The 67,079-nt window shown below is 50.5% G+C and overlaps 4 protein-coding genes and 1 long non-coding RNA gene across 22 annotated transcripts; 4 read left to right on the forward strand and 1 right to left on the reverse strand.

The window, feature by feature from the left end:
• The first annotated feature begins 4,327 nt into the window (after positions 1–4,327).
• Positions 4,328–15,248, forward strand: EIF2B5 (eukaryotic translation initiation factor 2B subunit epsilon). 9 transcript variants are annotated; one of them, XR_012430913.1, is made up of 16 exons: positions 4,328–4,550; positions 5,604–5,728; positions 6,929–7,114; positions 7,206–7,383; positions 7,474–7,554; positions 9,941–10,018; positions 10,280–10,602; positions 11,776–11,921; positions 12,146–12,303; positions 12,409–12,510; positions 12,684–12,791; positions 12,959–13,049; positions 13,346–13,469; positions 14,029–14,154; positions 14,532–14,642; positions 14,820–15,248. XR_012430913.1 is itself a non-coding variant. In XM_074031512.1 (16 exons), the coding sequence occupies exons 7-16, from the start codon at positions 10,512–10,514 to the stop codon at positions 14,877–14,879; spliced, it is 1,101 nt and encodes a 366-aa protein (XP_073887613.1). In that variant the 5' UTR covers positions 4,328–4,550; positions 5,604–5,728; positions 6,929–7,114; positions 7,206–7,383; positions 7,474–7,554; positions 9,941–10,082; positions 10,280–10,511; the 3' UTR covers positions 14,880–15,248. The 9 variants fall into 9 exon arrangements, 4 of the variants coding, with proteins under 4 accessions (XP_073887613.1, XP_073887611.1, XP_073887612.1 ...); XR_012430912.1 differs by having other exon boundaries at positions 12,146–12,287; positions 13,335–13,469; XR_012430911.1 differs by having other exon boundaries at positions 10,280–10,592; positions 13,335–13,469.
• On the reverse strand, positions 12,588–16,437 carry LOC123571663 (uncharacterized). Its single transcript, XR_006695868.3, has 2 exons — positions 15,579–16,437; positions 12,588–14,214 (listed from the first exon to the last, which is right to left on the reverse strand). It is a non-coding gene; the product is annotated as an uncharacterized lncRNA (long non-coding RNA).
• A 9,099-nt stretch (positions 16,438–25,536) lies between these two features.
• On the forward strand, positions 25,537–43,788 carry DVL3 (dishevelled segment polarity protein 3). 6 transcript variants are annotated; one of them, XM_065540281.2, is made up of 17 exons: positions 25,653–25,956; positions 32,612–32,707; positions 33,891–33,960; positions 34,499–34,620; positions 34,724–34,833; positions 35,025–35,160; positions 35,338–35,431; positions 35,647–35,716; positions 36,342–36,481; positions 36,662–36,738; positions 36,821–36,888; positions 37,041–37,190; positions 37,794–37,925; positions 38,112–38,279; positions 40,184–40,399; positions 40,497–40,907; positions 41,743–43,788. In XM_065540281.2, exons 4-17 carry the CDS (start codon positions 34,574–34,576, stop codon positions 41,772–41,774), a joined length of 1,851 nt encoding a protein of 616 aa, XP_065396353.1. In that variant the 5' UTR covers positions 25,653–25,956; positions 32,612–32,707; positions 33,891–33,960; positions 34,499–34,573; the 3' UTR covers positions 41,775–43,788. The 6 variants fall into 6 exon arrangements, with proteins under 6 accessions (XP_073887614.1, XP_005546577.1, XP_005546578.1 ...); XM_074031513.1 differs by lacking the exon at positions 32,612–32,707 and having other exon boundaries at positions 25,537–25,956; positions 34,710–34,833; XM_005546520.4 differs by lacking the exon at positions 32,612–32,707 and having other exon boundaries at positions 25,537–25,956.
• Positions 43,789–44,973: 1,185 nt separating this feature from the next.
• On the forward strand, positions 44,974–54,214 carry AP2M1 (adaptor related protein complex 2 subunit mu 1). Of its 2 annotated transcripts, none has more exons than XM_074031515.1 (11): positions 44,974–45,078; positions 47,068–47,184; positions 48,993–49,258; positions 50,320–50,801; positions 51,000–51,135; positions 51,236–51,377; positions 51,851–51,970; positions 52,067–52,202; positions 52,306–52,403; positions 52,875–52,986; positions 53,600–54,214. In XM_074031515.1, exons 4-11 carry the CDS (start codon positions 50,763–50,765, stop codon positions 53,732–53,734), a joined length of 918 nt encoding a protein of 305 aa, XP_073887616.1. In that variant the 5' UTR covers positions 44,974–45,078; positions 47,068–47,184; positions 48,993–49,258; positions 50,320–50,762; the 3' UTR covers positions 53,735–54,214. The 2 variants fall into 2 exon arrangements, with proteins under 2 accessions (XP_073887616.1, XP_005546582.1); XM_005546525.3 differs by having other exon boundaries at positions 50,320–50,402.
• Positions 54,215–56,257: 2,043 nt separating this feature from the next.
• ABCF3 (ATP binding cassette subfamily F member 3) lies at positions 56,258–63,984 on the forward strand. Of its 4 annotated transcripts, none has more exons than XR_012430914.1 (21): positions 56,258–56,339; positions 56,564–56,711; positions 56,851–56,930; positions 57,453–57,499; positions 57,722–57,819; positions 57,919–58,041; positions 58,199–58,465; positions 58,791–58,871; positions 58,959–59,018; positions 59,118–59,174; positions 59,285–59,307; positions 59,418–59,473; positions 59,587–59,787; positions 59,884–59,960; positions 61,031–61,075; positions 61,155–61,485; positions 62,604–62,692; positions 62,800–62,891; positions 63,080–63,212; positions 63,344–63,431; positions 63,520–63,984. XR_012430914.1 is itself a non-coding variant. In XM_005546526.4 (21 exons), exons 1-21 carry the CDS (start codon positions 56,267–56,269, stop codon positions 63,676–63,678), a joined length of 2,130 nt encoding a protein of 709 aa, XP_005546583.1. In that variant the 5' UTR covers positions 56,258–56,266; the 3' UTR covers positions 63,679–63,984. The 4 variants fall into 4 exon arrangements, 2 of the variants coding, with proteins under 2 accessions (XP_005546583.1, XP_045240997.2); XM_005546526.4 differs by having other exon boundaries at positions 61,155–61,287; XR_012430915.1 differs by lacking the exon at positions 63,080–63,212 and having other exon boundaries at positions 63,269–63,431.
• The last annotated feature ends 3,095 nt before the right edge of the window (positions 63,985–67,079 follow it).

Raw genomic sequence — 67,079 nt, forward strand, 5'->3', positions numbered from 1 at the left:
GCTTCTAGGGAAGCTGAGGCAGGAAAATTGCTTGAACCTGGGAGGTGGAGGTTGTAGTGAGCTGAGATCGCACCACTGCACTCCAGCATGGGTGACAGAGACTCCATCTCAAAAACAAACAAACAAACAAAAAGAAAAACAAAAAAAAGTATGGCAATTCCTCAAAAAATTAAATGTAGAATTACCACATGATACAGTAGTTCCATTTATTTCAGTGAAAGCAGGGACTGGAACAGATATTTGTACAATCATGTTCATATTGGCATTATCCACAATAGCAAAAGGTGGAAGCAACCAAAGTGTCCATTGACAGATAAAAGGATAAATAAAATGTGGTATCTACAGTGGATTATCATTTAGCCCTTAAAAGGAAGGAAGTTCTGAAACATGCAACAATATAGATGAATCTTGAAGACATTATGCTAAGTGAAATAAGGCAGATACAAAAAAAGTAAATACTATGTGAGTCCTCTTATATGAGGGACCTAGAGCAGTCAAATTCATAGAGACAGAAAGTGGCACGGTGGTTGCCAGGAGCTGGGCTGAGTGGGAAATGAGGATTGTGTTTAATGGGTACAGAGTATCAGTTTTACAAAATGAAAAGAGGTCTGCAGATGGATAGTGGTGATGATAGCACAACAACGTGAAAGTGAGTAACACTACAGAGTTGTATACTTAAAAATGGCTAACTTCAATCAATTTTCCATGCCAAGGTTAAAAAATTGTTAAGATGATAACTTTTATGTTCTGTTGTATTTTTACCATAATCTTTTAAAAAGAGCCTCAGCCTTGGGAGAGTCAGGAATTACTTTTGTTTGTCTACAGTTGATCACATACTCAGTTACTGACTAGCAACAACCAGTCATTCATTCAACAAATATTTAGTGAGCATCTGCCTTGTACCAGTTACTCTTCTAGACACCTGGGCTATAGTAGTGAATAAAATAAACAGAAAGCCTACAGAGCTTATATTCTAAACTGATTTCATATTCAAGACTCATTTTGAAATCTAAATTCAGAGAAAGAACCAGAACTAGCCTGGGCAACACAGAAAGACCCCATCTCTACAAAAACTACAAAACTTAGGTGTGGTGGTAGGTGCCTGTTGTCCCAACTACTCTGGAGGCTGAGGAAGAAGGACTGCTTGAACCCAGGAGTTTGAGGCTGCAGTGAACTATGATTGTGCCACTGTATTCCAGCCTGGGCAACAGAGCACAACCCTGTTTCCAAGCAAAAAGAAAGAAAGAAAAGAAAAGAAAAAGAGGCTGGGTGTGGTAGCTCACGTCTGTAATCCCAGCACTTTGAGAGGCCGAGGCAGGTGGATCACCTGAAGTCAGGAGTTTGAGACCAGCCTGGCCAACATGGCGAAACTCCATCTTTATTAAAAATACAAAAATTAGCCAGGTATGCTGGCGTGAGCCTGTAATCCCAGCTACTCAGGGGGGCCTGGGTAGGAAAATCACTTGAACCTCAGAGGCGGAGGTTGCAGTGAGCCAAGATCGCGCCACTGCACTCCAGCCTGGGTGACAGAGTGAGACTCTGTCTCAAAAAAAAAAAAGAAAAGAAAAGAAAAAGAACCAGAACTGGCAGTTGACCAAATATATGAAAAAAAATGTTCAACCTCACTGAAATAGATAAATGCAAATTAAAAATACACTTATTTTCCTTTATAGATTGGTAGAAAATCCAAACTATTGACAAAATACTCTGTTGGTGAGGCTATGGGGAAACAGGCACTCTCATACATTGCTGGTTTAAGTGCAAAATGACACATTGTCCAGGGAGAGCAATTAAGCAATATCTCTATGAGTTCCACCAGTGCCTCATCAGACTTGCCAGTGAGTTCAACAATGTACCCTCTGCCATGGGAATTACATCCAATTTGAACCAGTTACTCTAATTCAATAATAAAGTCTAAGAAATAAATGCAAATTTATAAAGACTATATGTAGAAATACGTTTATTGTGGCATTATGTGTAATCGTAGAAACTGCAAAAAAAATCTGCAATATTTCTCAAGAGAGAAATGGTTGGATAAACAATGGTATATTCATGCTATGGAATTTAATGGAATCATTGAAAATTGCTACGTTTGTCTACATTCCCTCATATGTTAAATAAAAATCAAGTTGCAGACAAAATGCATAACTATCAAAATAGCTACGTTACCTTCACAATGTGTCAATGCCTGTTCTAAGGGCTTTTCATATATTATTTCATTTAATTCTCACAAGAACCGTATGGGATAAGTATTATTATTATCCCGTTTCAAAGATGAAGTCCAGGCATAGAGAGGCTGAGTTGCCCAAAGTTACCCATCTAGGGTCTGGAAAGGAAGCCAGGCAGTCTGGCTCTAGCATACCAGCATATAACCATAATTATCTAAACATAATTCTGTGTTTGAATACATGTGGATATACATATATTATATTTGAATACATATGTATGGGTGTGTGTGTGTAGGCATACACTCTAGCTCTAGTTCGAGATATACAAATTTAGGGAGGAAATGAAACGAATACCCATCAAATTATTAAGAATGGTTATGACTCTACAGATTGGATAGGATGAAAGAAGTGGGGAAAGGAAATTTTACTTCTTTATGTAGTGTGTGTGAGACAGATTATGTATATGTGGTTTCCAATATATTTCAAGTAAGTTTAAAAAAAAAAAAGTTTGAGAGAGTCTTCCTGAAACTCATCTATTAAAATCATATCCATATAGCTACCAGTCTACAGAATTTTAAGACCTGGATTTACCATAAGCACAAATGCTTTTCGGCAGCGGATTCACCACTTCCCAACTTCCCAAGGTTGCGGGAATCATTTAAAATAAATGCTGCAATCGGACCTACTTTCCATACCCTGCCCCCCAAGAGTGTGTGTGTGTGTCCTATTTAATTCCTCCCCCCGCCCCCCATTTCTACCTCTGGATTTGTAAGGCAGTTGAACATTCCTTTTCTACAACGTGCATTCATTTAATTGAAAACTTTTACTTAATTGCCTTCAGCCTTTCCTTTTCCAGGATAAATCAAACGGTTTTCGTTCAGCACCCTAACCAGGGAAGAAATGACAGACTCCTCGGTTCCACGAGGCGAGCGCCGGGACACGACGGGTCAAGTCGGAATCGCCACGTGGAAACAACGCTCAGCATCGCAAACTTCAAATCCCGACGTGCAACGCGGGGCGGGATGGGAAGTTTGCAGGAACTGCAGAAGCCTGTGGCGTGGAACCTGGACAGGTCCCGTGCAGAAAGGGCGCGATGCTTTACAGAAAAGCTTCTTGCCTCCCAAATGACGCCCAGGCTTCCTGCCTTGTTCCACCGCTTTCCCACGGCCCCGCCCCTCTGCAGGGTTGGTTTATTCCCCGCAGCCCCCGCATCTTTCCCCAAAGAGAGAAAGGTGCTGCTGCGCCTTTTCAAGCCTTGGACCTTTACGCCCGCACTTTCCTCTGCCCAGAAAGCTTACTGCTTAATGCCAGTACAACTTACTGGTGTGCCTGGATCCACCCCTGTCTCCACTCTGCTTAAGACAGAGGAGGATGATAGGCTGGAAGAATGAATAGATGACATTAAATCGTCATTGTTATCCCCACATAACTTGGCAGCAAGATTGTGGAACTCTGCAGTCTGACAGATCGGGTTCCAATACCAGTTCTTCCACTTACTAGATGGGTAAACTTCCTTCATCCTTCTGAGAGTTCAAGAAATGTTTGCTGAACGAATGAATAAGATGTTTTGCAGAGATATGTGACGAATTAAATGAGATAATGCTTGTATCGTGCCTAGCCCAAAATCAGCGCTCAATGGAATTACTAGTCTCCCTACTATATGCCACCTTCTCTATGCAGGCTCTGAGTTCCTCGCAGCGGGGGGACATCTGGCTCGGTTCCATCTCCCCAAGGCGCTGGGTTCCCAGAAGTTTCTAGAATGAATACGGAGGGCTACATATTTCACATGCGCGGGGCGGGGAAACTGCTGGACGATTACAGGTTCCGGATGGAGCTGGCCCCTTCGTGGCGACCACAAATCCTATCACGCTGCAAGAATCTCGACTTGTTCACAGACAAATGAAGGTCGACGATACTTGCAGACCGAGTCTGACGTCTATGGGACCCCACCCCTACCCTGCGCCTCCAGGGGCCGGGACAACCGCGACCCGTCCCCACTCCTCGCGCCTCCGGGATCAACCTAGAACTCTGTGGGCGCCCGCAGAAGACGCATGCGCACTGCTCCCTCCTCGTCTCCTCCTTCCCTTCGTTAATTAGTTCATCGCATTTCAAGTGCTGGATCCTTTTTGTCCCTTATTGCGTGCGGTGTCAGCTTCCTTGCGGAAGTGGTGGCCGTGAGAGAAGAAGATGGCGGCCCCTGTAGTGGCGCCGCCTGGTGTGGTGGTTAGTCGGGCCAACAAGCGCAGCAGCGCGGGGCCGGGAGGCAGCGGTGGCGGGGGAGCCAGAGGGGCGGAGGAGGAACCGCCGCCGCCCCTACAAGCAGTTCTGGTGGCCGATAGCTTCGATCGCCGCTTCTTCCCCATCTCCAAGGACCAGCCTCGGGTGAGCGCAGCGCACGCGAGCAGCCAGAGGGCAGGAAGTGTGGCAGGGCTGGAGCAAGTTCTCCTTTCGGCTAACTACTACGGCAAGCCTTTGAAGGACTTGTGTCCATACTGTTATCCTAAAACCGAGTTTACGTGGTTAGGAAGGAGGCAGAGGTACTGTCTTAAACCCTGATGACTGCTGACCAAGTTAGTGGCCGGCAGATTTGGGCATTGGTAATGCTGTACACCTCGGGTTTGAAAAGAATGAAGAGAGCTAAATGTAGAAACAGCGCTTGAGAAAGTCTTCACGCGGGGATTCAGTGCCCCTGGAAGAGGTTGCGCCGCTTTTAACCTTGCAGATGACGGATGCTTAGGTGAAAAGAAACGACCTTTTGCCTCTGAAAGGGCGGTAATATGCCTTAAAAAGAACAGGCTAGATCTCGGTCAGTGTACTTTTTTTTTCCCCCTCCAGGTTCTAATGATACCCGGTGCTATCTGTCGAAAGGACAAAATGGGTTTAGTGGTTGATTGCCATCAGCCCCCGAGTTGTCTAGACAATGGAGTATTGAACTCAGCTGGGTCGTTCAGCAGCCCTCAGTTCAGAGAGAGGGAACTGCATGGGATTTAAGAAAATCCTCTCTAATTCTTTCGAAAAAGCCTAATGGCTGTTCATTTTTGAAAAGTGACGGGAGATGGCTAACCTCTGACACTTAGAAAGGGATCAAGGAAGGAAATCTTATGGGGAAGAAGGCCTTAGCAATGCTTAAATTTATGGAAATATGATTGATTTCCAGTATTATCCTTTGCCAGCGGTGAACTGCCATTCTGTCACAGCTCTGTGTCTGATACAAGGCACACAGATTCTGTACTTACCATCCCCAAATTGCAACGTTTCAGACTCAGGCTTAGAGCATGACGTGAACATCAAAGGCAGGAACCTGTGTACCTTTGAATTGGAAAGATACAGCAAAATTACACCATTTGGAAATATTAATAGAGGAGTGAAAATTGTTGCAGTGGGGTATCCAAAGGGATTCGAGACCTCAATTTTTTTTCATCTTCTATCCTTCAGGTCCTCTTGCCCCTGGCCAATGTGGCATTAATTGACTATACTCTGGAATTCCTGACTGCCACAGGTGTACAGGAAACATTTGTCTTTTGTTGCTGGAAAGCTGCTCAAATCAAAGAACATTTACTGTAAGGCCCTGCAACTTTTCTTCTTTTCTTTCCATGTTTCGCCATCTTTTTCCAGTTTCTTCAGGATGAATATAACTAAGGGGAAATGTGAGAAGGGAAAAATGTGTCTACTTAGACATCATTGTAAGTTCTAAGGGTATTTTTTACACTTATCAGGAGGTGAGCAGCTGAAACTTTGTATCTGTCTGTCTTGGGTTTTCTATGACAAAGATTAAAGAATAAACTTGGGTTTTTTCTGAATCTCATTATAAAGTTTGGTCCCAGTGGACTTTGCTTTTATGTAATGGCTTCAGTATGGAAGTTACAACGATAACATCTTTGTTTTCCCACTGAGTTTCTAAATCTTGTTTGTTCTCACCTTCGAGGATATAAATGAGTTCCTTGTCATTTTTGTATTCCCACTGCCTAACTCAGTCCCAAGCATGTAGTGAGCACTTACATGTTTTTTGAAATCTTGAAAACTAGGGAATCTGGCCGGGCGCGGTGGCTCAAACCTGTAATCCCAGCACTTTGGGAGGCCGAGGCGGGTGGATCACGAGGTCAGGAGATCGAGACTATCCTGGCTAACACGGTGAAACCCCGTCTCTACTAAAAATACAAAAAACTAGCCGGGCGTGGTGGCGGGCGCCTGTAGTCTCAGCTACTTGGGAGGCTGAGGCGGGAGAATGGCGTGAACCCGGGAGGCGGAGCTTGCAGTGAGCCGAGATCACGCCACTGCACTCCAGCCTGGGAGACACAGCGAGACTCCGTCTCAAAAAAAAAAAAAAAGAAAACTAGGGAATCGCATCACTTATGGAAGTCCAGGAAATAAAGACTAGGACATTAGCATGGTCTCCATCAGACAGTTGCTAAATGTTATATGGATTGCAGAAGGGGAAAGCTGACATGAAGTGTGTTCCCAGGGTACTTTGTGTACCCTAGGCTTCAGCAGGATTTTGAGTTCAAATTGATGTTTAGGGACAAGGGGTCAAGGTATGGAGGGGAAATAACCATGTTTCCTAACCCATAAAACAAGACTGGTGACACAGGATGCTGAAAGCATTCATTGTAGTTCATGATTCTCTTTGAAGTTGAAGACGCTGGCAAGAACCCAAAAAAGCCATTGAGGACTGTGAATGCTGAATGGGGGTGAAAAATGGGGAAGGCTCAAATGATATTTATGCTTGATATATTCATTCCCCTCACCCTCCCTTCCTTTAGGAAGTCCAAGTGGTGCCGCCCTACATCTCTCAATGTGGTTCGAATAATTACATCAGAGCTCTATCGATCACTGGGAGATGTCCTCCGTGATGTTGATGCCAAGGCCTTGGTGCGCTCTGACTTCCTTCTGGTGTATGGGGATGTCATCTCAAACATCAATATCACCAGAGCCCTTGAGGAACACAGGTCAGGATGGGAAAATGACAGGAACAAGGGTTAAAGACCAGCAGAGCCCTGAGACTGCTTTTTGCAGTTCTCTCCCTCCTGTCCTTTATAGGTTGAGACGGAAGCTAGAAAAAAATGTTTCTGTGATGACGATGATCTTCAAGGAGTCATCCCCCAGCCACCCAACTCGTTGCCACGAAGAAAATGTGGTAGTGGCTGTGGATAATGCCACAAACAGGGTTCTCCATTTTCAGAAGACCCAGGGTCTCCGGCGTTTTTCGTTTCCTCTGGTGTGTGGATATCTGGGATCCTTAGAGGTGGGGAAGTGACAGGCTTCAGTGGGAGAAACGAATTAAAGTCCTTGTAACTTCTCCCCACAGAGCCTGTTTCAGGGCAGTAGTGATGGAGTGGAGGTTCGATATGATTTACTGGATTGTCATATCAGCATCTGTTCTCCTCAGGTGAGCTCTTTAGGGCTGGGGCTACACACCCAAAGAGTAGAACTCTGTATGTCTGTTATTGCACCCTTAGAAGGCCAGGGTATATTTCTTCTCCCTCTTTATTTTCATTATTTTTATTTTTATTTTTTGAGACAGAGTCTCATTCTGTTGCCCAGGCTGGAGTGCAGTGGTGTGATCCCAGCTCACTGCAAACTCTGCCTCCTAGGTTGAAGTGATTCTCCTGCCTCAGCCTCTTGAGTAGCTGGGATTACAGGCACACACTACCATGCCTGGCTAATTTTATATTTTTAATAGAGATGGGGTTTCACCATTTTGTCCAGGCTGGTCTTGGCCTCCCAAAGTGCTGGGATCACAGGCATGAGCCACCACACCTGGCCTTATTTTCATTTTTATTTATATATGTTTTGAGACAGGGTCTCGCTCTGTGGCCCAGGCTGGAGCATATTGGCACTGTGATGGCTCACTGCAGCCTCAACCTGCTGGGTTCGGGTGAACCTCCTGCCTCAGCCTCCTGAGTAGCTGGAACCACAGGCATGCACTACCACTGATTTTTGTATTTTTTTGTAGAGACTGGGTTTTGCCCTGTCCAGCCTGGTCATGAACTCCTGAGCTCAAGCAATCTGACCACCTCGACCTTCCAAAATGCTGGAATTACAGGCATGAGCCACTATGGTTTTTGTTGTTGTTGTTTTGAGACGGAGTCTCACTCTGTCGCCTAGGCTGGAGTGCACTGGCAAAAATCTCAGCTCACTGCAGCCTCTGCCTCCCGGGTTCTAGTGATTCTCCTGCCTCACCCTTTCGTTTTTTTGTTTTTTTTTTTTTTGAGACGGAGTCTCGCTCTGTCACCCAGGCTGGAGTGCAGTGGCCGGATCTCAGCTCACTGCAAGCTCCGCCTCCTGGGTTCACGCCATTCTCCTGCCTCAGCCTCCCGAGTAGCTGGGACTACAGGCGCCCGCCACCTCGCCCGGCTAGTTTTTTGTATTTTTTTTAGTAGAGACGGGGTTTCACCGTGTTAGCCAGGATGGTCTCGATCTCCTGACCTCGTGATCCGCCCGTCTCGGCCTCCAAAGTGCTGGGATTAGAGGCTTGAGCCACCACGCCCGGCCTGCCTCACCCTTTCAAGTAGCTGGGACTACAGGTATGCGCCACCATACCCAGCTATTTTTTGTATTTCTTAGTAGAGGTGGGGTTTCACCATATTGGCCAGGCTGGTCTCTAACTCCTGACCTCAGGTGATCCTCCCGCCTTGGTCTCCCAAAGTTCTGCAATTACAGGCGTGAGCCACCGCACCCAGACTTTTTTTTTTTTTTTTTTTTTTGAGACAGAGTTTCGCTCTTGTTGCCCAGGCTTGATGCAATGGTGCGATCTCAGCTCATCGCAACCTCTGCCTCCTAGATTCAAGCAATTCTCCTGCCTCAGCCTCCCAAGTAGCTAGGATTACAGGCATGTGCCACCACACCCAGCTAATTTTTGTATTTTTTTTTTTTTTTTTTGAGACGGAGTCTTGCTCTGTCGCCCAGGCTGGAGTGCAGTGGCCGGATCTCAGCTCACTGCAAGCTCCGCCTCCCGGGTTTACGCCATTCTCCTGCCTCAGCCTCCCGAGTAGCTGGGACTACAGGCGCCTGCCACCTCACCCAGCTAGTTTTTTGTATTTTTTAGTAGAGACGGGGTTTCACCGTGTTAGTCAGGATGGTCTTAATCTCCTGACCTCGTGATCTGCCCATCTTGGCCTCCCAAAGTGCTGGGATTACAGGCTTGAGCCACTGCGCCCGGCCTAATTTTTGTATTTTTAGTAGAGATGAGGTTTTACCATGTTGGTCAGGCTGGTCTCGAACTCCCGACCTCAGGTGATCTGCCTCCCTCAGCCTCCCAAAGTGCTGGGATTACAGGCGTGAGCCACTGCAGCCAGGTTTTTTTTCTTTTTTAGAATCTGTTGTAAAGCAAATATCTTGTCTCCAGTATCCCACTGGGAGTCTCTTTGGAATTCTGGTCCATGTCCAGCTGTCATAGGGTTTGCTAGGTCTCTGGGGGTTTATCTGTGCTCCTAGAGAATAGTACTTAATCCTGGCCAAGCGCGGTGGCCAAGGTGAGTGGATCATGAGGTCAGGAGTTCGAGACCAGCTTGACCAACACAGTGAAACCCCATCTCTACTAAAAAAAAAAAAAATACAAAAATTAGCTGGGTGTGGTGATGGGCACTTGTAATCCCAGCTACTTGGGAGGTTGAGGCACAAGAATCACTTGAACCCAGGAAGCGGAGGTTGCAGTGAGCCGAGATCATGCCGCTGCACTTCAGCCTGGGCAACAGAGCTAGACTCGTCTCAAAAAAAAAAAAAAAAAAAAAGAATAGTACTTAATTCTAGCCCACTCCGCTTCCCTTCCACAGGTGGCGCAACTCTTTACAGACAACTTTGACTACCAAACTCGAGATGACTTTGTGCGAGGTCTCTTAGTGAATGAGGAGGTGAGAAAAGTCTTCCAATGCCTCTTTAGGAGAGAGGAGAAGGCTATGATTGTATCTCATGCTGGTAACTTTTGATCCCTTTTTGTGTTTTATTGAGGCTTAGGAGGGAGGAAAAGCCGGGGGCAGGAGGAACAGTACACAAAGAAGAGTCTTTGTGGCAGTGAGAGGCAGAGGGGAGCTTACGAGGATTAGAAAATTTGTACTTTGGGGCATTCTTCCTGTCTTTCTTGCTTAGGTGACCTCCCTTTCCTTCTCATTCAGATTCTAGGGAACCAGATCCACATGCACGTAACAGCTAAGGAATATGGTGCCCGTGTCTCCAACCTACACATGTACTCAGCTGTCTGTGCTGACGTCATCCGCCGATGGGTCTACCCTCTCACCCCAGAGGCGAACTTCACTGACAGCACCACCCAGAGCTGCACTCATTCCCGGCACAATATCTACCGAGGGCCTGAGGTCAGCCTGGGCCATGGCAGCATCCTAGAGGAAAATGTGCTCCTGGGCTCTGGCACTGTCATTGGCAGCAATTGCTTTATCACCAACAGTGTCATTGGCCCTGGCTGCCGCATTGGTGAGCACAGGTGGGGAATCAAGCCAACCATCCTAGGAACAGGAACCTGGGAGGTGCATGTCTCCAGAAACACAAGGGATGGCTACACAAGGGACAGTCCCTAGGAATAAGGAACTAGAGTGGCTACCTCAGGAAAGGAGGAAACAGGGATTTGAAAACAGTGATACCTTAATTTGTGGCCTGTGAGCCTCTCATTGGATGACTCTTCACATTCCAGGGTACCCTATAGTCACATTCAGGAGCAAGCAGATAATTAACATGCAGTAACAACATCTATTTAGCACATTACAGTTTACAAAGGGCTTTTATATACATTGTTTCATTAATCCTCATAATTTACAAATAAACAGGCTCAACAAGATTTTCTTGCCCAAGGTCATTGGCAATAATGGTGGGACCTGAATCTGGGTTTTCTGATTGTAAGTCCAGTGTTCTTTTTAGTCTACCATAACTGCCTGGTTGGCCTCTTGGTAACTCATTTTGGTTGCAGTAATGTGATGCTTCTAATAGTACTTCCCCTTTCCAAGAACAACAGTAAGGCTCAGATTCTAGGGGCTGAGTGTGGTGGCTCATGCTTATAATCCCAGCCATGGTGGGAAGATCGCTTGAGCCCAGGAGTTCAAGACCAGCCTGGGCAACATGGCGACACCCCTTCTCTGCAAATGATACAAAAATTAGCCAGGCGTGATGGCACGTGCCTGTAGTCTCAGCTCTCCGGGAGGCTGAGGCAGGAGGATTACCTGAGCCCAGAGGTCGAGGGTGCAGTGAGTCATGATCATACTACTGCACTCCAACCTGGGTGACAGAGTGAGACCATGTCTCAAAAGAAAAAAAAGACTTGGATTCTAAAATGTACCAGAAGAGGTGGAATTATTTGGTTCTGCTTGTAGACATAGATATGATTCTAATAAGGTTTTTTAGTTCAGAGGGTCCCCAGAAATCCTGAAGGTTCTCGGGTTCTTAAGCACTGTATATAGTCTATAACTGTTGTAAACTTGATGAAGTATCTTCTCTTCTCAGGCTTGGGCTTAGAGGGTGAGTGGGTGTTTCTGGTGACTTGTGGGATGGGGAATGAGAGTTAGGTGGGAGCTGTGCTGGTGTCAGTCAGCCCTGTCCTTTATGAAGGGCTCTGCTCTGCAGTTGGTACCCTTAGTGACCCAGAGGCCTTCCCATCCTGAGCCAGGTGATAACGTGGTGCTGGACCAGACCTACCTGTGGCAGGGTGTTCGAGTGGCTACTGGAGCACAGATCCATCAGTCTCTGCTTTGTGACAATGCTGAGGTCAAGGAACGAGTGACACTGAAACCACGCTGTGTCCTCACTTCCCAGGTAAGACCTGATGTGTACTGTGCACGGGCCCCAAATTGAGTGGCAGTCACATTGAGCCAGAAGGGACATTATTTCCACCCATAATCCTGTCTGAGTTGAGAGAACAAATCCGGTGGTTTCATTTACCGTCTAGGCTTAGTTTAAAAAAAAAGAAAAAAGTTGCTCTCATTATCAGGATGCGCTTTTCCTCCACACACTAATGGTTCTGTGTTTTTTTCCCCTAGGTGGTTGTGGGCCCAAATATCATGCTGCCTGAGGGCTCGGTAATCTCTTTGCACCCTCCAGATGCAGAGGAAGATGAAGATGATGGGGAGTTCAGTGATGATTCTGGGACTGACCAAGAAAAGGAGAAAGTGAAGATGAAAGGTGTGAGATTCGACAGGTGTGGGGCATCTGTGTGTCTCGCTGCCTCATAGAAGAACCAGTGTTTCCTCCTGGAGGGATTAGTGTTTCCGCTGGGCCCTCTATAGATCATTGCCTTTTCCAGGTTACAATCCAGCAGAAGTAGGAGTTGCTGGCAAGGGCTACCTCTGGAAAGCTGCAGGCATGAACATAGAGGAAGAGGAGGAACTGCAGCAGAATCTGTGGGGTGAGCTAGGCCTGATGCCTGCCCTCCTACTGAATCGGAATATTTTGAAGGATAATGAATACTTCAGAGTCGCATTACTTATTCACTCCTTTATTTATGCAGACAGGGCAGGTATATTGCTCTCTGTCTATGGCTCTTTTTTTTCTTTTTCCTCACCCATTATGGCTTCTCAGGACTCAAGATCAACATGGAAGAAGAGAGTGAAAGTGAAAGTGAGCAAAGTATGGATTCTGAGGAGCCGGACAGCCGGGGAGGCTCCCCTCAGATGGATGACATCAAAGGTGAGTGGCCAGGGGAGAAATGCGCTGGACTGGTTTATTCTCTGCCTGGATCAACTAGCCAGAGGCTTGTGTTCCTCAGAAAGGGTTTGGTATCAAGTCAAGACTGGATGACTTAGAGCATTTTGGAATGATGTTGGCCCATGAACTTACTCTTGCTTTGATTCCAGTGTTCCAGAATGAAGTTCTAGGAACACTACAGCGGGGCAAAGAGGAGAACATTTCTTGTGACAATCTCGTCCTGGAAATCAATTCTCTCAAGTAAGAGCAGCCCCTCCCTGTTCTCCTCGGGGTGATCCCAGGAAAGTAGAGGCTTTCTCGTAAGCGTTTCTTCTCCAAATAGGAATGTATTCCTTTGAAATCCCAAATGGAAAGACCAGTAGTATTTGGAGCAAGGAGAGCACTATTAAGTTCTAGCCTCAGCATAGACTTTCTCCTTCCTAAACCCTCCCCTTCCATATTCCATCCAAATTCCTCTTCAATGTCTGTCAGTGTCATAGTTCTAAGCCTGCTGAAAGGCCAGTGAAGGCCCTGGTGTCACCCCAGTCTCCCCACAGGTATGCCTATAACATAAGTCTAAAGGAGGTGATGCAGGTACTGAGCCACGTGGTCCTGGAGTTCCCCCTGCAACAGATGGATTCCCCACTTGACTCAAGCCGCTACTGTGCCCTGCTGCTTCCTGTGAGCAAAAATCGGAGCTGAGTACAAGGGATTGGGTAGAGGCAGATACACATCCTTGCTGTACTTGACTTTAAAGGAAATCAGGAGTAGACTAGCCTGTTATATTGGGTATATGACTTCTGGTTCCTTTCTCCTTGCCTCTGGAAGCTGGTTGGGCTCTAGAGCAGCCTTGGCTGGTTCAGAGGGGTCAGGTTGAGTTCAATACTGACTGGCCTTTGAGACTCCAGGATTCATACCATCCTAGGCCCCCAAAGGTATACTCAGAATGGACCTTTACATTCAGACTCTATGGCAGCAATTTGACCCAACACAAGATCAGCCTCTGGGGTGGGAATAGGTATTTTGAGGCAGCCTATAGCATCTGATCCCCTTTCACCTTCCCTAAGGAATCTGTTTTTCCCAAACCCTGTCAACAACTCCCAAGTCCCTCCGACATAATTCCACAGAACCTGTATCATCTCCCTCTTGTCCACCCATGTCATCAATATGGATTTGCTTGGATGTCCAGGTACAGGTGAATGCTCAGGAATATATTGCAGCTCCCTTCTTTCTTCCATAGCTGCTCAAGGCCTGGAGCCCTGTTTTTAGGAACTACATAAAGCGTGCAGCCGACCACTTGGAAGCGTTAGCAGCCATTGAGGACTTCTTCCTAGAGCATGAAGCTCTTGGTATTTCCATGGCCAAGGTGAATATGACCTCAAGCCCCATTCTTCTGCACTTGCTTTCAAATGAGGGTTTGTGACCACTGTGGGAGACATAAAATAGAAGCTAATGTGAATCCAGTATGGACCATCCACTCCCCCAATATCATGCTTATTGCTAGAATAGTACAGCTTGGAGCCGGGCTAGTAAGGTAGCCATCTGGGAGGTGGTCTGGAAATGTGCAAAGCTCTCCTCAGCAATAGTTCCAGAAGTTAGACCTGCCCCAGGAGCAGAGTGAACAGCTCACTCTTGTCCATTTTGGAGGAGGCTACTCAGTGCGTAGAGGGATCTGAGGGCCTGGTAGAGTATCCTGCTGGACTCTCCAAGGCCCCTGAGGTTCCCTTTATTGGTCTTTTGCAGGTACTGATGGCTTTCTACCAGCTGGAGATCCTGGCTGAGGAAACAATTCTGAGCTGGTTCAGCCAAAGAGATACAACTGACAAGGGCCGGCAGTTGCGCAAGAATCAACAGGTGTGTCAGGCTGCCCTCCTCTCGTCAAGATGGTTATCTCATTCCCAGGTCCTGGCCCCTAGACTCTAGGGTGGTTGGTTTCTGAGGCTCTGGTTGTTAAAAGCTGTTTATCTGCCGAGGGGAACAGGAGAGTTGTGTGCACCTCCCCCAGCTGATCTCTCCTTTGCTTCCTTACAGCTGCAGAGGTTCATCCAGTGGCTACAAGAGGCAGAAGAGGAGTCATCTGAAGATGACTGAAGTCACACTGCCTGCCCCTGTGGGTGTGATTGAGTACCCTCCTGGCTCCTGGGCTGGGACAAGTAAGGAACTAGCTGCAGAGGGATGAATGACCACCATCCAGGCTGAGACTGAAAGGAGCAGAGGCTGGAACTACAGTATTCTCTCCCCTGCTAGCAACCATGTGCCTCCCATCCTGACTGTGGAATTGGGATGTGGGAAGTGTGGCTGGAACAAAGCTTCTGCCTAGGGAGGAGCTAAGCAGGCCCTGCAGTTGGAGGAAGGCCAGAGGAACAGCTTTGTGCTCCGGCTTTCCCTCAGGGAACAGCAGAGAGCAGCTGGCTCTCTCTGCTGCTTGTATATGTTAATATTAAAAGAGAGAGCGGTGTATTTGGTTTGTCTCCATCCCTGACTAATCAGCCAGTGAAGTATGTGACCAGAGTCACATGGTAGCCTTTCCTTAACACCTGGGGGAGAGGGAGGACAGAGGTTTCCAGCCACTAGGTGGTACTGTGGTACCTTGCGAATTAACCTTTCCCATGGTTCATGGGTAGCAGAGGGCCGAGGTTCTTTTCCATCCTCTGGGGACCAACTTGTGATCCTGGGGTGATGTGCCTAAGCCCATTTCCATAGAGTCCGATTTTGAACACTTTTCTGCCAGAGGGTTATGTTGCCAACCATAAGTAAAGCCCATTAGACATGTCAGTTCCTCTCACATACCTTTTCCAGTTGATCTGGTACTCGTTCTGTCAGGAAGGTGGGCCACTCTTCATCTTAAAAATAAGGAAATCAGGCCGGGCGCAGTGGCTCAAGCCTGTAATCCCAGCACTTTGGAAGGCCGAGACGGGCGGATCACGAGGTCAGGAGATCGAGACCACTCTGGCTAACACGGTGAAACCCCGTCTCTACTAAAAAATACAAAAAAAAAACTAGCCGGGCAAGGTGGCGGGCGCCTGTAGTCCCAGCTACTCGGGAGGCTGAGGCAGGAGAATAGCGTAAACCTGGGAGGCGGAGCTTGCAGTGAGCTGAGATTCAGCCACTGCACTCCAGCCCCGGCGACAGAGCAAGACTCCGTCTCAAAAAAAATAAATAAATAAATCAGCTCAAGGTCACATGACTCTTGAGGGATAAAGCTAAGGACTTGACCCTCAGAATGCAGAACTCTGTACTTCAGCATATTGTGTTTCAGTGAAGGGGAAATTGGCCCCACAGACAAATATAACCCAGAGCCAGTAATGGAAGTTCCAAGAACACAGGAAGGCCCTGTGAAGGGTGCTTCCCTTGAGAGTGTTTACTATGTGACAGGCAAATAGTTTTCACATATTGTTTCGTTAACCCTCACATGAGCCCTATGAAGTCTTATCCCCATTTTCATATAAGGTGCCTGAAGCTCACAGAGCTTCCCTAACTAGTAACTGGTAGAGCCAGGTTTGATATTGGACTCTTGACCTGGAGCTTGTCACTTTGCTGTATTGCTTTAACTTCAACCAAAAGAGACATGCCTTTCTGTCTTTTCAAGTTCCTTGTCTTCATACAGAGTGAGTCAATAATTTTGGCCGGGGCCAGTGGCTCACGCCTGTAATCCCAGCACCTTGGGAGGCCAAGGAAGGTGGATCACCTGAGGTCGAGAGTTCAAGACCAACATAGTGAAACCCCATCTCTACAAAAATACAAAAATTAACTGGGCGTTGTGGCAGGCGCCTGTAATCCCAGCGACTCGGGAGGCTGAGGCAGGGAGAATTGCTTGAACCCGGGAGGCGGAGGTTGCAGTGAGCCGAGATTGCGCCACTGCACTCCAGCCTTGGCAACAGAGCAAGACTCCACCTCAAAAAAATATAACAATAATAATTTCCTTTAGTGGTACTTAAACTGTGGCTAATGTGACTGTTGTAACAAGCGATGCTCTGCCCCCCATCCCTACTGCCCCAGACATTACAGATCAAATGGTTGCCTTTATTCATTTTAGTTGGGTAGAAAGACATAAACTGTCCCAGGCACGGTGGCTCACGCCTGTAATCCTAGCACTTTGGGAGGCCGAGGTGGGCAGATCAGCTGAGGTCAGGAGTTTGGGACAAGCCTGGCCAACATGGTGAAACTCCGTCTCTACTAAAAATACAAAAATTAGCCGGGTATGGTGGCGGGCACCTATAATCCCAGCTACTCGGAAGGCTGAGGCAGGAGAGTCGCTTGAACCCAGGAGGCGGCAGTTGCGGTAAGCCGAGATTGCACCATTGCACTGCAGCCTGGGCGATGAGTGAAACTCCGTCTCAAAAAAAAGATATAAACTGAGGACATGGTGACTGATGTCTTCGAAGTATGAAGGCATTACTGGAAAAGGAAAAGACAGGCTGGCCAGGGTTTGGCTTAATTTACTTTTCTAGTAAATCTCAGTTTCTGTCTCGTCAGGTACAGGATCTAGTATCTAGTATGAAGATTCTGGCATTATGGCATGGACCTAGTACAGTGAGACACAAGTAACTTACAAGGCATCCCTGATCTGTACTGAATGTATAGCAGAAATCAGAAGTAGTCTACGGAGCTTTTTCGGAAAGAGAGATTACTTCCAGTTAGGGTGATTAGGGAAGGCCTTACAGAAATTTGATGCTGGAGTGGCCTAAAAAATAGGCTGGAAGGATGCATTAAAAGCAAAACAAAAACTTTCCAGTTAAATATGGAAAATTAAACATATTAGCTTTTATGTCCCCTCCAAAAACTCTATTGAAAACCAGTAAAGGAATTATTTTAAAAAGGCATGTGACCTGGCCGGTCTCAGTGGCTCACACCTGTAATCCCAGCACTTTGGAGGCCGAGGCGGGTGAATCACCTGAGGGCAGGAGTTCAAGACCACCCTGGCCAACACAGTAAACCCCTATTAAAAATACAAAAAAAAAAAAGGCGCAGTGACTCGCACCTGTAATCCCAGCACTTTGGGAGGCTAAGGTGGGCGGATCCCCTGAGGTCAGGAGTTTGAGACCAGGCTGGCCAACATGATGAAACCCCATCTCTACTAAAAATACAAAAATTAGCTGGGCATGGTGGCAGGCGCCTGTAATCCCAGCTACTCAGGAGGCTGAGGCAGGACAATCACTTGAACCTGGGAGGTGGAGGTTGCAGTGAGCCGAGATCACACCACTGCACTCCAGCCTGGGGGACAAGAGTGAGACTTCATCTCAAAAAAACAAACAAACAAAAAAATTAGCTGGGCATGGCAGCGGGCGCCTGTAATCCCAGCTATTCGGGAGACTGAGGCAGGAGAATCACTTGAACCTGGGAGGCAGAGGTTGCAGTGAGCCGAGATCAGGCCATTGCACACCAGCGTGGGGGACAAGAGTGAGACTTCATCTCAAAAAAAAAAAAAAAAAATTAACCAGGCATGGTGGCGGGTGCCTGTAATCCCAGCTACTCAGGAGACTGAGGCAGGAGAATTGCTTGAACCCAGGAGGCAGAGGTTGCAGTGAGCCGACATCGTGCCATTGCACCCCAACCTGGGTGACAAGAGTGAAACTCTGTCTCAAAAAATACATATAATAAAGCCATGTGACCCAGTAATAAGGAAAATAGGAGGTGACAATGAATGAGAGATGCCAACATTTTGGAAGATGAAAAACAGAAGAGTCGACAATGACTTAACAGAGTAGAATGAGTTGGGTTCTACCTGCTGAGGGAGTTAGTGGCAAGAAGTAAGCCAATGTGCCCTTCTGAACCCAGAAAAGGTTCAGCACCTCACAGGAGGGTATGGACGACGCTGAGAACTAGGGGTGGGGTGGAAGGACATTACTCGATGATCTGTATAAGAAAAAGCCCCGCCAAGTCCCAACCTCATCTGATCCAGCTGAGTGATTATGCCTACTTCTCCCCTGCATAAAACGGGAGATTCCATCTCTGGAGAAATGGTAGGAAGGAAGTTAGCAGATAGACTTAAGGTTTCCTAAGCCCAAAGGTCACAAGTTTCCAGACCAATTGTCCATGAGTGCCCAGCATAATGAATGAAAAAGCCCATGAAATTTCAGAATGTCCAGGGGAACTTAAACTATCAGAGCCTCTGCATTCAGCAGCAGGCATAGTGGGGATAGAGGTGAGGTATTAGATCGAAAATAGAGAACTAAGTGAAAATGCATGAGCGGTGAGACTCAACATCAGCACACACTGACAGAACCTCCGGTATAAAAAGAAACAACTGCAGGAAAAAAAAAAAAATGCCTATGCATACTGACATTTTTGGTTTCTTCAACAACAAATAAAGTCAACTTTCCCCCCACATGATCACCCTACAATGAAGCCTGTTCGTTAATAACCCTTGTAAATAGACTGAGCTTCCAATCCACTTTTTGGTATCTCACTGTTAAATGTGAATAGACAGCTAACGACCATTAAACATCTGAGTAACCTTCCAATATGAAAGACCAAAACAAATAAATAGAAAATTGAAACCAAGGAAACAATGACAAAGTAGGGAGCGTTCTGAAAACTTCATAGGGAAAAAGCTACAATAACTATTCTCAAAACTCAAAGAAAAGATATTGTGTCCATAAAGTACTTTAAAAAGGAAGAATTGGGCCGGGTGCGGTGGCTCAAGCCTGTAATCCCAGCACTTTGGGAGGCCGAGACGGGTGGATCACGAGGTCAGGAGATCGAGACCATCCTGGCTAAAACGGTGAAACCCCGTCTCTACTAAAAAATACAAAAAACTAGCCGGGCGCGGTGGCGGGCGCCTGTAGTCCCAACTACTCGGGAGGCTGAGGCAGGAGAATGGCGTGAACCCGGGAGGCGGAGCTTGCAGTGAGCTGAGATCCGGCCACTGCACTCCAGCCTGGGCGGCAGAGCGAGACTCCGTCTCAAAAAAAAAAAAAGAATTGGAGAAGAAAGAGTTCTTAGAAATTAAAAATAAGCAAACTAATTCCTTCTCTTGAGAATTGGAGGATTAGAGGATCAAATAGGAGGGTAATGTTTCACTGTATTTCCATTCTTACATACTCCTTGAATCTTGAATCATGAATATTTTATCTATCTAAAAAAAAAAAGAAGTTAAGGATCAATCTGTAAGGCCCAAAATCATCTACTGGGCTGCAGAAAGAGAATAGGAAAAATCACTGGACATGGTGGCTCATGCCTGTAATCCCAGCCTTTTGGGAGGCCACAGCAGGTGGATTGCTTGATGCCAGGAATTTGAGACCGGCTGGGCAACATAGCAAGATCCCATCTTGATAAAAAATTTTAAATTATCAGCCAAGGGTGGTGGTGTGCGCCTGTAGTCCCAGCTACTCGGGAGGCTGAGGTGGGAGGATCACTTGTGTCCAGTTCAAGGCTGCAGTGAGCTATGATCACACCACTGCACTCCAGCCAGGGTGACAGAGCAAGACCCTGCCAAAAAAAAAAAAAAAAAGGCTGGGTGCGATGTGACTCACACCTGTAATCCCAGCACTTTGGGAGGCCAAGGCGGGCAGATAACTTCAGCCCAGGAGTTCAAGACCAGACTGGCCAATGTGGTGAAACCCTGTGTCTATTAAAAATACAAAATTAGGGGCCAGGCACGGTGGCTCACGCCTGTAATCCCAGCACTTTGGGAGGTCAAGGCGGGAGGATCACAAGGTCAGGAGATTGAGACCATCCTGGCTAACACAGTGAAACCCCGTCTCTACTAAAAATACAAAAATTAGCCAGGCATGGTGGCGTGTGCCTGTAGTCCCAGTTACTCGGGAGGCTGAAGCAGGAGAATGGCGTGAACCCGGGAGGCAGAGCTTTCAGTGAGCCAAGATCACACTACTGCACTCCAGCCTGGGCGACAGTGCAAGACTCCATCTCAAAAAAAAATAAAATAAAATAAACAAAATTAGGACTGGGCGTGGTGGCTCACACCTGTAATCCCAGCACTTTGGGAGGCTGAGGCAAGCAGATCATTTGAGGTCAGGAGTTTGAGACCATCCTGGTCAACATGGTGGAACCCTGTCTCTACTAAAAATACAAAATGTTAGCTAGGCATGGTGGTGCATGCCTGTAATCCCAGCTACTCAGAAGGCTGAGGCAGGAGAATCGCCTGAGCCCAGGAGGCAGAGGTTGCAGTGAGCCAAGATAGCTCCACTGCACTCCAGCCTGGGTGACAGAGTGAGACTCCTTCTCAAAAAAAAAAAAAAAAAAAAAAAAAAATTAGCCACGTGTGGTGGTATGCACCTGTAATCCCAGCTATTCAGGAGGCTGAGGCACGAGAATCACTTGAACCTGGGAAGTGGAGATTGCAATTAGCTGAGACCATACCACTGCACTCCAGCCTGAGTGACAAAGTGAGACTCTGTCTCAAAAACAAGAACATTTTAATTACCATTTTTCCGTGTTTTTTTTTTTTTTTTTTTTAATTGAGTTTTCCTCTGTTGCCCAGGCTGGAGTGCAGTGGTAAAGTCCTGGCTCACTGCAACCTCTGCCTCCCAGGTTCAAGTGATTCTCCTGCCTCAGCCTCCCAAGTAGCCGGGATTACAGGCACATATATGCCCCCACACCTGGCTAATTTCTGTATTTTTAGTAGAGATGGGGTTTCACCATGTTGGCCAGACTGGTCTCGAACTCCTGACCTCAAGTGATCCGCCCAGCTCGGCTTCCCAAAGTGCTGGGATTACAGGCATGAGCTACACGCCCAGCCTTTTTTTTTTCCTCCCCCCAGTAGAAACAAGGTCTTGCTATGTTGTCCAGACTGGTCTCAAACACCTGGGCTCAAGCAATCATCCCACCTCAGCCTCCCAAAGTGTTGGGATTACAGGCATGGGCCTGTTCTTAATTCAAGAATTGATTGTTGGCTGGGTACAGTGGTTCACACCTACAATCCCAGCACTTCGATAGGATCGCTTGAGCCAAGGAGTTCGAGGCTGCAGTGAGCCATGATTACCCCACTATACTCCAACCTGAGAAACAGAGCAAGGCCCCGTCTCAATAAACAAATAAATAAAACAAAGGAGTAAAGTATCCAGGAAACGAGTCCAACACAGAGACAGGTAAAGGGAATTTTGAGGATACAGATGCAGAGAAGTCCCAGGATGATAGGTGTGCACAGGCTGAGATAGCCAGCGGTGCTGACCAGAGCAAAATAATGGAAGGTTCTACCAAGCACTTTGAGAGGCCAAGGCGGGTGGATCACCTGAGGCCAGGAGTTCCAGATCAGCCTGGCTAACATGGTGAAATCCTGTCTCTACTAAAAATACAAAATTAGCCGGGCATGGTGGCGGGCGCCTGTAATCCCAGCTACTTGGGAGGCTGAGGCAGGAGAATCACTTGAACCCGGGAGGTGGAGGTTGCAATGAGCCAGGATCTTGCCATTGCACTCCAGCCTGGGCGACAGAGTGAGACTCCATCTTAAAAAAAAGAAAAAAAGAATGGAAGGCTTTAGGGAAAAATGGAACTGATGGATTATCTAATAGCTTTGATTGAGTGAACAAAGTGTGTATTGAGAAACTATTAGATTACATGGGAAAAATTAATGATAGGTATAATATATTAAAACAAATGAAAAAACAAGGCAATGATTAAAGTCAGAGGAAACAAAAAAGTTGTAAAGGAAACAATTATAAAACACACATGAGGCTGGGCGCGGTGGCTCACACCTGTAATCCCAGCACTTTGGGAGGCAGAGGCGGGTGGATCACGAGGTCAAGAGATTGAGACCATCCTGGCCAACATGGTAAAACCCCATCTCTACTAAAAATACAAAAATTAGTTGGGCAGGTGTGGTGGCATGTGCCTGTAATCCCAGCTACTCCGAGACCGAGGCAGAAGAATCGCTTGAGCCCGGGAGGTGGAGGTTGCAGTGAGCCGAGACCGCGTCACTACACTCTAGCCTGGCGACCAAGTGAGACTCCATCAATAAAACAAAAACAAAACAAAACACAATTTTAAAACCCCACATGACTTAGCAGTGAACATTTGCTCATAGTCAAAATAAGGTCAATACTAAGTACTATATTGACTTAGCCAAAAAGTGTGCTTTCACTATTTTAAGAGGGAAAGGTAAGGTGGAAGAGAGATAATCATCAATCAAATTTGGAAATCAATAAGCAATGTCTAAAATGCATAAATCAAGAACAAGTATTATGAGCTAAAGTACTGAGAGTGGTAGGGAAATAGGACAAAGAACTGCTGTTGTTTTTTGTTTTTGTTTTTTTTTTCTCACCACTATACCAATGAGGAGGATTGCTGTTTTGTTAAAAAGCTTTTTAAGGGCTAGGCGCAGTGGTTCATGCCTGTAATCCCAGCACCCTGGGAGGCCGAGGGGCGTGGATCACGAGATCGGGAGATCGAGACCATCCTGGCCAACATGGTGAAACCCCGTCTCTACTACAAATATAAAAAATTAGCCAGGCGTGGTGGCGGGCGCCTGTAGTCCCAGCTACTCGGGAGGCTGAGGCAGGAGAATGGTGTGAACCTGGGAGGCGGAGCTCACAGTGAGCCAAGATCACACCACTGCACTCCAGCCTGGGCGACAAAGTGAGACTCCGTCTCGAAGAAAAAAAAAAAAGCTGTTTATGCAAACATATTACTTTGATAAAAAATTTAAAGAAGGTGAAGGAAAGGGTATGAAGTGACAATATATATAAGGTGTGTACAGGGGCTAGCAAGTGGGTTCATTTCCCTGAAGTCAAAAATGTGGCCAGGATATAAGACAAAAGCCTGTAAAAGTAGGTAGAGGTTAGATTATGGGGGGCCTTGAATAGGGATATTTGGGGGCTTTGGGGAATGTGGGAAGGTTTCTGAGCAGAAGAGGTATCTGAAAGAGGTTGTCATTCTAGTGCTTATTTGGCAACAGTGTACAAAATGGAGAAGGAGCCTATACTTAAGACCGTGGCATACAAGGCCCTATGTGATCTGGTCAGTCTGTTTCCAGCCTCATCTAGAACTGTTCCTTTAGTCACCATGGCCTTCTCATTCCCCAAATGTAACATGTTTATTCCTGCCTTGAGCCTGTATATTGGCTGTGCTCTCTGCCTAGAATGCTGTCACCCCAGATCTTCTCATAGCCACTTCATCCTCACTATTTCTAGGTCTTCTCTTCTGTAAGAGGACTTCTCTAACCACCCGGAAACCTCTTTCCCTTGTCACTATCTTTTTTGTTTTGTTTTGGTTGTTTTGTTTTTGTTTTTGTTTGAGGCAGAGCCTCACTCTGTTGACCAGGCTGGAGTGTAGTGGTGGGATCTCGGCTCACTGCAACCTCCACCTCCCGGATTCAAGCAATTCTCCTGCCTTAGCCTCCCAAGTAGCTGGCGCGCACCACCATGCCCAGCTAATTTTTGTATTTTTAGTAGAGAAGGGGCTTCACCATGTTGGCCAGGATGGTCTCAATCTCTTGACCCCATGATCTGCCCACCTCAGCCTCTCAAAGGGCTGGGATTACAGGCATAAGCCACTGTGCCTGGCCTAATTTTTGTATTTTTAATAGAGATGGGGTTTCACCATGTTGGCCAGGCTGGTCTTGAACTCCTAACCTAAGGCGATCCACCTGCCTCAGCCTCCCAAAGTGCTGGAATTACAGGCATGAGCCATTGCGCCCGGCTTCCCCTGTCACTATCATATCACTTTGTTTTACCTTCTTCATAGCAGTTGTCATTCTGAAGCTATGTATTTACAAGCCTATGTGTGTCCCTCCAGCAGACAGAAGGTCCTGAGAGCAGCCTTGTCTGTCTTGCTACCGCTATATCTCATGCAATATGCCTTACACATAGTAGGCCCTCAGTATTTATTAAATGAATTAAAAGTTACGGGGTGAGGAGATCTGTGAGGAACCGGCTATACCTAGTTCTGGTTTGAGACTTACTGTTTTAGGCGTGCATGCATCCACTTATTATTTTTTGTGTCGGGTGGGGGTGGGGGTGGGGGATGGAGTTTCACCCTTGTTGCCCAGGCTGGAGTGCAATGGCACGATCTTGGCTCACCGCAACCTCCGCAACCTCCGCCGCCCGAGTTCAAGCGATTCTCCTGCCTCAGCCTCCCGAGTAGCTGGGATTACAGGCATGCGCCACCACGCCCGGCTAATTTTTTTGTATTTTTAGTAGAGACGGGGTTTCTCCATGTAGGTCAGGCTGGTCCTAACTCTCGATCTCAGGCGATCCGCCCGCTTTGGCCTCCAAAGTGCAGGGATTACCAGCATGAGCCACCGCGCCCGGGGCCCACTTAGTCTTCATTCAATCCACTTACTAAACCACTACCTTGCAACTGGACGCTAAGATTATAGGGAGGAATCAGAACTGGATGCTGTCCAGCTCTCGAGATCAGTGTAGTAGACTCATTGACAGCAGTTGTGCTTCTCAAGAAACCCTGACTGGCCATGTTAAGGTCACTCTCCTCCAGGGATCCAGAGTCAGACCCACTCTCTTTCCCCAGGCCATTTCTGGGGACCAAAGCAATCCCTGCCTTCCACTCCTCCCGGACTGCAGAGCAGTCACCGATCCCACTTGGGTCCGGAGTCAGGGCCTTCAGGGGTCCTGGAACGCCGCCATCCCTGTGAATCTCCCCTTCCGTTTCTAGGGACCCGGGACCGGAGCGCCGCGGCCCAGCCAGTGGGCGGGACGTCAGTGGGGCCGGGTGGAAGCTCAGCCATCTGCCGCGAGGCCGGCGTCTCTCCGCTCTCCGCGGCGGCCGGGGGTGGGGCGCGCCGGGGCGGGGCCGCGCCGGGCCGGAGGAGGGGAGCGGGGGACGCAGCCCTGGGCCGGGAGGGCCGCGGCCACCGGAAGAGTCGCGGTCTCCAGTCCAGTCAGGAGAGTGAGGAGCGGAAGCGGCGGCCGCGGCGGCGGCGGGCGGCGCTGGGACCCGGGAGCGGCCGGAGAACAAGGGAGCTGACGCCGCGGGCAGCCGCCGAGCTGGGTTGAGCCGCTGGGCCGCGCCGCGCGCCGCCGCCGTCTGGGAGGCTCGGCCCGGCCGCCCGAGCAGGCCGCGCGCGGGCCGTCGGGCCCGAGGCCGGAGCCATGGGCGAGACCAAGATCATCTACCACTTGGACGGGCAGGAGACGCCGTACCTTGTGAAGCTACCCCTGCCCGCCGAGCGCGTCACGTTGGCTGACTTTAAGGGCGTTTTGCAGCGACCCAGCTATAAGTTCTTCTTCAAGTCTATGGACGACGATTTCGGGTGAGGATGGCCCCCGCCCCGCCTCCGGGGGCCCCGGCCGCTCCGGCTTCTAAGGGACGACGCGGTCCGTTTCGACTTCCCTCGCCACACCAGCTCCTAGCCCCGCTCTGACTTCTAGGGGCGACTCGGCCCATTTGGGCCCCTTTGGTTCCAGCCCCTCTGGCAACTCCCGTTCACCTCTGAAGGGGGGATCTTGGCCTCCCTTGTTTAAGGGGACGTCCAACTCCCCACGAGCAGAGTTCCTGCCGGTGCGGTCGCCTTACCTCGTCAGAGACCAGTGGCCCACAGAGACAGACACACACCCCCTCCACCTAGTTTCAGAGCCCGAGTCCCCCATCCTCCTCCTGCCGAGGAGCCAGAGCCACCTTTTTCCGCACAGACTTGCGTTGTGTGACCCTCGTTCTTCGCCCCCTTCATCTTTTCAGCAGCACAGCTCCCAGCCATATTTGGAGTATGCTGCATCTGAGGGCTCTGCTGGGACTTTGAGCTGGGGGAGGGGTGTCGGGGGTGCTCGGGCGCCTGGAGGTGAGCGGGGTCTGCAGATCTGATGTTTATCTAGCTGCCTCCCCTCTCCTTTGTGGGCCGTTGGGGGTGTTGTCACCGGAACAGAGAGCCTGACCCCTCAGTAGGCGTCCTCACTGACCCAGGTGCTGATCTTTCCTCCAATTTGGGTCTTTTTCCTCCAGATGGTGGCCAGTGGGGAGACGTTGGGAAGGGCCTGGGGCCTGGATGGGAGGGCCAGAAAGAGTTTCTTGGTGTTCTCCATCTTCCCCTCGCTGGTGGGGTCTTCCCTTCCACCCAGCTGCAGAGATCCGGACAGGCAGAGTTTGGAAGCACTTCCCCTTTAAGAGGGGATGGAATGTTGGAGCCGGAAGGTTCTGAAGCAGCTGGCCTGGGAAGGGGGGGCCTGGCTGATCCCCTCGAACCCCCCCCAACTCCCAGGAGACTGGGGGAGGGGGAGGCGCCCCACACTTGCCTGCCGTCTCATTAACTGGGCGCTGGGCCTGGAGGCGGTGGGGAAGGCCCCTCCAGGCCTGAAGGCTGCCTCTCCAGCCCTAGCCTGAGGCCTGCACTGCTTTTTGGAGCTGAGGCCCTACAGCCAAGAGGAATCTTTCTCCTCCCCAGTGTTCAGTTGTCGGGCTTCTCTCCCAAGCCCCTGGCCCACCTAGCACTAGGAAGCAAGCACCTTCTGTCTAATGCCTGGCATGTTTTGCTGTCACCTGAAACTCAGGGTTGGATGAGCCCGTGAAATCATGTGTGTGAGAGTGCTTTGTACAGTGGGCAGTGCTATGTAGATTCTAACTATTCTTGTTTCTGTTGTTGTTCCTGCCCTGGGGTGGGGTGCTCCTGCTGTGATAATGATTGTCTGCCTTCAGCCCAGAGACAGACACCTCTGATTGGAAGATTCTGAGGAGGGATGGATCTGGAAGGGGTCTGTGTGAGCGGGTGGATGCTTTGGCCTGGCAAGAGAAGAACAGGATTAGAAGGGATCAAGCTACTGCCCCCACACAAGGAAAAGGGGAAGATCAACCAGAGTCCAGTGCCCTGGGGCCACCTCAGATCCAGATGCCTTGAGGGACTAGGATAGGCTGTCTCTCCACCCCCCACTTATCTCTAGACCCACTGGGCCTGGCCCCTGCCTCCTAAGCCTGGACAACTCTGGGCTGCTCTCCCAATCCCAAGGCTGCTGTTGAGCCAGGCCTAACTGCAGTTATAAGAGGGCCCCCATTACATCCAGTCACTGTTTACTTAATATTTTTCTTTAAATCCATTGTCAGTCCACTCATTCTTTTTCTTAGCTTGAACCAAGCAATAATATGAAACCATACATCTGACTTTTCTGTTTATATTTCTTTCTAAAATATATTTAACATAAATATTTAACGATTGAACTAAGCAACGGTAATCTGTGTGCCACCTGAAGCCATCTTGCAAACATCAGTGGTACTTGAACCAAAATCAGAGTTGGACCATTTTAGCAGGGTTGAAAACAGTATTAAAAATGAAGTGGAGGAGATACATTTTGTTTGTATCCCCAGAAGGATAAATGAGCAGGGGACCTGAGAGGGCTGTCTTGTCACAGAGGACTAATAGCTGAAGAGCATATATATATATATATATATTTCATTTATTTAACACACGCCTTTTTTTTTTTTTTTTTTTTGAGATGGAGTCTCGCTGTGTCTCCCAGGCTGGAGTGCAGTGGCGTGATCTGGGCGCACTGCAAGCTCCGCCTCCCGGGTTCATGCCATTCTCCCGCCTCAGCCTCCCAAGTAGCTGGGACTACAGGCGCCCGCCACCACGCCCAGCTAGTTTTTTGTATTTTTAGTAGAGACGGGGTTTCACCATGTTAGCCAGGATAGTCTCGATCTCCTGACCTCGTGATCCACCCGCCTCGGCCTCCCAAAGTGCTGGGATTACAGGCTAGAGCCACCGCGCCCGGCTAACACACGCCTTTTATGCTTAGTGTGCCAGGGACTAATCCAAATGCTTTTCAAATCTTCACTCATTTAATCTTCAAAACAGCCTTATGAAATAGATAGCATAATAGTATCACTGGCGGAGGCCAGTGACCCTAACTGACAGAAGGGAAGATGGGTCAGAGGAGGAAGGCTGCTATCTCTCCAGTTTCTTCACTCCTGGCTCAGCCTTGGAGGTTCTGGTTGTGAGGCCTGAGGACCCCTCAAGTCCCATCTGGTCTCCAAAAGCATTTGTCAAGCTCAGGGTAGGCCCAGCCATCTTTTTAAATTTTTTTTCTTTTCTTTCTTTTTTTTTTTTTTTTTTTTGAGGATTTTCTCTCTTGTCACCCAGGCTGGAGTGCAGTGGTGCGATTGATTCTTCTGCCTCAGCCTCCCAAGTAGCTGGGATTACAGGCATGTGCCACCATGCCCAGCTAATTTTTGTATTTTTAGTAAAGATGGGGTTTTGCCATGTTGGCCAGGCTGGTCTCGAACTCCTGACCTCAAGCAATCCACCCACCTCAGCCTCCCAAAGTGCTGGGATTACAGGTGTGAGCCACTGCACACAGCCTGTCATCTTAAGTTATTTGAGAAATGGAGGAAAGATAAACATTTTCAGCATTGAGGGCATGGTGGATGGTTCATGGAAGTAAAGTACCTACTGCTAATCTGGCCTTGAGCTGTGAGAGGGGGCAGCATGGCGACCAGGTCATTAACTGTGTGGCTCCCTGCTGCATGTCATACACTGTCCTCCCTCTGGGCCTTCCACCTATAACACTCTTCTTCCCCTGTCTCCTCCAGATTCAAATTCTCCTGCCCTCTGGGTTGAGCTTTTCCATGAGAACTGTCATGGCACTCTTATCTCTTATTTTATCCCTTTTTTTGTTGTTGTTGTTGTTGTTGAGATGGAGCCTGGCTTTGTCACGCAGGCTGCGGTACAGTGGTGTGACCTTGGCTCACTGCAACCTCTGCCTCCCGGGTTCAAACGATTCTCCTGCTTCAGCCTCACAAATAGCTGGGACTACTAGTGTGTGCCATGACACCCGGCTAATTTTTGTATTTTAAGTAGAGATGTGGTTTTGCTACGTTAGCCAGGCTGGTCATGAACTCTTGACCTCAAGTGATCCACCCACCTTGGCCTCCCAAAGTGCTGGGATTACAGGCATGGGCCACCGAGCCTGGCTTATTTTATCTTTATATCCTGACACCTGTGTGGCACTGAGCAGATGTCTATCCAGTGAACACATGTGCTGCTCCTATGGCTCCAACCACTTCCTGGATTGCAGTATATTTCCGTGAACTGTCCACTGGACCAAGTCTCTCCGAGAACAAGGCAGGCTCTGGGTCTGATGTTTCATGAGATCCCTACGGTAGCAAGCTCAGGACCTAAAACCCACTGGGCCCTCAGCCAAAGCATTTTATTTTATTTTATTTTATCTTATTTTATTTTATTTATTTATTTATTTTTTTTGAGAGAGAGTCTTGCTCTGTCGCCCAGGCTGGAGTGCAGTGGCGCGATCTCGGCTCACTGCAAGCTCCGCCTCCCAGGTTCACGCCATTCTCCTGCCTCAGCCTCCTGAGTAGCTGGGACTACAGGCGCCTGCCACCTCGCCCGGCTAATTTTTTGTGTGTGTTTTCAGTAGAGACGGGGTTTCACCGTGTTAGCGAGGATGGTCTCGATCTCCTGACTCGTGATCTGCTCACCTTGGCCTCCCAAAGTGCTGGGATTACAGGGCTGAGACACCGTGCCCAGCCAGCCAAAGCATTTTACTTGGATGAACAATGAATGATAAACAGATTTATTTGCTCTGCCCTTAAAAATGTATACGTAATTAGAAATAGTGTGTGGATCCTGCTAAAGATTGACAATATAACTAGCTTTTATTGTATGCCTGAATCATACCAGGCATTTAATGATCCCATTTGCCAGGACGAGACAAAGGCTTGGAGAAATTTTTTTTTTTTTTTTTTTTTTGAGACAGAGTCTCGCTCTGTCGCCCAGGCTGGAGTGCAGTGGCGCAATCTCGGCTCACTGCAAGCTCCGCCTCCCGGGTTCACGCCATTCTCCTGCCTCAGCCTCCTGAGTAGCTGGGACTACAGGCGCCCGCCACTGCGCCCGGCTAGTTTTTTGTATTTTTAGTAGAAACGGGGTTTCACCGTGGTCTCGATCTCCTGACCTTGTGATCCGCCCGCCTCGGCCTCCCAAAGTGCTGGGATTACAGGCGTGAGCCACCGCGCCCGGCAGGCTTGGAGAAATTAAGAAACTTCTGTAAGATAAGAGGGCCAATAAGTGGTAGAATTGGAATTTGAGCCCTTATTTATTTGAGTCCATTTGGGGTGTAAGTGTGTGTGTGTGTGTGTAAGTGCTATGTAACCCCCAGCCATTCAGCTCCATGGTGGGAGAGTGAGGCCTGGCTGAGGTTCCCCAAAGCTGCCAAAGATCAGCTGATTGTTTTGAGTCAGCAGAGCCTTGGTGGCCTGTCGATGACCCCCAGAAAGAGAGGAAATATGTAGTGTGGAGCTGTGTGGTGGGGCCTGCCAGGGGACCCGGGAGGTAGGGACTCAGCAGCAATTTTCCCACCCACAAGCAGACCCTTTCCAAAGCAGGCTGTGCCATGTGGTCCACATATTCCCTTTTCCTTTGAGCCCTGTGGGGCTGCCAACTTGTAGTATCCTGTGGCCAGCCTGACTGGTGGGTCTGAGCTACTTCTCTGTCCCTTCTTTCTAGCCTATGCTTTCTACACTTTCTGCCATGGTGGGCCTGAGTAGGATGATTTGGGCTGCTTTCCGAGGGTCACTGTGGTGTTGGGAATGATGGAGGAGCTAGAGCTGGATGGGAGTTGGGAGGGCAGGCTTGGCCTGTGAACTTGGCTGTGAGTCCAAAAATGTGAGCATCACAAGGAGCCAAGCACATTCCCGGCTCTGGGCAGAAACTGCTCTAAGAACAACGGGGGCTGGGCGCGGTGGCTCATGCCTGTAATCCCAGCACTTGGGGAGGCCGAGGTGAGTGGATCACCTGAGGTCAGGAGTTCAAGACCACCCTGGCCAACATGATGAAACCCTGTCTCTACTAAAAATGCAAAATTTAGTCAGGTGTGGTGGCGAGCGCCTGTAATCCCAGCTACTCAGGAGGCTGAGGCAGGAGAATCACTTGAACCCGGGAGGTGGAGGTTGCAATGGGCTGAGATTGTACCACTGGACCCCAGTCTGGGTGACAGAGTGAGACTCCATCTCAAACAAACAAACAAACAAAAAAACAAAGAACAAGTGGGGACTGAACTTCCCAACCTCCTCCTTGCTGTCTTCCCTCTCTGCTTAGAGCTCCCGGCATGTGTCATCTGACCCCTGGTCATGTCTTCCCATCTCTGTACTCCTGGCATATTTGACAGTCTGAGGGTCCTCAAACTTTCCCACTCCCCTTCCCAGCCCCAACTGTAGTTACTGCCTGACTTCTTGCCTCACCACATTCCCCAGGCCACACTACATGCCCCATGACCACATTCCACACCCTTCATGCCTCACATCATTGTCCTCTAGCACCCACTCGCCACATAGACCCACATTACCTCTGTTATTATATAGAAAGAATGTGAAATACAATGGAAAGAGTATGGATTTTAGAGTCAGACAAGCCTGGGGTGAAATTCCAGCTCTGACATCTACTAGTCCTGTGACCTTGGACAAGTTACTGAATGTATCTCAGTTTCCTTATTCATGAAATGAAGATCATATTGTCTGCCCACTGAGGCTGATGTGAAGATTATAGGTTCTAACTATAGGAAGATAAGGTGGTGTAATAGGTAAGAATGCAGACGTTAGAGTCAGGCTGACCAGGATTCAAATTCCAGCATGAGTTTAGGAGAATTACTGAACCTATTGAGCCTAGTTTCCCCAGTGTACCTGCGTTATAGCGTTGTTGTAGTAAATGAAATTATATAAGTAAAGTGTTTAGCATAGTGCTTGGCCCATAATACTCATTTATGCTCAATAAATGACAGCAAATTTTTTTTTGTTGTTGTTTTGAGACAGGGTCTTGCTCTGTCACCCAGGCTGGAGTGCAGTGGCACAATCATAGCTCACTGCAGCCTCGAACTCCTAGGCTGAAGCGATCATCCCACGTCACCCTTCCAAGTAGCTGGGACCACAGGCACACACCACCATGCTTGGCTAATTTTTGTATTTGTTTTGTTTTGTAGAGACGGTGCCTCGCTATGTTGACCAGGCAGGTCTCAAAACTCCTGGCCTCAAGCGATCCTCCTGCCTCAGCCTCCCAAAGTGCTGAGATTACCAGCGTAAGAAAGAGCAATTGTTACTGTTAATTATCATAATGGCATGTGGAAAATGTTCAGTAAATGCCTTCTTCCTTTCTCTTTTCTTTTTCTTTTTTCTTTTTTTGAGACAGAGTCTCACTCTGTCGCCCAGGCTGGAACACAGTGGCGCAATCTCAGCTCACTGCAACCTCCACCTGCCAGGTTCAAGCGATTCACCTGCCTTACCTCCCGAGTAGCTGGGATTACAGGTGCACACCACCAGCCCAGCTAATTTTTCTATTTTTAGTAGAGATGGGGTTTTGCCAAGTTGGCCAGGCTGGTCTCAAACTCTACTTAAGGGTGATCCGCCCGCCTCGGTCTCTCAAAGTGCTAGTATTACCGGCATGAGCTATCACGCCCGGCCTCCCCTTTTCTTTTCTTTTCTTTTCTTTTCTTTTTTTTTTTTTGAGATGGAGCCTCACTTTGTCGCCCAGGCTGGAGTGCAGTGGCGGGATCTCGGCTCACTGCAAGCTCCGCCTCCCGGGTTTACGCCATTCTCCTGCCTCAGCCTCCCAAGTAGCTGGGACTCAGCCTCCCGAGTAGCCTGCCACCTCACCCGGCTAGTTTTTTGTATTTTTTAGTAGAGACGAGGTTTCACCATGTTAGCCAGGATGGTCTCGATCTCCTGACCTCGTGATCTGCCCGTCTCAGCCTCCCAAAGTGCTGGGATTACAGGCTTGAGCCACCGTGCCCGGCTTCCCTTCTCTTTTCTAATTTTCTTAAATTCTTTGTCCACACCTCCCACAACAATGTTAGGATTCCCACTTAAGAAAGGAAGGACAGTTATAATTGTATGCTTTTTTCCAATTGGGGTCAGAGGAAAAGAGAAAGTCTAGCCCAGGAGAGTCATGTTGGGGATGGGTAGAGCACTCTGGAGATTTTAGGGCGTGGCATGGGGGACAGTGATGTGTCAGTTGTAATTTGCAATCACCTGATGACTGAGAGGATGCCCCAGGAAGGCATCTGGCCTAGGCAGGGCTGGTATCTTCCTGGTGGTGCTAAAGAGCTGTTCCTGGGTCTCGCCAACCTTTGCTTTCATTTGAACAGTCTTGTGCTGGTGGTTTGATTCCCAGTTTAGGATAGAGGAGCACCTAAGAGTTGGGATTTGAGGATCCTCCATTTCCATCCTAGAAGGTTCTCTGTGACCATCTCCTTTTCTCTGCAGAGTGGTGAAGGAGGAGATCTCGGATGACAATGCCAAGCTACCATGCTTCAATGGCCGGGTGGTGTCCTGGGTAAGGAGCCCTCAGCCTTCCATCCACCTGCATCCCTGTGCTGGGCTGGACGAGGGAAAGGCATCACTGAGATTGTAGCTGGTGGTTTTAAGCTTCAGTATCTGAATCTTTCTTTAGTTTTCTAAATGAACTGCTTCTCACCTCAGATTCTGTAACCTTGATGAAAAGTGAGAAATTGGTGGGAAGGGGGAAGAGGGAGAGATAGAAACACACAGTGGAGATAGCAACGTTTCTTATGCCTTTCAGACACTTGCCTCAGGTTTCTTCTGCCACCTGCTCATCTCTGCCTTAGACCACTGAGCCTTGTTCTTTGTCCCCACTCCACTTCACCACCCCATGCCTTCCAGCCACCCCATCAATAGCAGGAATTGGCAGAGGGGCCACTCTTCATCTCAGCCATCCTTGCACAGCCCTGTCTTTTCTCCCTCAATATTTCCTGCTTCCTTCCTCTTAGGCCTTCATGCCTTGCCGGAAGCCAACAATCCCCTTCTCCTTGGTGCTCCTCTAACATACTACTCACTCAGTTTCTCCCCTTCAGCTGGTGTCAGCTGAGGGCTCACACCCGGACCCAGCCCCCTTCTGTGCTGACAACCCATCGGAGCTGCCACCACCTATGGAGCGCACGGGAGGCATCGGGGACTCCCGACCCCCGTCCTTCCAGTGAGTGTGACCTGAGGGTGGGGAGGGCAGCATCAGCTCAGCCCAGGGCTGGGGGAGGGAGCCCCCAGCCTGGCCCCTCCCCCATCAAGTCTCTTCCCTGCAGCCCTCATGCTGGTGGGGGCAGCCAGGAGAACCTGGACAATGACACAGAGACGGACTCCTTGGTGTCTGCCCAGCGAGAGCGGCCACGCCGGAGGGATGGCCCAGAGCATGGTATATCTTCCTGAACATGGACACCGTCTGTACCTCACACCCTCCCCACAGTTTCCACCCAGCTACCCACCTCCTTGCCCTACTTCCTGAGCTCAGGATGTGCCTGGCCCCGGTGCAGCCCCTGGCTTACCTCTCTACCTCCACTCCTGCACTGGGCACTGTGTAAACCCAACTGCTTCCATCCCCTGCAGCAGCTCGGCTAAATGGAACTGCAAAGGGGGAGCGGCGGCGAGAACCAGGGGGTTATGATAGCTCATCCACCCTTATGAGCAGCGAGCTGGAGACCACCAGCTTCTTTGACTCAGATGAGGATGATTCCACCAGCAGGTGGGGCTTGAGTTTCATGGGGATTGTGGGGCAGGTGACCCTGGAGGAGCCCTAAACCCTGAGGAGGCAGGGCCCTGGGAGGCTTACGGGCTTTGTGTTGGGGACCCAGGCCCTGCAGTGCCTCTCATGGGGGCAGGGCTGGGCCAGCCTGGTGGGGAACGACTGTGGGCCCCACAGGTTCAGCAGCTCCACAGAACAGAGCAGCGCCTCACGCCTGATGAGAAGACACAAGCGGCGGCGGCGGAAGCAGAAGGTTTCTCGGATTGAGCGGGTATGGGGTCTGGGAGGCTAGGGATGGGTGGAGGTAGATTGTAAGCTCTTCCTAGGCTGGGCCAAGGCTTGTTTTTCCTTAGATCCCATCCCCTTAGTGCACTGTTTAGAACCTTGGGGCAGGGGGCAACACTGAGGACTCACCTTGAGGAGGAGCCAGGTGGGAGTGAATTCCTGCCACCCCTGCCTACTGCTCAGGGCCTCTGTCTATTTCAGTCCTCATCCTTCAGCAGCATCACGGACTCCACTATGTCACTCAACATCATCACGGTCACTCTCAACATGGGTGAGTCTGAGGAAACAGCACTCTAAAGCACTTGCTATGTGCCAGACACTGGGCAGACTTGAGGAGCTCAGAGAGGCACAGAATATGTTCCCTGCCCTCAGGGAGCTCTCTTTCATAAATATCAGCTGATACATAAACTGATCATTTTAGTGTCTCACCATCAGGGCTATGACAGAGATAAGCACAGAGAGCTGTGGAAGCAGAAAATGGCATCAGGGAAGGATTCCTGGAGGAAGTAATTTCTGAGTGCCCACTCCTTCACATCTCTCAGCCATTGCATCCTTTCTCTCTGATTTCTCTCTTTACGAGGCAGCTGGATATAGTAAAAGGAGCCCAACTTTGGGATTTAAATCTGAGTTTGATTCCTGGCTCTGCCAGTTACTGGCTTAGGAAAGTCATCTTCTAGGTTCACTAAACCTCAGTTGCCTGCTGTGTAAAATGGGACTGAGTCCCTACCTTACAGCCAGCAAGGATTCCATGGAAGCATGTTGAGCATGCTGAGTGCAGTGCCTGATTCAGGATCAGTAAATGTCAGTTCAGTTCCTGTCCCTTTCCATTTTCTAATGGGCTGGGAATGCGGGTAGGAACCTTGCTCCCCCTTAAGGTCTTAAATTGCTCTCTATAGAAAAATATAACTTCTTGGGCATCTCCATTGTGGGCCAAAGCAACGAGCGTGGTGACGGCGGCATCTACATTGGCTCTATCATGAAGGGTGGGGCTGTGGCTGCTGATGGACGCATCGAGCCAGGAGATATGCTGTTACAGGTATCAGTGCCCATCCTAGGCGGTGGTGTGGATAGAGAGCCGGGAGGTGTCCTACTATCTGCACCCTGCTCATTCAGAGGCCCTTTCTTGGTTGAGGGAAGACTCCCTGACCTACCAACTTGAGTTCCCCTTTCATCCTCCCCAACACAGCTATTTATCCCACTCCTGGTCCTTTCCCAGGTAAACGAGATCAACTTTGAGAACATGAGTAATGACGATGCAGTCCGGGTACTGCGGGAGATTGTGCACAAACCGGGGTATGGATGGAATGGGGCACTGGGCAAGGGGCTTGGTCTGGCCTGTACACATCCTGCCTTCACAGGACACCCTTGTTTTCAGGCCCATCACCCTGACTGTAGCCAAGTGCTGGGACCCAAGTCCACGTGGTTGCTTCACATTGCCCAGGAGTAAGTGGATGGGAGACTCAGTCCTAAAGCTGGTGCTTACATACATGAGCACTGTCTCTCCTTTCTTCTCTCACCCAGAGCCCCCACATCTATCCTGTTGGGCCCAGCAGTGGGCAGGGTGGGTAGCCCATGACTCCTCATCCTCCCTGCAGGCGAGCCCATCCGGCCCATTGACCCTGCGGCCTGGGTCTCCCACACTGCAGCCATGACCGGCACCTTCCCTGCATACGGCATGAGCCCCTCCCTGAGCACCATCACCTCCACCAGCTCCTCCATCACCAGTTCCATCCCTGACACAGAGCGTGAGTGTCCAACCCTGTGTCCTGGGCCCAGCAGACAGGGCCAGGTGGGAGGACTGATGAGGGTCCATGTGGAGACTCTTGCTTGAGCATCAGAGAGGGCCGGAGATGGGGCTCGGCTCATTCTAGCAACCCCACACTGCAACTCCCCCACAGTGGGCACTCCAACCCTCACTAAACAGTGTTTGCTTCTGAACCTGTATGAGCACCCAGGGCGCCTCAGTTTCCTCTTATAAAATGGGACTCACGAAATAAACTACCAGGTTCCTGTGGGTTTAATGAGAGGATCTAAGTGAAGCACCACTGCGATGTGTGGTGTAAAGTAAGCATTCAGTAAACGGCAGCCATTTCGATTATCATCACATGTATATCGCACACTGTGCCAAGCATCTGCATTTATATTATTTAATCCTTTCTTCAAATAGCCTTGTAAAGTAGATATGAAAATCCCCATTTTTTATAGAAGGGGAAACTGAGAGTTCAAGAAATCAGTAATTTTCCCAGCATTGGTCCCATAATTACTAGGTGGTAGAGCTAGAATGCAAACTCTTGTTTACCAAACTCCAAAGCCCCTTTCTGCCTCACCATTCTGCCTCCCACCCCCAGGCCTAGACGACTTCCACTTGTCCATCCACAGTGACATGGCTGCCATCGTAAAAGCCATGGCCTCCCCTGAATCAGGGTTGGAGGTCCGTGACCGCATGTGGCTCAAGATTACCATCCCTAATGCTTTCATCGGTGAGAGAGCCCCATGGTGGGATGCAGGGTGGGTGGGGAGTGATGGGGCAGGGCAGGCTGGAGGGCCCAGGACTTCCCTTGGACCCTTCCTTTGAGCTGGAGCCAGCCCCAGCCTCATAGCTTCTGTGAGGCCAGATGAGTCCAAGTCAGATGGGCCTCCCCATCAACTGGCAGCCTTGCCCCCAGGCTCAGATGTAGTGGACTGGCTGTACCACAATGTGGAAGGCTTCACGGACCGGAGGGAGGCCCGCAAGTATGCTAGCAACCTGCTGAAAGCTGGCTTCATCCGCCATACCGTCAACAAGATCACCTTCTCCGAGCAGTGCTACTACATCTTCGGCGACCTCTGCGGCAGTATGTGCCTCCCTCACCTTCTTGCCCTGTCTCCTGGCTGTGAGTGGGGAGGTAGCCAGGGAGGTGGCAGCAGACTCTGGGGAACCCAAATTGGGGGACAGCAGAGCCGGGGGCCCAACTCAAGGCCTGAGAGTTCTGTGGTGGAAGAAGAGTCCAATCTAGCCTCTTCACCTGGCCCACATCTCCCTCTTGGGCCTGGCATTTTCTAAGTGCCTGCTCTGCCTGGTACCATGCTGACTGTTCCTAAAGCATCATCTTACTCAATCCTCACAACCTCCCAGAGGCCCAGCTCAGGAGGATACTGCCAGAACAGGCCTTTTCCTTCTCACTGGTCTCTGCTAGGGGTGTTGCAGGCTTAAAGGGAAGAACTGGAGGCCTAGGTAGCCCCAAGGAGCACACAGTCATTCCCTCTAAACAACAGCCTGGAGGCTCACGTCGCCACCAGCTCTGGGCAACAGCTGACACAGACCACTGCTTTCCTCCACCACCACTCCCCATGCTGGCTGCTGGCCTCTTGACAGGTTGATGGCTTGGCTGCAGGCTCCACAGGCAGCCTCAGAGCCCTGTGTCCTGACTTCTCTCCTGGAGGTTGGGCTGGCTCTCCTTAGGGCTGGAGGAATGTCTCATCTTAATAGGGCGGGTGGCCTCAAGGGCAGTCGTAGCTCTCTTGAGGCTCTGGGACCTGGTACCGATAGTGTGTGAGCAGAGGGTGTCCCAGGCAGGTATTCAGTTCTGGTGGCCCCTTATACTCTCTTCAAGGTAGTTCCAACAATGGTGGGAGCAGCCTTGCCCTTAAGGAATGTATAATTTCCCTGGGGGCGCCAGAGTCCGTGAGATGAGTTGTTGGAGTGAGACAGAGCTATGAAGAGCCAGGGCTGGCCGGGAACGGGGTGGAGAGCACTGGGGGAGGCACCTAAGTTGTTCTTTGCTTCTGGCCCCTTCCAACCTACTCCAGCAGCACCAGGAAAGTGTAATCAGGGCCAAGTACCTTCTATATAGGGAATCTCTGGCAGGCCCTGCACTCATTCTAGGCTTTTAGTGGGTATTTAGTTCTAGGTGAGGGGGTGGGTAAAACTTTACCTAAATTTCCCAAACTGCTCCTTGCTCCTAAAGAATGACCTCATCTGAGAAGGTAAGGAGAAACTAAGCTACTCTTAGCTTCTGTTCTGATTAGTTTAGGCTGAGCTGAAGGTAGTGTTCACTATTGTGCTTCATGAACTTCAGGTGCGACATACCTGGTGGCTGTCTGGTATTTCAGCCTTCCAAATTCTCCAACCTTGCACCAGCTGAGTGAACAGAAGAGAAAATGGCCACATAAGAGTTTTGCAGGCCGGGCTCATGCCTGTAATCCCAGCCCTTTGGGAGGCTGAGGTGGGAGATCACCTGAGGTTAGGAGTTGGAGACCAGCCTGGCCAACATGGTGAAACCCTGTCTCTACTAAAAATAATAATAATAAAATTAGCCAGGCGTGGTGGTGTGACCCTGTCAGGAGGCTGAGGCAGGAGAATCGCTTGAACCAGGGGGGAGGAGGTTGCAGTGAGCTGAAACTGCACCACTGCACTCCAGCCTTGGCTATAGAATGAGACTCCGTCTCAAAGAGTTTTGCCGCTTCTAGCCCACTGAGGCCAGCAGAGAAAGTGCAAAAGCTTGGCAAGGGCCTTAAAGGGATTGGGAGGTACAGCTTTGGCTAAGAATGATGACTCGAGGCCTTCCTGAGGCGGGTCTCCCTGGAGCTGGCTCTGGTGGTGGCAAAGCGGGTCTGCAGAAGGGGCAGCTCTCTGGTCTGTGCCTCCTCTCATTCTAGCCAGAAACTACCACGGTCTCTGTCATCCAGAGCCCACCTGACCTAGGCTAGGGACCTCTCTCCGGAAAGACCTAGCTCCATCCGGCCCTTCCCTCCACAGACATGGCCAACCTGTCTCTCCACGATCACGATGGCTCCAGTGGCGCCTCTGACCAGGACACACTGGCCCCTTTGCCGCACCCGGGGGCCGCCCCTTGGCCTATGGCTTTCCCGTACCAGTACCCGCCACCCCCGCACCCCTACAACCCGCACCCAGGCTTCCCGGAGCTGGGCTACAGCTACGGCGGGGGCAGCGCCAGCAGTCAGCACAGCGAAGGTAAGGTAGAGGGGCCGTGGAGGAAGGCTATAGGTAGGCCTCAGGCTTCCCCCGCCCACTCAGCCTGCCCCGCGCTGGCCCTGTTTGCCTCCTACAGGCAGTCGGAGCAGTGGCTCCAACCGTAGCGGCAGCGATCGGAGGAAGGAGAAAGACCCGAAGGCCGGGGACTCCAAGTCGGGGGGCAGCGGCAGCGAATCGGACCACACGACACGCAGCAGCCTGCGGGGGCCGCGGGAGCGGGCGCCCAGCGAGCGCTCAGGCCCGGCGGCCAGCGAGCACAGCCACCGCAGCCACCATTCACTGGCCAGCAGCCTTCGCAGCCACCACACACACCCGAGCTACGGTCCTCCCGGAGTGCCCCCTCTCTACGGCCCCCCTATGCTGATGATGCCCCCGCCGCCCGCGGCCATGGGGCCCCCAGGAGCCCCTCCGGGCCGCGACCTGGCCTCAGTGCCCCCGGAACTGACCGCCAGCAGACAGTCCTTCCGCATGGCCATGGGAAACCCCAGTGAGTTCTTTGTGGATGTGATGTGAGCAGGGCCCCTCCCTCACCTCCATTCCGCTCCCACCCCAGCCGGCTGCGTTCCTCTCTCCATCCGTCCGTCTTTTTTACTTTGTCTGGTACCTGAAAGGGAAATAAACGGAACTAAATCCAGGTGCGCTAACTGCTCGCAGGGTGCTGCGAGGGTGGGGTGCACCTACCGATTGGCTCTGCAGCCCCCTAACCTGCCTCTGGCCCCACTTCCTTTCCTCTGCCCACTAACCGCTGCATAGGACTTCTCAGGACCCTTTTTGTCCCTGGGACCAGACTTGGTGCTGCCCCTTACTCCCCTCTGCAAACCCCCTTTTGGGAGTTGACCCCAGCAATGTCCTTGGTGGCATGCTCACTCCCTCATTCTCTCCTTTCCCCTTTAGCTCCCTTTCACCATTCATTCAGCTACATAATCCCTCTATTAACCCCACCCTATCAGGCACGTGTGCAAACCTCTTGACTTTACCCCACATTACTGACACCAAAATATATTTGCTTCATCTGCCCCTACTAACTGTCCCCCTGCCTGCTGCCTTAGCCCTGCAACCTAAAGCTGTAGTTGCCTCCAGTAGCCATCCATGCCATCCCTGCCTGTGCCCAGGATCAGAGGCCCAGAGGGCCCCCTCAGTTGCCTGAGGGGCTAGTGCCTTCCAGGGAGCATCTCTGCTCTACCCCTGCCCCATGCCTGCCCTGCGTGCTGGTTCCTTCAGACCCCTAACCCTACTAACCATCAGGCTCTTCTCACCTCCAGGCCTGAAACATTTCTTTTCTTTCTTTTTTCCTCCCCCAATTTTCCCTGGGCCTGGAGCAGCCAAGAATTTCGGGCTGTTTGACTTTCTGTGAGCCCCCAGCGAGGGGAGGCCCAACCTCCGAGGAGACCAGGAACCCTGCTTCAGCAGCCCCTCAGGGCTTCCCAAGGATGTCCAACCCCCACACCCACACGTTAACATAATGGGTCACTAGGCTTCTGGGGAGGGCCCAGCTTCACCCATGCATGAGAGACTCTCCTCCTTTCCAGAGAGAATCGGACTGTACCACATGTGGCAGCCTGCGAGGGGATGGGGTGCGAGTTGGGGGGGGTGCCTCTTTAGCTCTTTATCTTTCTCATGTATGCATACATGCACAGAGACGCAAGCACAGGTGCCTATGCAAGTTCACTAAAGCCTCAGGGCTGGTCCCTGCCGGAAGGGCTGGACCCTCTCAATCCTCTCCTAGGTTGTGGGGCTGGTCCCCTGACACCCTTCTCCCCATCCTGGTAGCCCTCAAACCTCGCACACATGTCCCCGGCATTTTCTCACCTGGATAAAGCCTGTAAGCTGGGTCTCAGGCTGGGCTCAGCAGAGGACTCGCCCTGCGACTGACAGACCATTCCCACCCCCACACACAACCTCCCCCGTTTTCACATTCACCATGACACCCCAGAGCAAGGACACAGGAGCCCACAAGCCAATTGAGGTTGGGCAAGGAGACTACCAGGACTTCCAGACAGAGTACCAGGTTTTATTTTTCACCTTATTCTCCACTTTAAACAAATCATGACTTTCTCTTTAAGCCTCTGCTATAAATTCTCCTGGCTGTCCTGGGCTTCCATATTTTGGGGGCTGGGGTGTCAAAAGTGAGATGAAGTCCTTAGCTCCAGGTTTTGGGATAAACCAAGGTAGGGACATTTTGGCATTTATTTCAATTAACAGTACTTCCTTGGACGGTTGCGGTGGCTCACGTCTGTAATCCCAGCACTTTGGGAAGCTGAGGCAGGTGGATCACTTGAGGTCAGGAGTTTGAGACCAGCCTGGCCAACATAGCGAAACCCCATCTCGACTAAAAATACAAAAATTAGATGGGTGTTTTGGCACCTGCCTGTAATCTCAGCTACTCAGGAGGCTGAGGCACAAGAATCGCTTGAATCCAGGAAGCAAGTGGAGGTTGCAGTGAATTGAGATCGCACTCCAGCCTGGGTGACAGAGTGAGATTCTGTATCAAAAGCAAACAAAAACAATACTTCCTGGGATTTTGGTGCACAGGGAGCTTTGTTGGAAGTGTGACTCAGTCTTGCCTGCCTTCTGGGAGCTCTAGAATTGTTCCCAACCTAGTCCGTGGCTTCTAGCCACCACTAGAAGTTTCACGTACTTCTCTCTCTGACTCTGTCTTGTCCAACTCTCTGGAGGATTTCTCCACGATTGCTCATGCCTGTCAGTATCAGTGCTTCCATCGTTCCGTCTTTGATTCACTTCTCTTTCCTTTCTGTTTACTCCCAAAATGGAGTCATTCATCCTGATGTCCTCAATTGCTGCTGATATGCTGGTGATTCCCAAATACATAGCTCCAACCCCAACTTCCCCCAGACTTTAGATCTGTATTGGTATTACCTACTGGACATCTCTATGGACAGTTCCATGTAGACTCAACTCATCTGCCGAACCAAGTATGTTCCTCCTGAATTCCTATCCTGGTTACCTTCATCGCAATCTACATAGGCTCACCAGCTAGAAACATTTATGAGCTTACATTCCTTCTTCCAATATCTTACTCATCAGCATATCATGTTCATTTCACTCCAACAATCTGTCTTGAATGTGGCCTTCCCTCTCCCCTCTCTCTTTACTTTAATTCATTGGAGCATGGGATTTGGAGTCAGGTGGTTTTGGGTTTGAATTCCAGCTCTACTATTTTTGGTTGTGTGATAGGAGAGTTATTTAACCTCTCTGAGCCTCAGTTCCCTCGTATGTAAAATGATGATAATAATACCTACCTCACAGGGTTGTTGTGAGGATTTAAATTAGATATTGTACGAAAAGTGCCTAGCACAGTGCCTGGCACACAGTAGAGTAGGTGCTCAATAAATGGTAGCTATTATTATTATTTTATCATTATTATTATTTACTCTAAATTGGTAGCAGTTTAGGGTATTTTTGGAAGATAAAGCTTTTGCAAAGGTAGGAGTGAAGCCTTGAGTGCTGGTTCAAAAATTAGAAGTGCCTATATTCAGTCACTTAATGACTTCAGACCTTGACTATGATTTGAGAGGGGTCAGATCTTCATCCTGCCACATCGTGGCTTCTGGCCAGAGGCTGGGAAGGACTGTAACATTTGCAACCAGATCTGCCCTTTCTCACCCTTCCTTCCTCCCATGACAGGCACAGTCCTGCCCAAAGAAGGCAGCAGTTTATCTCTGCAAGAACCAAGCAGGCCTTTAATGTTTGAGGGTTGGCTCTGTCTCCTCAGCTTGGATGTAAAGATTCTGTTTATCAAAGAAGGGATTTCAAATCCCATGTCAAACTGAATTCAACTCTTTGAACATCTTCTAAGCAACATATATGCCTGTCACTAGAAGGCATGCACAATCGCATAGGTATAGCTAAGGAGAACATCGGCTCATTCATGAAAAGCTGTAGCTGACCTCGAGGAAGAGTGTACAGTCATGGACATATTTGTGAAAAGGTTTAGTTTCTTCCCGAGTAGTCTCCTCTTTGCTCCCCGCTCCTCTCCTTGGGTCTTGATCCCTTGGAAAAAGCCCATGAGAAAAAGCCCAAATATATGAGAAAAGCTTGGGAGAATCAGAGGTAGTGTTAGAAAGCAGTAAATTCAGCACAAACACTTATACTGCCAAGTTGTATTTATTTGTGTGCAAAGTGAGGACAGCCAGTCCTGGGACTCTGGAAACAGAAAAGGCCTACAGCAATCCCAGGCTTAACAGATGTGCTTCTACAAATGGCATTAATATTCCAAAACTCTCCAAAACACAAATAGGAACAGGAGGAAGTGCAGGGACTACAATTCCCAGAGCGCTCAGTGAAAAAAAAAAAAAAATGAGGCCGGTGGAGCGGTGTATGCTGGAATGTGTATTTCTGGTAGGGCCGGCTAAGGCCACGCCTACCCCTTCCTGAGGCAGGGACGGTTTCTCGAAAGCAGTCGGTAGTTGTAGTTTTGCTAAACCTAGAGCGCTTCAAATAGCAAGCAAGGAGGCCGCGAGGCCTGACGGGATTTGTAGTCGGCGCGAGAGGCGGGCGCGCACGCGCAGCCGGGACCGGGGCGGGGCCGCGGCACTGCGGTGAAAGCCGAGGCAGCGGGCAGACGAGCAGGGGGCGGGCGGACATCTTGGGATCCGGAGAGTGGCCGGGCCGGCAGAGAAGGGGCCTCGGGACACCAGGTGAGCCGGGGATCTGGCCTTATGGCGTGGGGGAGGACGCCGCGGGTCGTCTGCTTCGCCGCCCAGCTTTGTCCTGCCCTGCGCTGAGCTGGCAGAAAGCTGCCCACACCCGGGAGTGGCTTCAGCCTTCAGACCCGGGAGCTGGCTGACGGTGGGGCGGGGGCGCCCGGGGCGAGGTTGCAGGGCTGGCTGGGAGCGGTGCCCTCCACCTGACCCGCCTGGCGCCTCCCATGAGAGGGATACCGCCTGAAATTCTCCCAGAGCAGGAACGCTGCGCAGCGCCCCCTCCCTAGGATAGTGCCAACCCCCTACCCCTCCGCGCAAGGACAATTTCCCCGTCTCGTAGGACAGTGACACCCCCTTGTTCCGCCTCCTTGCACCGTGACAGATCTCACACCATGCGGCGCCCCCTCCTCTCAGTTCAGTGACATCCCGCGGCTCTTCTTCCTTAGACCTGTGACGGCCCCCGCGCCCCATGGCACCATCTTTTCCCACGATGTCTCCCCAAGGCGAAAAGCCCACCACCCCCTCATTACTCTGCACCTGAACCCCAAGCAGGCTCTGTCTCCCCAGCTTTCCCTTATTCACTACCGTCAATTTCCCCCTGCTGGTTTTTCCTTCTTAAAGCCTTGACCTTTTCCATACTGGAAACCCTTACCTTTAGGTGCACTCCACCAGCCCAGTTTGCTGCTGTGGGCTCACCTGAGGACGCTGCCTGGCTGTCACTGCCGGTCTTTACCCTTAACTAAATGTTCCATTCCTGCCCAAGGCCCCACCTCTGGTTCTCGGGTGCCCTTCCCTACCTACCACTCGATATACCTGTGGACTTGGTTCTTTGCCCCAGGCTCTACCTCCATTTTGCATCTCCTCTACCAGCCTGTTTGGGACTGAGGAATGGGATGAGTCCACCACCTTGAGAGGCCGCTCACCCCTCTGGAAGACCTTGACAGCCACAGGAAAAGGCTTTGTTTTCCAGTTTAGAAAAGTCTTCTAAAGTACTCCCTGTGAAATTAATACCAGAGCTAATCCAGGAAATCTAAAAGCAAATTAATGCCTTTTCTCAAGCAGTCTAAATTAATTTGACCCAAATAATTTGGATAATTCAGGCATCCTGAAATCCCTGCTTCTTGTTTATAGGCACCCAGGCCAGAAATGAGTTACTTGATGGGCCTGGAATCACGATTTCAGATGGAAGGATTTCTTAATTTTATGTGCCTGCACTACCCCCACCCCCCCAGTCCTTACTTTTATTGCATTCCAGAGCTTTTTGAAAGGGGGGTGGTAGTCAGAAATAACTGTAATAAGCAGCTTAGGTGATGGAGGTGTAGTCTGCCAGCACTAGGACCTTCCTCCTTTGCCCTTTGCCTGCTTATTCCACTGCCTGGAAGAGGTTAAGCCACACTCCCGGGTCCACATTAGGGCCTAAGGGCTCCCTTCTCTTCTCCTCACACCCTTTCTTGGAATGTTTGAATTCTGTGAATTAGAGTGCCGGAAGTTCAGGCCCTGCGACCTTCTCTGAAGGGTAGTGGAGCCCGAGAGACTGGATGCTCTAAAGGTTATGCCTGGGGGCCCCAGGCCTGAACCAACTGGAGTAATTCCTACCGCCATTCCTGCAGCCGCAGGCAGGCAGGCCTTAGTGACTCACTGGCCGGAGCCTGAGAGTCTGCACAGGAGGAGGCCGAAAAGGATCATTCCTGAGCTCAGTGCTGGAGAGAGGGGGCGGGGTTGCTGATGCTCAGCCCCAGGAAACGGAGGGTCAAAATGGCCTTAGAGTCCTGAGCCTAATCTCTCTCAGTTTCTTTCTCCCATCCAGTGTGGAATAAACAGGAACTGGAGCCTAGCTGAGGGGAGGGGCATGTCTGGGAGGGCTGCAGGGTCACTTGCTAAAGGGTTGAGTCAGGAAAAAAGCTCCAGTGATCTGCACAGCTCCACAGGGGATGTTGGCAGGGATTCTGAGGTCTTCTTTTACCCCGCCCCCGCCTGTCCTAGGTCTGTTCTCAGAGCAATGGGCCGCGGAGACTGATCTGCCGCCATGATTGGAGGCTTATTCATCTATAATCACAAGGGGGAGGTGCTCATCTCTCGAGTCTACCGAGATGACATCGGGTGAGTCCTCTGGCAGAGCCAGCTGTGCCCCACCACTCCAGCCCCCGAGCCCCAGCATGCAGGATTAGGTCTCTTCTCACCAGAGGCTTGACTTGGACCACCCTGACCCCTGGCTGCACCCTGGAAGCTCAGCTAGTGTAGCCTGGCTCCCATTAGGTCTGGTGGTATTCACCCGGCAGCCAGCCTGCTGGCCCCTAGGTGGGACCCGTGGAATGGCATGGTCCCACAGCTTTAGGAACGCCTGCCCTTCCTGCATCCTGTTTCTCTATACAGGCCTGGTTGCTGGAGATGAGTGCCTTTGCCCAGGCTGGTGAATTTCTTCTTTGAGGAGAAGGAGAAATATCTCTAGTGGGTGGGGTTAGTGGCCAGGCTGGAGACACTAATCCATCTAAGCCTTGCTCTGAGAAGCCCTTCTCATATCAAGCGCCTTCACTGGATTCTATTGAAAGCCTCTCCAGGCTACCCAATCCTCTCCTGCTCCCTTTCTCAGGAGTCAGGCTGCTGACTCAGCTGTCTTCAGTTCCTCTGGGCCATTCCTGGGGGAGAGGCTGGGAGGGAGCGTGAGGCACTCTCTGGGTCACTAAGAAAGGGCAGGGAGGCCATGCTACCCTCTCTGGTTTATCAGAGTAGACCCAGAGCGGCTCCATATCCTGGGCCTTCACACAGAGCCACAGCCTGCCTTCTCATTCTGCACCCCCTTGCACACGCTGGACCTATCCTAGCCTCCGAGGCGCTAATGAGATTAGGCTCCTCTGGTTCCTGCTGCCTGTTTTTCTTCCTCAGAGAGCTTGAGATAAAGTCACAGAATGGGCCTGTGGCAGTGCTCCTCATTTGGCTCCCTGGCTGATGGGCTGGCCTGGCCCTTGCGGGTGTTTGTCCATTGGCTGGTGGTGTGGCATGAGTTAGAGCTGCAGCTGTGGCAAGGTCTGGCCTGCCTGAATCTGGCTGGCTACACCCCCCACCCCCACCCCCGGCCCCCCTCCTGCGTTGGATGGACTAGGCAAGCCAAGGCTGGGTCACACGCCACCTTGCCTGTCTTGTCTGCTTCCACCTCACGGTGTGTGCTGCCCTCCCGGTGTGTTGTGTGTCTAACCCTCTCTCTCGTTGCTGTCACTCTCCTCTTCTTGCTGGCGTCATTTCTCTCATCCCATCTCATTGACTGCCGTAGCAATAGGTAAGCGGCCTCTCAAGCTGCTGCCCAGGTACAGGTGGGTGGGGGCCCTGCCCCCATCATTGTTTTCCTGCATCCTTTTTCATTCCCTGAACTTGCTCTGGAGTTGGATCCTGGGCAAGAATGGGTAGCACAGTTCCATGGCCCCTTGGTACTTCCTCCTTTGTGACTTCTGAAGCCATGCTGGCTTTGTATAACATCTGGAGGAGTCGGCCCTCCCCACTGGTGGGATCACTAGTGGGAGGACTGGAGAAGCAGTGTCTCTTTCTGTCCTGGACCTGGGAGCTTACAGGGAAGCTAGATAAAGCTGGGAAATTAGGGCCAGCCCTGGGAGTCAAGAATATCTGTCTCTAAACCTGATGAACCTCACTTTATTAAGGTTACATCGGCCTTAATAGTTGACTTCCCTATTTCTTGTGGCCTTTAGACACTAGCCCAGCTCAGGCACTCTTCCCATGCCTCCACAGGGAGTCATAAGAAGGGAACCACCCCAGTGGTTTAGGCATTGGCTTTCTTTAGATTGTGTGTGTCAGACTTCTGCAGAAAGGTGGGTGGAGCTGTTAACAGCTGTGGTTGATCCTTGTGGGGTAAGGTTCGCCTGGGTGCTGAGCAGGCCCTGTGCACCCTTTCCCCTCAGGAGGAACGCAGTGGATGCCTTTCGGGTCAATGTTATCCATGCCCGGCAGCAGGTGCGCAGCCCCGTCACCAACATTGCTCGCACCAGCTTCTTCCACGTTAAGCGGTCCAACATTTGGCTGGCAGCAGTCACCAAGCAGAATGTCAACGCTGCCATGGTCTTCGAATTCCTCTATAAGATGTGTGACGTGATGGCTGCCTACTTTGGCAAGATCAGCGAGGAAAACATCAAGAACAATTTTGTACTCATATATGAGCTGCTGGATGGTGAGGCTGGTGGGCTGGCAGGGCAGGGGGCCTAGGGTGGGAAAGAACCAGGCTGGGCCTGGCCTGAAAGTGGGTGTAGGTCCGAGGCTCTGGTACACTCTGAACTTTCTTTCCTGAGTATCTGGGCTCTTGGACTAGGATCTCTATGCCCCTCAGAAGGCCAGTTCACATCCAAACCTAAAGGCTGGTCTGAAGTAGAACACAGAAATAGGCCAGCAGGTGTGGAGGGGAAGTTTTGGTCTTCCACGGGGCTAGGAACCTGACTCAGGTTTGGTGGTGAGCCTCCTGTATTCATCCTCTTTCCTTTGTGGCTTGGACCTTACTTCACTGACTGTCCACCCAGTTTTCCATCTCAGCAGCTGCTTCAGAGCCTGGGGGAGACTGAGATACTACAAGCCTCTGGGGGTGCACTGTTACCTCTGTTTCTCTGTAGAGTGTGATCTAAGGGAAGGTGAATCCTTCCACCTTCCCATTGTCTATTTTCTGGAGAAAACAGCTCAAAGCTTCTTGATTTGCCACCCACTGGCCATGTGACTCTTCTATTGATTTCTTTTTTTTTTTTTTTTTTTTTTGAGACAGGGTCTTACTGTTGTCGCCTATGCTGAGTGCAGTGGTGTAATCGCAGCTCACTGAAGCCTTGACCTCCCAGGCTCAAGCAATCCTCCAGCCTTAGCCTCCTGAGTAGCTGGGACCACAGGCACATGCCACCATGCTTGGCTCATTTTTACTATTTTTTGTAGAGCTGGGTCTCGCTATGTTGCCCAGGCTGGTCTTGAACTCCTGGGCTGAAGTGATTCTCCCACCTTGGCCTCCCAAAGTGTTGGGATTATAGGCATAAGCCACTGCGCCTGGCCTTGATTTCTCTATTTGAAAAAATCAAACATTTGAATTGTTTTCCTGTAAAGCACAAATCACAGAATAAATGCTACAAAGCTAGAAGACTTTGTTGCAGATGATCCCACATGGTCTTTGGGAGCTGTGCCAGTCAGACATGTGTAGGCCCAAGTAGGGACTGGAATGAGAAGGTTTGTTCAGGGGCTGATGGTTCCCTTCTTTTTCAGAGATTCTAGACTTTGGCTATCCACAGAATTCCGAGACAGGCGCGCTGAAAACCTTCATCACGCAGCAGGGCATCAAGAGTCAGGTACTTGAATTGTGCAGACTATAGTCAGGGTGCAGGCCAATCTCCCTTCATCTCAGCTGGCCCCTGAGCCTTGTCTGAGCTGACTCATAAGCCCTCCCATAACAGGAAGTGCTGGCCTGAGCCTCCTGCCATGATTGCAGGCCTATTTTGCTCTATGTGGTCCTCCCACTGCAGGAGCAGCCAATTCAGCATCTCTGTTACCAGGAATACAGCTCAAGCAGTTTCCTTTTGCACTGAGGGTTGGGGGAGGAGGCCTGGTCTTGAGGCCTGGTGTTCCTCAGGAGGAGAGAGCTTGGGCCCTCTCCTATAGGATCCAAGCCTCATAGCTTTCTCCTCCTTTTCTGCCTCCCTTGCTACTTCATGTGGGCACCTCGTTGGCCCTGCGGCCTCCAGCATCAGGTAAGCCCTTCCCTTAGCTTCCGCCCTTGCAGCTTTGCTTTGTTTCTCCAGGCCCTGCCCTTTGGGGCTTATAGGGGAAAATGGATTACAGGTGGGGACTAGAAGGGATGGGGAATGAGGGTGGAGTGGGGATAGAGACAGGATGATTAAAGGGAGAGGGGAGTGAGGCTCTTGCTGTTTGTTTCTGCTCCCATGTAGACAAAAGAAGAGCAGTCACAGATCACCAGCCAGGTGACTGGGCAGATTGGCTGGCGGCGAGAGGGTATCAAGTATCGCCGGAATGAGCTCTTCCTGGATGTGCTGGAGAGTGTGAACCTGCTCATGTCCCCACAAGGTGAGGTCCCTCTCACAACAAAGCTGGAGGGGGACCAGGGCAGGATCCTGGGTCTGCCTGCCTGACTCTGCTGCTCCCCATTTATCTGTTCCATCATCAGGGCAGGTGCTGAGTGCCCATGTGTCGGGCCGGGTGGTGATGAAGAGCTACCTGAGTGGCATGCCTGAATGCAAGTTTGGGATGAATGACAAGATTGTTATTGAAAAGCAGGGCAAAGGCACAGCTGATGAAACAAGCAAGAGGTGCCTGAGGCAGGAGAGCTGGTGGGAAAGGGTGTCCCTTGGAGGGCTCGGTGGGGTCTAGTGAACCACAAGTTTCTTCTGGATTTCATTCCCACTGTAATTGCAAACTCTGTTCCTGACGGTAAGCCTGGCTGTTCGCTCTTGACATTGGTGCTAAGAGAGATGAGGGGACTGTCCTCAGAGCAAGCCCCTTTTTTTGGTCCCTAGGACCAAGGCCTCTTCTGTACATACTGATAGCCTCCTCTGCCCAGTGTGCCTGAAACACCCAGGTCCCAAGCAGCAGGGCCCCCAAGAGATGAGTTTACAAGGTTTCCCTCTCATCCCAAGCTCTGGGGCAGACCTCTGAGTCAGAAAGCTGCATTCTAGCAGCTTTTCATAGTCTCTGGTGCCAGCCTGGGGTGGAGTGGTCTCCCAGCGTGACACCTGTCATTCTCCTGTACCAATGAGACCTCCTCTTCTGCCCCTGCTTGCAGTGGGAAGCAATCAATTGCCATTGATGACTGCACCTTCCACCAGTGTGTACGACTCAGCAAGTTTGACTCTGAACGCAGCATCAGCTTTATCCCACCAGATGGAGAGTTTGAGCTTATGAGGTGCCATTGGGGTGTGAAGAGGCAGCCAGTGCTGCTGGCAGATTGGGGAGAGGAAGTGGGTCAGCTCTTTGGTAACCTTGCTTCCCATCCCTTAAGGTATCGCACAACCAAGGACATCATCCTTCCCTTCCGGGTGATCCCGCTAGTGCGAGAAGTGGGACGCACCAAACTGGAGGTCAAGGTGGTCATCAAGTCCAACTTTAAACCCTCACTCCTGGCTCAGAAGATTGAGGTGAGGACAGGGGGCTTGGGGAGGAGGAAGAACTTGTCCCTAGGAATAAAGGCAGCTGATGTCACAGCTTGACAGAGCTCCCTGACAGGTGTGTCACTTCTAGGTGAGGATCCCAACCCCACTGAACACAAGTGGGGTGCAGGTGATCTGCATGAAGGGGAAGGCCAAGTACAAGGCCAGCGAGAATGCCATCGTGTGGAAGTGAGTCTTTCCTTCATTAGGCCACAGCAGGTTCAAGATCCCAGTGTACCCTCTTGTTTTCACCTTTGATCCTTCTGAATGAGGGGTGGGGGAGTGTGCCTCTTTGCTTTTCTAGGAGCCTCTGCTTGTACTGTCAGCCTTTATGCCTCCATGTGAGTATGTACACGCCTGCATTTGGGTTCATGCACGTGCTTATTTTTTAAGATGCTTTGGCATTTCCCTGCTTGCCTTTGTAATGTATCTGTGAAGCTGACAAAGCAAAGATAGCATGCCCAAGTGTCTAGGCAGAAACTGCATCCTGTTGTCCTAAAGAAGTAGACCCAAGCTTCCATAGCAAGTAGTTAGCAGGGTCCTGACCACTTCTTGTTGTGGCACCTCCTGCAAGCTCCTGGGCGTGCTCCTTAAAATGGGCAACTGCCCTTGAAACTTCTCCAAGCTACAATGGGCTGCCTGTTGTCCCTGTGTTCCTAGGATCAAGCGCATGGCAGGCATGAAGGAATCGCAGATCAGCGCAGAGATTGAGCTTCTGCCTACCAACGACAAGAAGAAATGGGCTCGACCCCCCATTTCCATGAACTTTGAGGTATGGCAGAGGAGGGGCCTAGAGTCATGCCAGGGTATGCTGGAAAAGCTCTTAGAGATCATTCCGATAAACCGCTGCACCTTAGAGGTGAGGAAACTGAGGCCTAGAAAGAAGAACTGGCTTTAATTCATAGATCCATTCTTCCCCTTTCAAGCCTCTTAGTAGAAGTTACTATTCATAGTGAGGCAAATCTTTCACTTCTCTTAGCTTGTCCTAACACAGTTCTTTCGAAAAACTTAGATTGTTTAAATGCCAGGTAAGACACAAAGTTTACTTACAGACAGGATAATGGACTGACTTTGCTTTGTGCATGTTAGACATAATTTTCTCCACCTTATTTTTAAGTTCATAATATTGAGCAGGATAAGTATGTTCTAAAGCAGTTCATTGGTTGCTGTCTCCTGCTGATGAAAGGAACTGATTCCGGGTGTCACTGGCAGGGCTTTCTTCTTCAGCCACCTCTTAGAGGGTCCCTCACCACCCCAGCTTCTTTAAGGACCCCAGCCATTCAAACACCTGTAGTAGAGATGAAGTAGAGCAGGGCAACGGGACTTCCCAGAGGAGAGCAGCTGTAAGAGGAAGGCCACATTTCTAACGAGCTGTCCTTGCCCAGGTGCCATTTGCGCCCTCTGGCCTCAAGGTGCGCTACTTGAAGGTATTTGAACCGAAGCTGAACTACAGCGACCATGATGTCATCAAATGGGTGCGCTACATTGGCCGCAGCGGCATTTATGAAACTCGCTGCTAGCTGCCACTAGGCAGCTAGCCCACCTCCCCACCCACCCTCTTCAACAGGTCCAGGTGCCGCTCCCTCTCCCACCACACATCAGTGTCTCCTCCCTCCTGCTTTGCTGCCTTCCCTTTGCACCAGCCCCTGAGTCTAGGTCTGGGCCAAGCACATTGCAAGTGGGACTGGTGGAGTAGCCCCTGGGCTCCCTGGACAGGGAAGTTCTGAGGCTCCTGCTCTCCCCTCCACCTGTCTGTCCTGGCCTAGTGCCAGGCTCTGAGTTCTGTGACCAAAGCCAGGTGGGTTCCCTTTCCTTCCCACGCCTGTGGCCGCACCTCTGGAGTGGGAGGGTCGGTTGCACCCCTCACCTCAGAGCTCTCCCAAAGGCCAGTAACGGATCCCCAGCCCTCAGTCCCTAGTCTGCTTTGGGATAGTGTGAGCTTCATTTTGTACACGTGTGACTTCGTCCAGTTATAAACCCAATAAACTCTGTAGAGTGGAGTTGCTGGCTAAGTGTTGATGTGGGAGCTACGTGGGGAGGGAACTGGTGTTGCTCTCCCCGCAGTTTTCTGTTCTGAATACTCTAAAAGCTCTTTCCTTGTCTTGTCCCAGTTAGGTGTCTCCTGGGCCATCCAAGCCCCTATCCTTGTGGGTTTTGGGCCCAGGTTTTCTGGCTCCTCTAAGAAAGCCTCAAGGGCAAGCAGCCTCAGCAGGCCCCAGTACCCTGGGGGTAGATCTTTCCCTAGCTCTTTTTTATTCCCCCTGGTCCTCGGACTCCTAGGCTCAAGAGATCTTTAGCCTAGGCAGCCTCTGGAGTAGCTGGGATTACAAGCACGCGCCACCACAGCACCCAGCTCTTTCTCTAATTCTTAGGCAGATGTTTTCTAATTAGATTAGGTATAGATTAAGTGAAGTTTACGTTTGGTCTTATAGCCATCCTAAGAAATTGACCTTTTAATTCCATCATTTACCCATGCTTCCCAAATCTTGCTGAGTGGGTGGTAGGAGGAAAGATTTGCAAGCAGAATAATACAATGGACTGGGTGCGGTGGCTCACACTGTAACCCCAGCGCTTTGGTAGCCAAGGTGGGTGGATCACCTGAGGTCAGGAATTCAAGACCAGCCTGACCAACATGGAGAAACCCTGTCTGTACTAAAATTACAAAATGAGTTGGGCATGGTGGTGCATGTCTGTAATCCCAGCTGTTCGGGAGGCTGAGGCAGGAGAATGGCTTGAACCCAGGAGGTGGAGGTTGCAGTGAGCCAAGATCGCGCCATTGCATTCCAGCCTGGGCAACAAGAGTGAAACTCTGTCTCAAATAACTTCAACTATGATCAATGTGTGACCTGTTCCTTAATATCACATCCAATCTGTGTTCACTAACCAGGTGTCTTACCAAATTTTTCCAGACAAGGTTCATTGTGGTTGGCTAATGCTTCTCAAATTTTAAAAATCGATGTTTCCCTTCAGGTCTTGCAATTTTGTCGAAGAAACCAGAGTTCTGTAGTTTGCCTGTTGTCCCCAAGAAGTCACTTAACATATTCCTCTTTACCTGTATTTCCTGTAAAATGATTCAGTATCCGGATTGACTCCTCATGATGGCAGTGTTTAATCCAAAGGGGTGAATGGGTAATATAGTTTTCGGTGCCACTTTTAGAGAACCATCGGAGGAATATTTACGATTTAAATGTAAAGCAGTAGCGTCATTTTGGAGGAAATTCCTAACTTCCTGAGGGAATCGGTGAAAGGAAATAGCCTTTTACTGGCATTTACTGAGTGCGGAGAAGTCTGCTTTGGGTGTATGTAGGGAATAATTTATACAGGCCACATTGTCCTGGTTTTCTTGCCCTTTGGCGGTGGATTTGGTCGTGCCCTGGAGTGGTGGAAGAACTGAATTGGCTTAATTCACAAAGGTCGGCTGAATTATACAGTGTGAAGAGGCAAGTCGCGGCGGGGAGGCGGGTGGCGCTGGCAACCAGGCTGACGAGCCGTAGGGTCTGAGGACCCGCGAAAGCAAAGCACTGAGCAGGGGGCTTCTGAGAGGGACCGGGGTGAGTCAGCAAAGCTCTGGGCGGGCTCCAAAATGGACCTGGCTGGGTGCGCAGTAGCAGCAGCAGCAGCAGCAGCAGACGCGCCTCGAGGGAGCGCATAAAACCTGGCAAAGCCAAAATACTTTATCAGCCGCTTGCCTCTTGGGAGGCTCCCATCCGCCAGACCACCGGTGCCTCGCGGCCCTGATAAAACTTGAGCTCCACCCCACCGCTCGCTCCGGGAACTCCACCTCCCAGAAGGCAGCAAGAACCGCACAGGGGGGTAATCTTTCAGCGGAAAAGGCGTCGCGCACGCGCAGAGAGAGCTGCTCCGGCGCAGACTCGGCGCCTCTCCTCAAGGCCCCGCTCGCCCCGCCCACCGGGCTTCGCGCACTCCGCTCCTTTCATGCGTCGCCGCTACGCATGCGCCTTGCAAGGAAGGGCGAGTTTCGGGGGCAGGGCGGGGGGCGGGCCTAGGCCGGGGTCTCACAGCGACTGCGCGGACGGGCTCCTGACTGGAACATGGCGACTTGCGCCGAAATCCTGCGGAGCGAGTTCCCCGAAATTGACGGACAAGTCTTCGACTACGTGACGGGTAAGCGGAACTGAATCGGCCGGCTGGGGAGACCGAAGTGGAGGCTGGGGGAAAGTCTAAACGAGCGTCGTGCCTGGGACTGTTGCCAGGCCTCTCCTCTGCATGACCTCTTGTCCCGGGGGCCGGTTGGGTCTGGAGCCTGGACTGGGGCCTCTGTCTGGGGACTGAAGCTGCTTGTGTGTTCACCACCCGATACCTTCCTCGTTCTACCACGCCCTGCCCAGGCGTCTTGCACAGCGGCAGCGCGGACTTCGAGTCCGTGGATGACCTGGTGGAAGCTGTGGGGGAACTATTGCAAGAGGTGTCCGGGGACAGCAAGGATGACGCGGGCATCAGGGCCGTGTGCCAGCGCATGTACAACACTCTGCGCCTGTATGTGCCAGGGAGTAGGGGTTGATGGGGGCGAAAGGGCGGCGAACGGTCCGGAGACAAGAGGTGGGGGAAGAAGATCTGATGGCCATAGAGCTTTTCCTTCAACTCCTAACTGCGCTTTCTATCCCTACCCACATAGGGCTGAGCCACAGAGCCAGGGAAATAGCCAGGTGCTACTGGACGCTCCCATCCAGTTGTCAAAGATAACAGAGAACTACGGTGAGAGTCAGGGGAGGTTGAACTAACTGCCCTCCTGTCCTTTTCTGCGCCCCCAACCATCTGCTCCCTGCAGCTTAGGGCTCCTACGTCTTTTCCACAGGACAGGGTTGTAAGAGCTAGTTGATGTCTTCACAGAGGGCAAAAGAGCCCATGATGGGGATGGGGAGGAGGTTGGAGGATTCTCCCAGCTCTTGGGTATGGTAGGAAGCATAAGAACCTGGAGCTGGACAGACTTGCTTTCACCCCCAATTTTGCAACTTACCAGCTGCATGATCTTGTAAGAGTTGGTTATCTGTCCCCAGCCTCGTCTATGCCTCTTTATCCTTTTATGTGAGTTTTTTGTTTGTGTGTTTGTTTTTGTTTTGTTTTGTTTTAGTGCAGGGAAGATAATAGCCATCTATCTGCAGGATTATAAGGCTTTATAGAAAACGTCTGTGTCTGTGCTTGGTTCATATTAGTCACTCAAAGTGTTAGTTTCCCTTCCCTCAGGGAGAAGGTGACTGCTTTTCTTATCGCTTACAGACTGTGGAACCAAACTTCCAGGACTGCTAAAGAGGGAACAGTCCTCGGTGAGGAGGAGGAAGCAAGGGAGGGGACTGTGTCTGTGATGGGGTTGGGAGTTGACTGTCTAATTGGAGTATCTTTTTGGGGGATTTCTGACTATGTCTTTCCCTGAGCCTTTGAGTCTGTTCATCATGGGTAAGTTAAGAGGGTTTACTCGAGATGTTCTCTCTTGGGGTTCCTTTCTGAGCCTACACCCTAGAGTGAAGTAGATGTGTTTGGACCCTTAGACAGTGAATGCAAAGAAGTTGGAGAAGGCCGAGGCTCGACTTAAGGCAAAGCAGGAGAAGCGCTCAGAGAAGGACACGCTCAAGACCAGCAACCCTCTGTGAGTGGGGGAAGCATGGCCCAGAAGAGAGCGGAGCAGTTCTTGCCTGGACAGAAGGTGGTGGGGAGCATTAAGAGCTGTCCATTTCTCCCTTTAAAGAGTCTTAGAAGAGGCATCAGCCAGCCAGGCAGGCAGCAGAAAGGAGAGTCGGTTGGAATCATCTGGCAAGAACAAATCCTATGATGTGCGAATTGAGAACTTTGATGTGTCTTTTGGCGATAGGTGAGGGGATAGTGGTGGCAGGGGTTGGCTTTCTTTTTCTAATTAGAGGAGAATTTGGAGAGATGAAATGGGGCTACAAACAATGTGAGGTTTGTTGTTAAACTTGCTGTGCACCTATTTCTAGAGCATCTTTGGTCTCCTGTCTCCACTCCTGCAGAGTATTGCTGGCTGGAGCAGATGTGAACCTGGCATGGGGCCGCCGTTACGGGCTGGTGGGGCGGAATGGGTTGGGGAAGACAACATTACTGAAGATGCTAGCCACCCGGAGTCTGCGGGTTCCAGCCCACATTTCCCTGCTGCACGTTGAGCAAGAGGTTGCTGGAGATGACACTCCTGCCCTGCAGAGTGTGCTGGAGAGTGACAGTGTGCGAGAGGATTTGCTACGGCGGGAGCGGGAGCTCAGTGCCCAGATTGCTGCTGGCAGGTGAGGGCTTCCGGCTAGGGAGCAACCAGCAGCTGCTGTCCCTCACAGAGTGCCTGCCCTCCTGGAACAATCCATAATTTGCATGTCCATCCTAGTAATCCGCAGAGCTTAGAACTTGGCGCTCTGGGACTCAAAAGCCCTTGTTCTTTCCACAGTGCCCATTTCCATAGTGCCCAAGGTAATGAGCACTGTGCAAACCCTTCCTGTATTCTCTTCCTCTTCCAGCCACAAGGTAGCCAATGGCCTTCTTTCCAATGGTATAAGGTGCAGGACATCCTCCTAGACTGCCCCCACTTAGGCCAATTGCTGTTTCTCCTCCCTCCAGGGCAGAGGGCTCTGAAGCTGCAGAGCTGGCAGAAATCTATGCCAAGCTGGAGGAGATTGAGGCTGACAAGGCACCTGCTAGGTATTTAAAGCTCCCCCTCCCTCCTTCAGATTTCCTTTCCCTTCTGTGGACTGTTCCAACTGAGTTCTTCAATTTCTTCTCTACTAGGGCATCAGTCATTCTCGCTGGGCTTGGCTTTACCCCTAAAATGCAGCAGCAACCCACCCGGTGAGTGACCCTTGCCATTCTTGGCCTTGAACCCTGTTGTCTCAGCCGCTTCCTGCCCTGATGAACACCCACCCCTAATGTGGCTCCATCATTCTTTAGGGAGTTCTCAGGTGGCTGGAGGATGAGGCTGGCCCTTGCCCGGGCCCTATTTGCTAGGTGAGTTTTCTGGGCCAGTGTATGAAGCCCTATGGAAGATTGGTCTTAGCTCTTGGGAGGTGGCATGAGTTGCTGACCTAAAATCTCGTGCGGTGTATTCTTTTTCATAGGCCAGATCTTCTGCTGTTAGATGGTGAGTTTGAAATGGGGTACCCTGACTTTAGAATGGACGGGGGTGGTAGCATCCAAGTTCCTAGTTCTCCAGCCCTTCAATCCCAAGTGTGTGCTCCCCTCCTTCTCCAGAACCTACAAACATGCTGGATGTCAGGGCCATACTGTGGCTGGAGAATTACCTGCAGGTGAGTGCCTGTGGGTGCTGGAGTGGGTTGGGGAAAGTCGGCTTCCAAGATACCTGGGGGCCTGAGAACTGACTGCCCTCCCAAACTGGGCCTGCTGTCCTGTGACCCCTCAGACGTGGCCCTCCACAATCCTAGTCGTCTCCCACGACCGCAACTTCTTGAATGCCATCGCCACGGACATCATCCACCTGCACAGCCAGCGGCTAGATGGTTACCGGGGAGACTTTGAGACCTTCATCAAGAGTAAGCAGGAGCGGCTGCTCAACCAGCAGCGTGAATACGAAGCACAGCAGCAGTATCGCCAGCATATCCAGGTGTGGGGCCTGGCAGGGCTGGGGGTCCCATCCCAGGGGTTCTAGAGTGGGGGATGTGGGGGAGTTTGACCAATGCCTGCACTCTTCCACCTGCAGGTTTTCATTGACCGGTTTCGCTACAATGCCAACAGGGCCTCTCAAGTGCAGAGTAAACTCAAGATGCTGGAGAAGCTGTGAGTACAGCATCCTTGGCCAGGCCTTGACTCCTGTTCTCTCGGTCTCCTTCCTCATTTGCAGGCCACCCTTGCCCTACCATTCCAGGTCTCCCCTTCGCTAGAAGCCACCTGTGACTTCCTCCTCTGCTGGGAGGCAGAGTATTCCACATTGTTCTTGGAAGGCTAATCTTGACTAGCACGTGGCAACCACTAATTTACTTCCTGTTTCTGCTTCTGTGTATCTGCTTATTCTGGGCGTTTCATATAAATGGAATCATACAGTATGTGACCTTTGTGCCTGGCGTCTTTCACCTGGCATCATGTGTGAGGCTCATCCATGTTGTAGCGCGTGTCAGAACTTCATTTCTTTTCGTGGCTGGATAATATTCTATTGTATGGATATACAGCATTTTGTTTATTGAGTCATTAGGGGACATTTGGGTTGTTTCCATTTTGGTTATTATGAGTAATGTTGCTGTGAACACTGGTGTACAAATTTTTGTGTGGTCATATGTTTTCAGCTTGCTTGGGTGCATACCTAGGGACAGAATTGCTGGGTTACATGGTAATTCCACATTAATGTTTTGAGGAACTGTCAAACTGTTTTCTAAAGCAGCAACATCATTTTACATTCCTACCAACAAGGAATGAGAGTTCCGATTTCTCCACGTCTTTGGCAACACTGTTATTGACTGTTTGTTTTTTTAGTTTTAGCCATCCTAGTGGCTGTGAAGTGATAGCTCATTGTGGTTTTGATTTGCATTTCCTTAATAACCAATGACAGTGTGCACTGGGAGTTTAACGTTGAAGTGCCCTTTCTATAAGTGCTGGCAGGAAGCTTAAAATCATAAGGCTTAGATGTTTGCAATGTGGAAACATATCACGATATAGTAACTGGGGGTAAAAAGTCACAAAAAGCCTAATTCTATTTTTTAGCATTTAGTAAACGAGAACAGTGTACTCTAAAGTAATGATACCTGAGTGGTAGGAGTACAAGCCCTTTCTAAGTTTTCTCTGAACATATATTACTTGTGTAGGAAGTTATTTTTTTAAGTCATAAATCTAGTCTACCTGATCTCTTCCCCCAGGCCTGAGCTGAAGCCTGTGGACAAGGAATCAGAGGTCGTAATGAAGTAAGTGCTGGGCCAGTGGGGTTGGTGGGGAATTGCTTGCTTCCAACTGCCCCCACATCCTCACCCCTACCTCCTGCAGATTCCCTGATGGGTTTGAGAAGTTCTCGCCGCCAATTCTGCAGCTAGATGAGGTGGATTTCTACTATGATCCGAAGCACGTCATCTTCAGTCGCCTCTCCGTGTCTGCTGATCTCGAGTCTCGCATCTGTGTGGTATGGCTGCTGTTTCTCTGTGCTGTGAGCTGGGAGTCTCCCGTCTCAGTGTGTGGTGTGGATTGGCCCAGATCCTCAAGCTGTAAAGGGATGAGGTCCATGGAACAGGAGAGAGGACCTGGGCTAAGGACTTTGCAGGACTTATACTAGCCACGTCCTCTGGCCGCACAGCGCTGCTCTTCAGGGAGGAAGAGCCTGGTATATAGTGTTTTAAAAATACTTAAAGCAGTGCTTTACCTTATTGATCTCAGTTCTGAGTTTTCTAAATCTTGAGACATTGAGGAGACAGCATGGGCTTCAGGGTCAGACTTCGGATCTTGACTATACCATTGCCTAGCTTGGTTACCAAGCAGCTTCCTCATCCTTAAGATGGCGCTGGCATCTACCTGGGATGGTATTGGAAGAAGTAAGTCCCCCCCAGCACTTAGCAAATACTCAAGTATTGCTCCCCTTAGTACATGTATTTTTCTTTTTTTTTTTTTTTGAGACAGAGTCCCACCCTGTTGCCCAGGCTTTTCTATGGCACGATCTTGGCTCACTGCAACTTACGCCTCCTGGGTTCGAACAGTTCTGCCTCAGCCTCATGAGTAGCTGAGATTATAGGCATCTGCCACCATGCCCAACTTATTTTTTGTATTTTTAGCAGAGACAGCGTTTCACCATGTTGGCCAGGCTGGTCTCAAACTCCTGACCTCAAATGATCTGCTTGCCTCGGCCTCCCAAAGTGCTGGGATTACAGGCGTGAGCCACTGCGCCCGGCTAGAGTCCTTAAAAATATTTTTTTGGTTGTTGAAGGAGTCATTGGGACTGGGGACTGCCTGAGACCCCTTCTAATTTCCTTCCCTTCTGTGTTACACACAGCGGTGCTCTTTTTATTGATACGTAATTATACATGTTTATGGGGTACAGAGTGATATTTCCATACATGTATACAATGTGTAATGTTCGAATCAGGGTAATTAGCATATTCACCGTAAACATTTATCACTTTATGTTGGGAACATTCAAAATCTTCTAGCTTTTTAAAAATGTACAATCAGTCATTGTGAACTGTAGCGTCCCTGCAGTGCTGTAGAACCCTCGAACTTATTTCTCCATTCCTCCTATCTAGCTACAATTCTGTTTTGGTTAACCAACCTCTCCCGATCCCCTCTCTCAATTCCCCTCCTCCCCGCTTACCCTTCCCAGCCTCTAGTAACCAGAACTCTACTCTCTACTTCTATGTGCTAAACATTTTCTAGTGCCCACATATGAGTGAGAACTTACAGTATTTATTTTTCTGGCACACACTGTATGACGTTTTCACGTTTCTTAAGGTTGGAGAGAATGGGGCCGGGAAGTCTACCATGCTGAAGCTGCTTATGGGGGACCTGGCACCTGTTCGGGGCATCAGACACGCTCACAGGTCAGAGGCACCCCCGCCCATGAGCACATTTGCAGGCACCCATGCTTCCTGCACTCCTTCATGGCTGTTGCCTTTGTCTGCTTTTCCACCTCGGTTTCTGTCTTCAGGAATCTGAAGATTGGCTATTTCAGCCAGCACCACGTGGAGCAGCTGGACCTGAACATCAGTGCTGTGGAACTGCTGGCACGCAAGTTTCCTGGTGAGTTGGAGATTTGAGTGGGGAAAGAGGGATGAGGCTGACCCCGGCAGCTAGACCTGCCTTGGAGTGAGTGCAGAGCAGCCCTCCCAAGCCTAGATGGAAGGACATGGGGACTTGGAGGTGTGGCTGGAGGGTACAGGGAGGGAGTTGGGCCAAGAAACCACCTGATCTGGGGAGTCCTTTTCCAGGGCGGCCTGAGGAGGAGTACCGTCACCAGCTGGGTCGGTATGGCATCTCCGGAGAGCTGGCTATGCGCCCTGTTGCCAGCTTGTCTGGGGGCCAGAAGAGCCGAGTGGCCTTTGCTCAGATGACTATGCCCTGGTGAGGCCTCATTTTCTAGAGCTCTTCCCCTCCCATTTCCCCTTCTTGCCCAGTAGAAAACCGTATCAGAAGGCTTTATTTTCTCTCACCGCACCCCTTCACTGCCTACCTTCCTGGGTTCTGCCTTCCAGCCCCAACTTCTACATTCTGGATGAACCCACAAACCACCTGGACATGGAGACCATCGAGGCTCTGGGCCGTGCCCTCAACAATTTCAGGGTGAGTGTGCCTTCACCCTGCCCACTCCTCCCCAGGCCTCGGTGCCTCTCGTGTCCCCCTCAGCACCTCCTGCTCTCGTGTCTTTCAGGGTGGCGTGATTCTGGTGTCCCACAATGAACGCTTTATCAGGCTGGTGTGCCGGGAGTTATGGGTGTGCGAAGGAGGCGGTGTCACCCGCGTGGAAGGAGGATTTGACCAGTACCGCGCCCTCCTCCAGGAACAGTTCCGCCGCGAAGGCTTCCTTTAGGGCTACCAGGCTGAGGACTCGCCCAGGACATGGACTGGTCTCTCAGACCCCTGGGCCACCACATAGGCCACCAACTCCAGGCCGTGGACTTCCCCCAACTTGGGGACAGCCTTATTCCCAAATGTCTCTCTCCTTTTGACTGGAGCATCTTCTGCACAACCTTGGGAGCCCATCCAAGGGTTGGTGAGGACTGGTTTCCCGGGGGCCGGCGGTCTGGGGGTACCCTCTGGGGTTATAGGTTTCCCCACTGCCCCAGCTCTGACTGGACCCCAAGTGGCTGCTATGTAAATTAAATGTCTCCCTGCATCTCCTTTGCCTCATGTCTGCTGCTCCCTGGGCAGTGGTTGCCTCCTATTGAGGGCTATGGACTCTCAGATTGGCCTTTTCCTATGGCACTTGTATCACTCACGTGGAGGAAGCAATGGCAGCACCAGCCTTGCCTCTAGAAGAAACATTGTCAAGCTGCTGGGGCATTGAGGTCATCTGCCTGCCTGACCTTGGGGTGGGCTGAGCCAGTGGAATGAAGGGCAGTGTATTGGCATCACTGCGGTGCTGTTAGCCCTAGCCTGGGCTCAGCCTCAGCTGAAGGGGTCTTGGGTTCTGCCACCACAGCCCCCACTGATGGGCAGTTGAACTGATTCTGTAACCTGGCCTCACACGTGGCTGGCTCCTTTCTCCAGTGGTATCTGGCTCCGGCTTGCCCTGCTTCTCTGCTCTCTAGACTCAGCGCTGAAGAGAAACTGTCTTTGTCCTCACTTTGCTTAGGTGATTGCATGTTCTTTATATTTCCTCTAACCATGTAGGAGGGGCCTGGGAAATAGGGAATTTAGGACAGGGTCTAACAGGAAGACATAGAACGCTTTGTTTTCAAATTAAGCAATCTTTAAGAGGGGAGAGATGTTGAACAGAGATAGTATCATTTATAAATATTATTTCTTGAGGAGTTAGCCGTTGTATGTAATTGTTATGCAGAGGACGTTAAAATGGAGACATTTGAGCTGAGCACAGTGGTGCGCACCTGTAGTCCCAGCTATTGTGGAGGCTGAGGTGGGAGGATTGCTTGAACCCAGGAGTTTGAGGCCAGCCTGGGAAACTTAGCGAGACCACTTCTCTCAAAAGAAAAAAATTAAACGGACATACTGCTTTGCTCTCAGTGACAACAAAGGAATCAGTCAGCAGAAAGCACTTGCTGCCTTCATGCAGATTGTAGTCAAAAAGCTCAACCAGGCCAGGAGCAGTGGTTCATGCCTGTAATCCCAACACTTTGGGAGGCCGAGGTGGGTGGGTCACCTGAGGTCAGGAGTTCAAGACCAGCCAGGCCAACATGCGGAGGCCCCGTCTCTACTAAAAATACAAAAATTAGCCGGGTGTGGTGGCACATACCTGTAGTCCCAGCTACTCAGGAGGCTGAGGCAGGGGAATAGCTTGAATCTGGGAGGCAGAGGTTGCAGTGAGCTGAGATCGTGCCATCGCACTCCAGCCTGGGTGACAGAATGAGACTCCGTCTCTTAAGAAAAAAAAAAAAAAAAGCTTGACCAGAGAATCTTAACTCTGAGCTGCTGAGGGTAGCATGGTGTGGGTCGCTGGGGAGAGAGCCCTGTTTTGGGGGTTAAAGCAAGATAAAGGCGGCAAGGCTCTGGACTGGTGAAGCTGGCAGAAGGACCACTGATGTGCCCGCCTCCTTCCTCCCATGTCTGTGGCCATGGGCACCCTTAGCTCAGCACTGCAGAGAGCTTGCTCACAGCCCTCAGAATTCTCTTCCAACTTCAGACCCACAGGTGGGTGTATCAGGGAGCCATCCATTATAGGATCATGCCTGCCTGCTCACCAGGCTTTCAGCCTCTGAGCCCTTCACCAGTGGTGAACCCCAAAGGAGTTCTCTCAACTCTTTATAGAATCCTTGGGAATGCGTCTGGAGGGTTCTATGACACCAAATCTGCTTCTGTGCTTCAAGAGCACTGGAGTTGGAGTCTAATATCAGATCTCAGCTCTGTTGCTGGTAACAGAAATAACCACAGCTGGTAGCAGAAGGTAACCACAACAAATTCCTCAACTTTTCTGAACACCTACCTGGTTTCTTTATAGGACTATTGTGAGGATTTGCTAACAAGAACAATATATAAGCACTCAAAAAAGTGACTCTTGTGTGACCATCTGATTTGAAGGACTATCATATGGGAAAAGAAGGGATATTTCACTGAGTGACTCCAGAGACAGATCAGTTTGGGCTCAAAGGATGGAAAACTTGGCTAACTCAGGCTGTCTTCTGAGAATTCCCAGTCAGTGGGACTGTTCAGCCCTGCTTTAGAGAAGGGCCCTTCCTGGGGCAGGAGGCAGCACTAGATGGGCCTCCAGGGTGGCTTCCAATTTTATGATTCCATGAAAGTGTGAGCAGCCTGCATGTATGACAACGTGAACTGGTGCTGCAGGACTTCAGAGAGACGGGATCAAGGAACTGGAGCAGCTGAGAAAGGCCTAGCTTTTGGAGGTGAGAGGGGAATCAGCAGAAGATAGTTGTTTTGAAGGATGGAAAATGCAGTGTCAGCCAGCTCCATTTCGGAAAGCACAGGACAGAGAAGGGAGAGAGGAACCAGGCATGGAAGAGTGGGAGCTCACTCCTGCTCACTCTGGACTGCGCACCATGGCAGCCCCCTCTTCACTCGCAAACCCCACTTAGTTGGGGGGCTGTCTTTCCACAGCTGCTGACTCTGGAGCTGCTCTGCTGACATTAGGCCTCAGTGCCCAGAATCTTCACTGAAATCCTGGGCTCCCCGTTTCTCCTGGCCAGACCACACTCACCAACACCTTCGCGGGCAACCTGTCTGATCCCCAGTAGGGCCTGGACTCCCTCAATTCCAGCCCCTCCAACTGGGCTGCTTGCACTTTGTGCTCACCCCAGTGAGCTGCGTGAGATTGCAGTTCCCATTTGGCCATGACATTCTCAAAGGCCAGACTGTGGCTTACTCGTCTCTGCATCTGCTGTGCCTGTCACAGGTTGGGCGCCCTGGGAAGTGGCTTGGAGAGGCCAACATGCAGGGCATTTATTGGGGTTGCTCCTGGAATCAACACCCAGGAAAGCAGGCCCAGGAGAAAGACTGGAGCAGAGAGAAGTTGAGCAGCAATGCAAGCCCAGTGTGCGCCTCAGCCGGCTCAGCCCTGCAGAGTTGTCCTAAGTCAGGGCAAGGTGGTCAGGCTTCCATCCTGCTCAGTTGCTCGGCCTTTGGGTGCCAGCTGCCGCCAGGAGCATGGCCTGGGGAGAGGACTTTTTTTGTTTGTTTTCTGAGATGGAGTCTCACTCTGTCACCCAGGCTGGAGTGCAGTGGCACAATCTCAGCTCACTGCAACCTCGGCTGGGTTCAAGCAATTCTCCTGCCTCAGCCTCCTGAGTAGCTGGGATTACA

This window comes from Macaca fascicularis, chromosome 2 (assembly GCF_037993035.2).
Source record: "Macaca fascicularis isolate 582-1 chromosome 2, T2T-MFA8v1.1".
NCBI lineage: Eukaryota > Metazoa > Chordata > Mammalia > Primates > Cercopithecidae > Macaca > Macaca fascicularis.

What these genes read in the sequence shown, in the direction of transcription:
- AP2M1 (XM_005546525.3), top strand. Translation starts at nt 47,111, where the DNA reads ATGATTGGAGGCTTATTCATCTATAATCACAAGGGGGAGGTGCTCATC. An exon ending in GAGAATGCCATCGTGTGGAA is followed by an intron (nt 52,404 to 52,874) that starts GTGAGTCTTTCC and finishes CTGTGTTCCTAG; the next exon opens with GATCAAGCGCATGGCAGGCA. An exon ending in CCATTTCCATGAACTTTGAG is followed by an intron (nt 52,987 to 53,599) that starts GTATGGCAGAGG and finishes GTCCTTGCCCAG; the next exon opens with GTGCCATTTGCGCCCTCTGG.
- ABCF3 (XM_005546526.4), top strand. Translation starts at nt 56,267, where the DNA reads ATGGCGACTTGCGCCGAAATCCTGCGGAGCGAGTTCCCCGAAATTGAC. An exon ending in CTCAAGACCAGCAACCCTCT is followed by an intron (nt 57,820 to 57,918) that starts GTGAGTGGGGGA and finishes CTCCCTTTAAAG; the next exon opens with AGTCTTAGAAGAGGCATCAG. An exon ending in ATGCAGCAGCAACCCACCCG is followed by an intron (nt 59,019 to 59,117) that starts GTGAGTGACCCT and finishes ATCATTCTTTAG; the next exon opens with GGAGTTCTCAGGTGGCTGGA.
- EIF2B5 (XM_005546519.4), top strand. Translation starts at nt 4,356, where the DNA reads ATGGCGGCCCCTGTAGTGGCGCCGCCTGGTGTGGTGGTTAGTCGGGCC. An exon ending in GCTGTGTCCTCACTTCCCAG is followed by an intron (nt 11,922 to 12,145) that starts GTAAGACCTGAT and finishes TTTTTCCCCTAG; the next exon opens with GTGGTTGTGGGCCCAAATAT. An exon ending in TCAGATGGATGACATCAAAG is followed by an intron (nt 12,792 to 12,958) that starts GTGAGTGGCCAG and finishes CTTTGATTCCAG; the next exon opens with TGTTCCAGAATGAAGTTCTA.
- DVL3 (XM_005546520.4), top strand. Translation starts at nt 25,796, where the DNA reads ATGGGCGAGACCAAGATCATCTACCACTTGGACGGGCAGGAGACGCCG. An exon ending in TTGCTTCACATTGCCCAGGA is followed by an intron (nt 36,889 to 37,040) that starts GTAAGTGGATGG and finishes TCCTCCCTGCAG; the next exon opens with GCGAGCCCATCCGGCCCATT. An exon ending in CTTCGGCGACCTCTGCGGCA is followed by an intron (nt 38,280 to 40,183) that starts GTATGTGCCTCC and finishes TTCCCTCCACAG; the next exon opens with ACATGGCCAACCTGTCTCTC.